Raw genomic sequence first — 72089 nt, forward strand, 5'->3', positions numbered from 1 at the left:
CTTTCTATTTCTCTTTCTTATCTGCCCCCATCACCGGAAAATCCATCAGATTTTCAGTCTTTCCTTCTAATCTACCACCGCCATAGCTGATGACTCATATACTCCGCCCAATACAAAAGTGATATCGTTGATTTAGGACGTTTCAACCAAATTCTCAAGATCGGTGACGACTCAATATCCATCTTACATACTACTAAGTCGAGTAGTCATGATGAGTTCATCGATTCAGAAGCAACAACAATTTGAACAGACCTTCAACAAGAACGTGAGAGAAAAAAAAGGGATATCAAATAGAATTCGAAAGAAAAAATTAGTCAAAGAAATTTTGTAAGTTTAATATAGCTTCATTTTCATCATCCTCTTCTTCTGGAGCTGTTGTGCGCTTTTCTCACAAATATAAAAATCCTCCGGCGATGGAAGCACATATGGTGGTGAAGGCACAAACTATTCACGAGGTGTACCTTTTCCAGTCTTCTACTCCCTAATTGTTTATGTATTTTGTTTTTATTTTTATTTTCTTTTCATGAATTGATGAAAATAAAATTATTTTTTGGTTTGTTTTTGCAGGAATTGTTGTTGGTATGCGTATCTCAGTTCAAATAATATCTCTTGCTTATACTTGCAATTTTGGTTTTTTTTCTTCTATTAATTTGTTAGAGTTTTTTCTATCAGATTTTAATATTTATTTACTTTATTTTTTTTTTGATTTTTTTGGTGATTTGGGGTTTCGATCCAAAGAGACCAGTGTTGCAGGTGAAGCTTAAGCTCATCGTATTTATAGTCTGGATTTATTTGAGGCCGCAGTAGGCGAGATAAGTATGAAATGGGATTGAATGATTTCATTTGAACCAAAAATATTTACTTCTTATGGAGATTTCACTTTCTCCTACATGTATACTAATTTTTTTTTTCAATTAATTGAAAAGAAAACAATAATTTTTTTTGGAAGTTCCAAAATGAGTTAATTGCAATTCCAAATTCCTTGATGTCGTTTTGGGTCTATCCAAAGTCATCTCTAAGCATGAAAAATTGCATCTTCGTGTACATGTAAATAAAATTATCAAACTTGATTTTGGAGTGTGATCTTTGTTAAAGCTCATTAATCGCTTTGCGGATTGAACCTCTAGAGGAAAATTACAAGGTTGTATTTCTAATGGATCTCTGGTCGTTACTGACACCATATTGTGATGTACATGGTAAATTTCTCCTTCATTTATGCTGTACAGGGTAAGAATTACAGGACTAGATAAATGTCTCCTTTATTTATATTATCTTATGTCGTAAGTTTGATCCCGTAACTGAAACTGAACTCTTTTTTGATATTTTGATCCTTTATTTGTTGATGTTTTCTTGGCAGTTTGTAAAACTTCGAAAGCAATACACTCTTTTTTTCCTACGAATAGAATAAGGTACAAGTTATTATTCCCATGAAGATTGTTGTTGATAGCAAGCAATTTGGACAAGAAGACATTTCATGAAATCTTTACTGCTGATGTATTATATGTGCTTAGAGTTATTCCTTGGTTATGTTTGATTTGTTTTTCTATACAAATTGTTTGCCAGTTACTGAGTTCTCTCTGTCTTATGTTTTATTTTTATAGACGTGTCTTATTTTTTATTTTATAGACGTGCAGTCAAGTTCAAATTAGTTTCAGTAGACTTTTTAATTTCTAGCTTTGCAAAGCTTGTGGGAGTGAGACTTTTTCATATTGATGCTGATGTAATTATTTTGGGAGGAATTGTAAATATTAATTTTTTTAAATTTTTTACTTCTAGCTTTAAGTTGATTAATATTTATGCATAATTAAGTTTTTTTAACGGTAGAGATTATAGAAGCTTGAATTTTGGTCGTGTTAATGATTGTAATGCAGTTACTAATAACTAAGACACCGATTGATATTTAGTTCTTTTGTTGAGCTGCATGTGACATGAAGGGTTTTTTGAAAAACATGTTATAGAGATATATACTTCCTTTGAATCAAATCTGTTTATTTTTAAAATGTGTACTGATTAAAATACCATAGCATTGATCTATGAAAAATATTATTGATACTAATATTTAAAAAAAGTTATGACCCGAAGCATCGCGAGGGTTCCGTCCTAGTATATTATAAAATAGAACCCAAAAACACTGTACATTGAACAGTATTTTTGGGTTCCAACTTATTACTTTTTTATTTGCTTTATTACAATAATGCCATTCTATATATGGATTTGAAATCTTATCGATATATAAGTTTTATTAGTACACATGGCAAACATACTATTGTCAAAACACAACTTCTTGCCACGTTGGTCCTGTCTTCTAATGGTAGATTTAAGCCTAACAATTTTACTAAATATTTAGTGAAGAAATATCTAACAAATAAATATCAATAATAAATAATAAACATTTAAGTATAATAAAATTATATAGAAATAAATAAACATTAGACTACTAGACCATCAAGTTGTCTAGCTTACAGTATATATAATCATGAATACACATACAAATTTATTATCTCCATAAAAATAAATTTCATTCTGCTTAATACTTTTTTTATTGTAATCTTTCTAAATTAATATGAAAATCCAACCTTTCTATCTTGCTTGATTCTTAATATTTAGGTTATTTTTCTATTGAAATATTTTCGAATTTCCTAATTTTCTGTTATTCTATTTAGCATATATATTTGTATTAAGTTCTGTTTTTTTATGTAATTAATTAATCATTCATGTGTTTATATTATTATACATTAATGGTTTAAATATATAGTTACTATAAAAATACACCTACTCAGAGATTTAAGTGAGTTTATTTCTTCAGTGAGGCCAAAAAATAATAGATTAATATAAAATGGAGAAGAAAAAATAAAGAAAAAAATGAAGATGATCATCGATGAACAATTGAAACAAATAATTTATTTATATTTTTTTTTGTAGTCTGATACCTACCAACGTAAATCTACTTCATACACCCTTTCAATTATATTCTATTTTTTAGGGTTTATCTGTTAAATTATTTTTAGTTTTATTTATATTCTATTTTTTGGATTGTTGGCTTTAGTTTATTACATAATCCGGTACAAAATAACAACCATAGTAGTTCAAGTGTGAGAGTCAATACCAACGAGTTATGCTCAAATAATATAAACATTAGCCAACATTCTTCAAAGGATGACAAAAAACGTGCTAATAATAATATTTGATCAGCTAGCGTAAAAATTGATTGGTTTACCGGCAATCAATCTTTCTACAATGCTAGACGATATATTTGACGTTTCAATGTTGTAATTTTTATTTTTAGAAAATTGTTAAAAGTTAAAAAAATAAAGTGGAATTGACAAACGATACTTTTTGTTAATATTTGTATATCTATTTATGCAACTTAATCAATCGTTAATTACATTAGAATTTTTGTTTTATTTTTATATCTATTCTTTTTATTGCTTTAGACGAAAAAATAAATTAGCCCGAAGCGAAGCGAGGGTTTCGTTCTAGTAGTATATATTGACTAAAAGCAGTTATGAATCTTTGATTTCTATATGACAATATCAAAAAAAAATTAATTATACATTTGAATCGTGAGAATTAATAATAATAAAGCCTGTATAAATACTAAAACATTTTGCTCTTCTCCGATCACCTAAAAAAACGCAATGTCTCTTCTACTTTGTTTGATAGAAATTCTTAAAGAACCGCTCAAAATTTTCTTCAAAATAGAAAAATAAGGACTTTTATTACTGATGGATACTGAATGGATAACAAATTCTATCTAAACTACAATGGAGCCGAGTCGCAGGAGATGCAATCTCAGACGATATCGGACTCTCGGCAGAAGAACAAAACATATAAAGAAGATGGCCGAATCCACAGGATCTGCCATGATATCATTCGACTAGGCGAAGACCGAATCTCAGAGGAGTTGGACAAAGCGTGCCGATCCCAGGATTCGGATAGATCGACAGATCTACTACATAATCTCTAACTAATTGGATACAAATTCCAGCTTAATAAGATAAGCTCTAACTTAGGAAGACAATACTATTTAGGAAGACGTTCCTAAATAGGACTCATATCCGAACAAGGAAGATCACACCAAATCATTGTCAATCCCTACAAAATAGGATTCACTTTCCTATTTATGCAATCATCTACTATAAAAGGAGTAAGAGGTATGCCTAAAAATACAAATTGTAGGGAGGGCCATTTCAAACATGCTACCGTTAGATGGAGGGTATATTTGTTCCACTTTAATAACGTTAGGGTAAATTTTGAAACTCGAAAAATATTAGGAGGCCAAGTGACTAGTGAGCAATAGAGTAAACATTAGGGTCATTTTTATATCGTGACCCAATAAAAATAGTTTGTTCATTTCCTTATTTTTCTATAAATGCCATTCAAATCCTCATATTTTTCTACAAGTGGTATTAGAGCGGAAAAATTAGAGACCTATTAAAGTAATGGTCGAACAAGCAATCTAGAATTGTAATACGTTAAAACTCCGCTAGTATATGTTCAGGATTAAATTCTCTTGATTAATTGGAGAAAATAACCATATAAATGACAAATATTTCAACTTCGGTGAGCGCTCTTGAAAAAATCAATACTATTAATTATAGCACATGGAAGATTCAGATGCAATTTTATTTCATCAATATTGTCGCTCCTTTAGAGGACGACTTGCTGCAGCATATCATAAACGCCAAGACGTCTAAAAAGGCATGAGATACTATTGTCAGAGTATATGCTCCAAACAATGATGCCAAGTACCAACAACTCGAGAGCAGGTTACTATCAGTATCGCCACAAGATTTAACGATGAGTTAATATTTCACTAAAGTTAAATTTTTATACCATGAAATTTCAAAGTTGGATCTTGAAAATAAAATTACCGAGACATTAATGATGAGAATTATCACTCGAGTGCTATGTTTTGAGTTCAATACTTTTGTGACTGTCTACAATTTATGAATAACCAAAGGAACCAACTTTAAATGAATTACAAAATGTCTTAAAAAATCAAGAGGAATTAGACAGTCGAATGTAGTTCGCCTACAACTGACATAAGACGTAAAGATTTGATAATTTTTGGTTAAGTCTAATATAAACTAACAAATTCCAAGTATCGGTCCCACAAAAATAGCGAATCTTGAGCATCAATTTTATTTAATTCGAAATTATTTAGAGATCATAAGATATTTTTGTGGATTAAAACTAAATTATCAACTAATATAATGAAATCAAACAACTATATTAACAAAAAAAATAGAATTTATAGATTAAGAACTAAGGATCCATACTATATTATATATTCATTTATTTTATGGATTCAATTTAGTTTATGATTCAGCTATTCGAAATACTAATCTCTAACTTTCTCTCTCTCTCTTGCAAAGATTAATAGAACCATAGTTAATAAATTACTACAACCTAACTCTCTCCCCCGCTGATACCAGATAATTAAGCAATTCAATTAATTCAGATTGACGGGGGCAAGTGTTCTTTGGAATGACTGGGCGTAAAGGGCACGTAGGCGGTGAATCGGGTTGAAAGTGAAAGTCGCCAAAAATTGGCGGAATGCTCTCGAAACCAATTCACTTGAGTGAGACATTATGAACACTTAACCAATTAACTCACTCTCATTGTTATTAGCTTCGAAGCTGTTATATTTTTTTGTAACGGCGGTTTTTCTCCGCCATAAGTGAAGCTATCTAATAAATCTCGTGGTACCGTACACATTCCTAAAAAAAGATCTTGTCTAAAAACAATATAAAATTATTTTACTCAAAATATATATGAGAGATAAGGGAGATGTTTAATTTTATTTTTATGAAAATAAGGGGTATATTAAAATTTGAAAATCCACAAGTACCTCAGATAGCATAGCAATAATAACTCTCCAAAATTAAATAAATGGTGGCCGCGTCTCCTGTATTACCCATCAATGGTCTTCTCTCTCAGTACCCATCTCATTCTGCAACCATTCTTAAGTAAGTTCTCCCACTTCTTCATTCATTCTGTTCGATTCCTCCCACGAGCGCTTCCGTTCCGCAATTATTAAAAAGAGGCCATAATTTTGTTTCTTTTTGGGAAGAATGAATCTTTTGTGTGTAATATTTGAACATGGTGTTTGGTTTCAGGTGGGGATTTAGATGCGACAAAGACAGTGGCAGCAGCAGTAGAACAAATAGCCAAGCTTTCAGAATATTAGCAACTTCTAATGTATGCATCAACTCAAGTACAATTATGCCTGTTTATTTGGTTTCATTATAGTCAAAATTCAAACAATGTTTTTCTGTTAGGTGTGTCATTGGTTCAATGCATGAATTATGTCAATAGTTTAATCTACATGAAATTCTTAAATGGTATTGATTAAATTGCTTAGTTGATGTGTTTTGAATTGCTCATGAATTGATGCATAATTTGTTAATGCAATGACACTGGAATGGTGCAGATGGTGAGCTTATTTATTAGCAATTCATTGTCCTATCTTACTGAAATGTATGCATAGTGATAGTGCTGCTAATTATCAGTTTATCTCATATCTGGCAACAAATTTATCTGCACGGCCAAAAGTAGGTAACTAACATTCTATATCCATGATTTTTACATGTCTTAAAAGCTCATGCTGCTGTGCGTTTTAGATTTTCAGCCGCTCGTTTGTCAAACATTTGAGTAGTCATTTTTCAGCGTATCATGGTTATCTAGTGACTAGTTTTTCTCTCTCGAGTTCATAGATAAGAGAAACTAAATTCCAGGCTAGTTATCAGTTTGAAAACCAATCCTCTAAAAATCTGTATGATCAAGTGCCATTTGAGAGCTGTTGTGATAGATACTAAGAACTCTTCCTTTGATGCTTGTTGCGCACCAAATTTCAGTTTTTGTGGTGGAACTTGGACTTCTTGTCCAGCTAATACAAATATAAATTAGTTTTACTGAATAAAAAAATGGAAGGAAAAGTAACTGCTTTAATTTAGGTCAGATTAGATGGCTAAAAGATCAATTTATTTTCAGATTTTTAAGCAGTTTGAATTCTAGCTGATCCCATTATGCATGTATCTAAATTTTGCCACTACTTTCGCAAGCAATTTGTGCATTTGAATGTTAACATGGTTTTGGGTATCATCTGGCGCTTGTATGTTTTGGATCTTAGAATTCCCATATCTATCAAGAGAATAAAGTAAAAAATGTACTTTTGGTATGTAATTGGCATTTTGCCAACTATAATCTTTCTCCCTCTCTCTTTGTAGATAATTTAGGACTGATTTAAATCTGAAGTGGCTGTGTTCTTTAATTTGTTAAAAAAAATTGTTTGTGTAGAAATCATAGCCTAGGTTTTTCAGCATCTTCTGATGATATATTGCTTGCTCAGCCATCACCTCTTTGGCAGTTGTGCTGATCAAAATTATTTATAAAACTTTGAGCCCGTATTCGCACAAATGTGTCTATTTTTACTATATGCTTACAAATAGTGTAAATGTGTGTATTCAAGTGATATTACTTGGACATAGGGTGTATCTGTAACTGTAAGTTATATGTGTATTCTTCTAGATGCTAAGTTCGCGTATGTTGGACTTTATAGACTTCTCATCTTTCTTGAAGCATCAAATGTCATTCATACCAGCATCAACACGTAATAGGGAAAAGAGTGCAAGTAACATTGTCCGGAATCCATATCAATTTAGATTTGAGTTGTGTCGTGAACACAAACATTTTCTTTTATATATCATCTGTTACCTGTTAGTTTCTTGCTCTTCAAAAGGTCAACTTTTCTCTTATTTTTCCTTTCAAAAATAGCTGCATTAGTTGTAGTTTTTAACTTGTACAGATTCGTGATATGTCACATGCTTTTAGTGTATAAGGTGTCACTCTTGATGCAATTGAATTCGTCCTCTAAAATAGCAGCTTGCTTTTGTCGCTTTTTTCTTGTACATCATGCAGGTGTCAGGGACAAGATCATCAAAAAAAGAGGTGATCATGGTTGATCCTTCGGAAGCTAAGAGATTAGCTGCCAAACAGATGAAGGAAATTCAAGCAAAAGAGAAATTTAAGGTAAATGAACTTTCAAAATTGTACAATTACTGAATGTTGCATTACTATATTTGCTATCAGAGCATTGCTGATAAGTGTGAGCTAATCCCTTCTCATTGGAACATTCTACTAATAGAGCATTTGAACCTTTTTTTCTTGGCCTTCTTATTAAGAATTAGGATTTAGGCTCCTTTCTTGGTGTATCTGCATACGTTATTTTATCTTCTTGGAAATGATTTTTATTTTATTTGTTTGCAAACTGTAAATAGTGCAAGTAATCAGTCCTTTTTCCATTTCTTATTTGCAACCAGTAGAATTTTTATCCTTCAATTTTCAGCCATTACTTACCCCACCTGTCAAAAGAAATAGAATACTGAGAAGCCTACTGATTATATATCTAGTAATATTATTGTGGGAAAGGATAGATAAATATCAGCAGTGACGGAACCAGAAAATGATGAGGGATAAGGGGACAAGTGATGACTGGAGGTCAGGGAGACGGCTGCCCTCCTTGTCCCTTCTACTGCCGCCCCTAAACACTAGAGAATGTTTACAGACCTGAAATATCGAGTGCATATTTTTCATTTTTATTGAGCTCTCATATAAAGAAATGTGTTTCTATATGATGGTATCAGCCTTACAGTTCATTTTACAGTGCTTAAGTCAGCATTTGATCTATAATCAAAATTTTGACTAAAACAACTTGTTAATAATGTTTCTGCATTAGAGACGGCGCCGGATAGAAGCTATCAACGGCGCATGGGCAATGATTGGTCTCACAGCAGGCTTGGTCATTGAAGGACGCACTGGCAAAAGTATTATGGATCAGGTAAAAGCTGCCCATCCCTCTGTTTTTTACTTAGTAAATAGCAATGAGAAACCGAAACACCGCAATAACAACTTCGCCTAGCTTGGCTGAATGCTGAAAATATATTAACAATTTAACACAACTAATTGCTCATTTTCTTGATCAGTTGGCTGGATACATGTTTGCCATTGTCCATTTCTTTCTGCGGTAGATAAGCGTCCGGCAATGAAGGAAAATTTGTGAAGTTGCAGATAATTTTTCAATGTTATTCTTATAAAATCAAATCCATGTAAAATATTCAGCTAGTTGTTGCCACAAATCACAGATATGGCAACATTTTGATTGTTGCATATAATCACATACTTTATCAGTTTATAATACTTATGTGAATACTTCATTCTTGAGTTTAACTATTATAGCAATTGCAGCATGTGATAATTTGATGGACCATGAAAATTTGTAAAGCTATAACTTATAATAAGCCCATTTGCTCTTCTATTTCTAGCATTTTTCACTTAAGTCGACAAAAAAATGCAATGTCTACAAATGATACTATAACCATTGATTTCTCTTGGGGATATAGAAGTATAAAAATTGTGATTGAAGTGAATCTCCAATATAATTCACAAAATTATACTTGCATGTCAACAATAAATAGATGTTTCACTTTCAAGCCCTTTTAAAACCCGTCATGGTACTAAATTTTTGTAAGGTTAAGTTAGTATCAATACTTCAATTCGTGAATCATATATTTTGTATTTGTTTCATGTCAAAATGTTTCAATTTTTTCAAATCAAAGTATAGTCATAAAGAAATCGGCGGTAATAATTTTTTAGAGTATATTACTATATTAGATGTTACTTCATATGCGACTACATAATGATTGATATGACGATATATTGCAACAATGTGCATTATTCAGTCACCCTATCAGATCCGAAATTGACGAAATACATTGCCTCAAATAAAAATTAAATCGTTAGTACCATTTATATTACAAATTCGGTATCAAATTAAAATGTATGATAAAAATTTAGTACTATTAAGGCTCTTAATATGCTCAAGGTATGTGTAGGACATTGGATTGATGCTTGCAAAAGTAAGCACCTACCTTTATCATAATATTTCATCAATTTGGTGTTAAAGCCAACACGCACCAAACTCATATGCCTCTATAATATTGATACTTCAAAAAAACATGCAAAAAAACTATATTGTTTTTTTTTTAATTTCTTGAATCCATTATGTTAAACATGCATCATATATTTTGTTTTTCTTTTCTTGAATCCAACAACCAATTGAAGTACACCCAATAACAACTTGCAAAAAAATAAACTAATAATTAAATGTTTATTGTTTATCTTATAAGGGTAATTGCTGTAAATTTCACACATGAACTTTCTAATAAGCCTCTAATAAAATTATATTTTGAGAGACTACACCTTCGTAAATTGTAACCATTGACTGACTATAAATCTAAAAAAAATGGGATATTTGGTGACTGAGGTTAGACCCTTTCAGTTTCTGTGTAATTGTTGTTAGACCCTTATCCAATCTTTGGTGGGCTAAATGTCAATGTTGAACAAAATTGCATAAACAAAGACTTCATTGCAAATGAAGGTAGGAATTCCATTTGTCTCCAACCAAACGAACTGAATTTTTTATAAATTAAAAAATTATTTTAAATCAAAAAAATTATCCAGTTTGTACCAAATATGAATTTTTTTATTTTATAATCGAACCGACGGTAATATTAATTTTTTTCATAATATCAAATTAGTTCAAACCAAATTTATAAATTTGGTTTGTTTATTTTGTTTGATTTTTGTGCACCCCTGTAAATAATTAGAGAAGATGAAAGCAATTGTAAAATTGAATAATAATAATTCTGTGTATTTGATTTGTTGTTTACATATGTATATATATACAGTCTAAAATAGTCCTAATCAAAATAGGATGTCTAATCATAATCAAATTTGGAAGTCTAATCATAATCAGATTGGGATTCTGATTATCCTGTTACTTGCGCATCCAATACTCCCCCTCAAGTTGGAGCATGAGGATCAATCATGCCCAATTTGGATAATAACGTAGTAAACTGAACCCTTCCAAGAGCCTTCGTGAAGAGATCAGCTGGTTGGTCAGCGGAAGCAATATGACGGGTAAGAACATTGCCAGCCTGTACTTGATCGCGAACCAAATGACAATCGATCTCGATATGCTTAGTGCGCTCATGAAATACAGGATTGGCAGCGATATGTAAAGCGGCCTGATTGTCGCAGAAAAGATGCATTGGCTGGGAATGCGCAACTCCAAGAGAAAGAAGCAGAGACTTTAGCCAGATGAGCTCACAGCATGTAGAGGCCATAGAACGATACTCAGCCTCAGCAGACGACCGAGAAATAGTTACCTGCTTTTTAGTCTTCCAAGAAATAGGTGATACACCCAACTGAATGAAGAAACCGGTGATAGACCGTCGAGTAGTAGGACAGGCAGCCCAGTCGGAATCACAAAAAGCACGTAACTGTAAAGAGCTTGAAGCAGAAAGGAGTAGGCCCTTGCCCGGACTCCCCTTTATATAGTGTAATAAACGAAGAGCAGCTTGCCAATGATCACGAGTAGGTGTTTGCATAAATTGTGCTAGCATATGCACAGAGTAGGAGATCTCGGGTCGAGTAATAGTAAGATATATGAACCGGCCAATAAGACGCCGATATTGATCCGGTTTATCGAGCAACTCAGCGGTAGAAGACGCAAGATGATGATTTTGATCCATGGGAAAAGCGGCCGGCTTAGCTCCCAAAAGACCGGACTCGGAAAGAATATCCAACGCATACTTTCGCTGAGAAAGAAAAAGACCCTTGTCGCTTCGAGCTATCTCAATACCTAAAAAATACTTCAAAGCCCCCAAATCCTTTATATGGAAGCAAGAACTTAAGTAAGTCTTAAAACGAGTTATAGTAGCAGAGTCATTACCGGCAATGATGAGATCATCAACATAGACTAGAACATGAATACATGTCTTATGTCGAAAATAAGAGAACAATGAGTAATCAGCATAGCTCTGTTTGAAGCCATAATGGCGCAAAGCAGAGGCCAATTTTGCAAACCAATTACGCGGAGCTTGCCGTAGTCCATAGAGAGACTTGCGAAGACGACAAACATGACCAGGAGGGACACCGAGAAGACCCAAAGGTGGATTCATATACACCTCCCCATCTAAGTCTCCATGAAGGAAAGCGTTATGGACGTCCATTTGATGAAGCTCCCACTGCCGAACGGATGCGACGGATAGAAACACACGTACTGAGGCCATGCGAGCAACAGGGGCAAACGTCTCATTAAAATCAACGCCCTCCACTTGGCGATTACCGAGCACAACAAGTCGCGCCTTATATCGTTCAATAGTCCCGTTTGAGTTGTACTTAATACGATAGACCCATTTGGATCCAATTGGATGTTTCCCGGGTGGTAAAGGAGTAAGTGTCCATGTGTGATTAGCGGAAAGAGCATTGAGTTCTGCACTCATTGCATCCCGCCAATGTTGATGATTAATGGCCTGCCTGAAATGAGCCGGTTCATCCCCGGCGGTAACAGCTGCAAGAAAACCACTATGGGAAGCAGAAAATTTAGCACAAGAAACAAAATTTTCGATAGAAAACCGAGTACCTGAGGCATGTGAAGAGGACATGGGTATTGATGAAGTGCCGACGGAGTCTATATGGCGAGTAGTGCGACAAACATAGTCGTTTAGATGAGACGGTGGCCGGCGAATACGATCGCTGCGCGAAATAGAAGTTGGCGCAATTTCTGTTTGCAGAGAAACTTGCGGAGCAATGGGTGGTGGAATCACCTCTGCTGGAGGTATAGCAGCGATTTCTGAACTCCCCCTGTCGGGTTGTTCATCTGATGGTGAAGTGTCATCAAAGACAGCCGGAGATCGGTCTTGCAGTTGACCTGACGCCGAGGTATTTCCAAGAGAGAAAGGAAAATGTGATTCGTAGAATACTACATCCCGGCTTGCAAATATAACCCGAGTCTCTAGATCATATAATAACCACCCTTTCTTACCCTGCGGATAGCCGACAAATATACACTTCCGACTTCGACTGCTAAACTTGTCACCATGTTTCGGAACTTGCGCAGCAAAGCAAAGAGACCCGAAGACACGTAGAGAATCATAGGAGGGAGCACGGCCATAAAGTAATTCATATGGCGTTCGGCCCTCAATTGCAGAAGAAGGAGTGCGGTTGATAAGGAAACCAGCTGTAGAGACGCACTCACCCCAAAAATCCAGCGGAAGATGAGCTGTAAAGCGCAAGGCACGAGCCACATTAAGAAGATGACGATGCTTTCGTTCGACACGTCCGTTTTGTTGTGGTGTAGACACACAGGATGTTTCAAACACAACACCATTGGAGGCAAAGAAAGGTCGAAGTAGAAGGAACTCAGTGCCATTGTCGGCACGCACTCGTCGAATCTGTTTATGAAACTGAGTGCTAACCATGGCAAAGAAATTACGCAGTAAAGTTGAAACCTCAGTCTTGGAAACGAACAGATGTACCCATACTGCCCTGGAGTAATCATCTAAAATAGTAAGAAAATAAGAGGCACCACTAGAAGAAGGTGTACTGTAGGGCCTGATAGGAGTATTTTACTCCTATATTTAGGGTCGATTTTACTCGGTTTTCATCATGTGTAGTATTGTTTTTTATACATTATTTGGCGTTTTTACGTTTAATAGTGTTTGTTAGTGTTTCAGTGGAAATTAGGTGAAAAACGATTATTTGGGGCAAATTTATGGTGGATTGCGTGTACGAGTAAAAAGCGTAGCTTGCGGACGAAGGAATTGAAGTTCACGAACGAGATTGAGAAAAGAATAGGTTGTTCCCGTTCGAAACAAAGGTTTCACGAACGGGAACCATGCAGAATAAGCATGAGTCTCGAACGAGAAGGCCTTGTCTCGTTCGGGACTCAAGAAGGAATCAGCATCTCAAAGCTTTCGGATTCAAGTTTTTTCGAACGTGAAAGAGGCTCCCGTTCGGGAACCATGTTAAAACTGGGCATGTCACGAACGGGACTATGGTTTCCCGAACGGGAAAGAAGAGAATTACACGTGCAGCAGACTTTGAATTGGACTGAAATTCCTTCTCCAATTACAATTACAATTCCTATTACAAATTGATTTGTAATACGAATTAGAAGACTCCGGAACTTCTCTTACTATATAAAGACCTTGTACTAGACTCAATTTAATACGTAGAATAATTTAGACTACATTAGTTTTATTTTCATTCTCTTAAAATAGCGTTTTAGCTTCTATTTCTCAGCAGTTTATAAATAGTTTATTATTAGTTTCTGCAAAGAACGATTGTGAAGATTTCAAGTTTAATCTATACGATTCTCCCGAAATTGACAACTCCGGTATTTATTGTTCTAATTATGTTTAATTCTTCATCTTCTTCTTTGTTTAATTTAAGCTTAAGCATGTGTAACTAAATCCTTTGTTCGGGGATTGATATGAACACTTAGATTAGTTTTTGAATTGGATTAGGATTTATTAAGTGAGTAAAATTGTGTTTTAATTACTAAGATTAATGCTTGAATTAATTTGATCACTTAGTTCATGATTTTGTGTTTAATTAACTAATTGAGAGATTGTTAATTAAATAGACATAGGTAATTAAAAACTTAGAGGAAAACACCGTGAGAGCGGGTTGGAATTTAGGTAGTCGTTGAGTTTACTTCATAATTACAATTTAGTTATTTAATTCAGTTTTAATATTGTGAGAGCAAGTTAATAATTGATTAGCTAATTAGGTTGTGATTTTATTTGAATCCTTGAGGCTTGAGAGAGCGGGATTCGGTGCATTAGAATAGCTCGATTCATAATAAAATCACTAGATAAATTTTGATCCATTCTTCTACTAGTTTACTTGGAATTATCAATTCTTGAGCTTTTTTACCATTATTGTTTAAACTTCAATTTATTTGTTTGATTTCAGATTTTTAGTCTAATTACTTGAGTTAATTCACTTTAGATTATAATTAGTTTACACAAATCCATTTATTTTCTTACTAGCCAATTAAAGAATATTAGAAATTAGTTGTTTAGTTCATTGTTCCTTGTGGGATCGATACTTGGTCTTCCAAGTTATATTACTTGCGCGATATCGTACACTTGCGATTAATTGCCAACAAGTTTTTGGCGCCGTTGCCGGGGAGCAATAGCAATTAAATTAATTAAAAGTATCTTATTCTCAGATTGAGTTAGTTCTATTTAATTTTAGTTATTTTTATACTTTGTGATTCTTGGATTTTACGTTGGTTTTCTTGTTTTTGTTTACGCAGGAGTTTTGGTTAGTGTATGCCTAATACACGACGTGCCAGAAAACCGCTAGAACCGTTTCAGTCAGATTTAACATCCTTCGAAAGAAGTATCCGAAAAACAGCGCGGAAATCCAAAACAATGGAGGACGACCGTAACCCTCCGTTGAATGATGAGGGGATTGTTCCACCACCACTACATGATGGCCTAGCTCTTAGGCCAAACGAGAGGGTTGCCCCTCTTCCCGCAAGACGTACCTTGGGTGAATTCTTCTTACCCAACGTAGACAACGCCAACTATGGATGCTTTGCACCTCCTATACTCGCTAACAATTTTGAAATCAAGCCAGGAACGATTCAACTACTTGAGAGTCGTTGTCAATTTTATGGGTTGGAACGCGAGGATCCGAACGCCCATCTTTCAAAATTCACGGAGGTATGCAACACATTCAAAATCCATAATGTGACGGAGGATCAAATCAAGCTTCGTCTTTTTCCTTTCTCTTTGAGGGATAAGGCGAGGAATTGGATTCAATCACTTCCAAGCACCTCAATCACAACATGGAAGCAATTGGCACAAGCTTTTCTCAATAAGTATTTCTCTATGGGTAAGACCGCAAGGATGACCAAGGAAATTATAGATTTTCTCCAATTACATGGTGAATCTCTATACCAAGCTTGGGAACGCTTCAAAGAGCTTCAAAGAAATTGTCCGCATCATCATCTAGGGAGGGAGCATCTTGTCTCTATTTTCTACAATGGTACCAATGAGGCTACACGGGCAACGATTGATGCGGCATCGGGAGGATCACTTATGAAGAAAACTTATGATGAGGCCAATAACTTGCTAGAGGAACTCGCTACAAATAGTTGTTCTTGGTCAACCGAGCGGTTGAGGCAACCACCTCAAAAGGGTATAATGACCCTCGAGCAAACCCAAGAATTGGAAGCAATGAAAGCGAAGAATGCGACACTTCTAGCACAACTCGAGATGTACAAACAACAAGCAAATCAAAGGAATGCTCAACTTGCGGTAGTTCAAATGGGTTGCGAGACTTGTGATGGGCACGATCATTCGGGAATGGATTGCCCCGTCCTACATCAAAACTCAAATGAGCAAGTCAATTATGTCAATGGACAAAGGCAAGGCAATGACCCATATTCCAACACCTATAATCCGGGGTGGAGGAATCATCCTAATTTTTCGTGGAGGGAAAATGCGGGTCAAGCCAATGCCAACCCAAATATGGGAGGAGCAAATTTTCAAGGAGGAAACCGTGGTCCACAAAACCAAGGCAACTTCAACAACTACCGACCACAACCCCCACCCGGTTTTCAAAATCGGAATACGGATGAGGGGAGCAAGATTGACAAGCTTATTGAGGAAGTTAGAACCGGTTTTAAGAACCAAGCTTCCGTCAATCACCATCTCGAGACTCAAATTTCTCAACTTGCCATCTCGCTTCAAAATAGAGCTCAAGGGGGTTTACCGTCTACAACGGAGTCAAATCCAAGGGAGCAAGTCAAAGCCATTGAACTCCGAAGCGGGAAAGAACTTGATGATCCACATGCAAGTAAAGAGAAAGCGATCGATTCAACAACGGGAACAAATGAGGAGGAAGTAACCGAACTTCCATATGTAAAACCGCCACCTCCTCCTCCATTTGTGCCGAAGGTCCCATTCCCGGGACGATTGAAGAAGACACCGGATAACCAAAAATTCCATAAATTTCTGGAAATTTTTAAGAAACTCCAAATCAATATAAGCTTTGCGGATGCTTTGCGTGAGATGCCTCAATACGCGAAGTTCCTCAAAGAAATCATAACGAAGAAAAGGAGTTGGGACGACAAAGGCACAATTTCCCTAACGGAAAATTGTAGCTCACTCATCCTTAGTGACTTGCCCACCAAGCTTAAGGACCCAGGGAGTTTTACAATTCCATGCAAAATAGGCGATTTAAATTCAATTAATTGTCTATGTGATTTAGGGGCAAGTATCAATCTAATGCCTTTGTTTCTTTTCAAGGATATTTTTGGTGATCAAACTTTGAAGCAAACATCAATGATGCTTCAATTGGCGGACCACTCCCTAAAAAAGCCATACGGAGTGGTAGAAGATGTTCTAGTCAAAGTAGACAAATTCATCTTTCCGGTGGATTTTGTCGTACTTGACTATGCGGCGGATAAAACATGCCCTATGATTCTTGGGCGTCCTTTCATGAACACGGGGAGGGAATTGATAGATGTGCACGCCGGACGACTCACTTTGCGTATCGATGATGACAAAGTAGAGTTTGATATGAAAAGGATTATGCGCAACACTTTTGAAGAGGTGGAATGCATGAAATTGGATATGATTGATGGATTCGTGGAAGAACTTTTCCCGGTTTCAAAAGTCATATTCCATTCCGAGGAGACACAAGCAACTTCCGGGGAAGAATATTCCAAAGAAGATGAGCCGAAAGCCGAAAATTTGATTAGAAGAGAGAGCGTGACACCACCTTCTTCTATCTCTCCACCAAAGGTTGAGCTTAAAACGTTACCATCTCACTTACAGTATGCGTTTTTGGGCGACAACATGACACTTCCCATCATCATCTCAAACAACTTGTCAGAAACACAAGAAGCGAGAGTTGTCAAAGTGGTGAAGCAACATATATTGGCGATCGGTTGGCAAATTTCGGACATCCGAGGAATTAGTCCCTCGGTGGTCATGCACAAGATCCACCTAGAAAATGAGTCAAGAGCATCGGCTCAAAGACAACGGCGTTTGAATCCAAATATGAAGGAGGTCGTGCACAAAGAGATAGTAAAACTTCTCGACGCCGGAATTATATACCCCATATCTGATAGTGCGTGGGTTAGTCCCATTCAATGCGTTCCAAAGAAAGGGGGGATGACGGTGATTGAGAATGAGAAGGGTGAGCAAATTTCCACTAGGACGGTAACGGGATGGCGTGTTTGTATTGACTACCGCAAGTTGAATACGGAGACGAGGAAGGACCATTTTCCGTTACCATTTATCGATCAAATGTTGGAGCGGGTAGCGGGCCACGCTTATTATTGTTTTCTCGATGGATATTCCGGGTACAATCAAATTCTTATCTTCCCGGATGACCAAGAGAAAACAACTTTCACATGTCCTTATGGAACGTTTGCTTATCGGAGGATGCCATTTGGTCTTTGTAATGCACCGGCAACATTTCAACGATGTATGACTTCCATCTTCGCCGATATGATTGAAGATATTATGGAGGTCTTCATGGATGATTTTTCGGTATTCGGGGACTCTTTTGAGATGTGCTTAAATAATCTTGAACGAGTGTTGGCCCGGTGTGAGGAGACCAATATAGTCTTGAATTGGGAGAAGTGCCATTTCATGGTAGAAGAGGGAATTGTCTTGGGGCATAAAATCTCCAAGGACGGCATTGAAGTAGATAGAGCAAAAACGGAAATCATCGAGAAATTACCACCACCAACTACCGTGAAAGGAGTTCGTGCCTTCTTAGGGCACGCCGGGTTTTATCGACGATTCATCAAAAATTTCTCTTCCATTGCTCGTCCTTTAACTAATTTGCTTGTTAAAGATATTCCTTATGAATTTACTAATGATTGCCTTGTTGCTTTTTCTAGGTTGAAGGAAGCCCTTATCTCGGCCCCAATTATTTCATCACCCGATTGGACTCTTCCTTTCGAACTCATGTGTGATGCAAGCGATATAGCACTTGGGTGCGTATTGGGGCAACGGAGGGAGAAAAAGCTTCACGTGATATACTATGCGAGCCGAACATTGGCGGGTGCTCAACTCAATTACACCACCACCGAAAAAGAGATGCTTGCGGTGGTATTCGCATTGGATAAATTTCGGTCGTACTTACTTTGCTCTAAGGTTATCATCTATACGGACCATGCGGCCCTTCGATACCTTTTTGCAAAGCAAGATGCTAAACCGAGACTAATCCGATGGGTGCTTCTTATGCAAGAGTTTGACATCGAAATTCGCGACAAGAAAGGAACGGAGAACGTCGTCGCCGACCACTTGTCAAGGTTAGAGATTCCGGAACCAATTATAAGTGGCGTAGAGATTAATGAAACGTTTCCGGATGAGATGTTGATGGTACTTTCGGAAGTGGAAACGCCATGGTATGCGGATATCGCAAACTATCTATCTTCCGAAATAATGCCACCGGATTTGACTTACCACCAAAGGAAGAAGTTCTTGAGCGATGCTAAACGGTTTCTATGGGAGGAACCGTACCTCTTCAAGGTGTGTGGAGATGGGATTTTGAGGAGATGTGTACCACTACAAGAGATGATGCCTATACTTAGTCAATGCCATTCCTCGGACTATGCGGGTCACTATGGTACATCAAGGACCGCCGCTCGTGTGCTAGAGTGCGGATTCTTTTGGCCTACGCTATTTCGCGATGCAAAAGACTTTGTTAGTCATTGCGATCGATGCCAAAGAGTGGGGAACATATCTAAGAGAGATGAAATGCCGCTTACCAACATTCAAGAGGTGGAACTTTTCGATGTGTGGGGAATAGACTTTATGGGTCCTTTTCCTATGTCGTTTGGAAAGCAATACATATTGGTGTGTGTAGATTACGTTTCAAAATGGGTAGAGGCGGAAGCATTACCCACTAACGATGCCAAAGTAGTGTTGGATTTTCTCAAACGTTTGATGAATCGATACGGGACTCCTAGAGCAATAATAAGCGACGGTGGATCTCACTTTTGCAATAGGCAATTCGATGCCTTGATGCGGAAATATAAAGTCTATCATCGGGTCGCTACTCCGTACCATCCTCAAACAAGCGGGCAAGTTGAAGTTTCTAACCGTGAGCTAAAGAGAATTCTAGAGAAAACGGTTAATAACACAAGGAAAGATTGGTCACTGAAACTAGATGATGCATTATGGGCATATCGTACGGCTTTTAAAACGCCCCTCGGAATGTCTCCATATCGTATTGTTTTTGGGAAATCATGCCATCTTCCGGTGGAACTTGAACATAGAGCGTATTGGGCCATTAAAAAGCTCAATTTTGACCATAAAGCGGCGGGGGAGAAACGTATGCTTCAACTCAATGAGTTGGACGAATTTCGGTTAAATGCTTATGAAAACGCCAAGCTTTACAAAGAAAAGACGAAACGATGGCACGACGCTCATATCGTTCCTAAAACTTTTTCGGAATGCTCTTTTGTCTTGCTCTACAACTCACGCCTCAAATTATTTCCCGGGAAATTAAAATCCCGTTGGAGCGGTCCTTTCAAAATTCGAACGGTGGCAAGTCATGGAGCTTTGGAATTAGAGAACTCTAGTGGTGAAATCTTCAAAGTAAATGGACAACGGTGCAAGCCGTATCTTGGACCTTTGACGAATCAAGTGGTGGAACAAATCACGTTCACCACTCCTACATAAATTCCGGGCCACGGTCTAGCTTTTGACCGAAAATAAAGCGCACTCGAGAGGCAATCTCGAGAGGTTACGTGTTTTGTTTTATTTATTTTCTTTTCTTTTTATGCGTATTTAATTTTTATTTGTTTATTTATTTCCGTTTAAATCCGGGGTGAGTTCTTTTTTTTTTTTTTTTTTTGTTTCTGCAGGTATATAACAGATTTCAGGAGGTTCTCGTTCGGAACAGAGCCTTTCCCGAACGAGAAAGCCAAAAATTGGCCTTGGTCTCGTTCGAAAAAAAGCCCTTTCTCGTTCGAGAAAGAGCCCTCAGTTTCCATTTTTTTCGAACGTGAAGGCCTTTCCCGTTCGGGACTAGGCAAATTTTGCCTTTGTCCCGTTCGGGAAAGGCTATTCCCGTTCGAGAAACAAGGCAATTTTGCCTAGTTTCGAAAGGGTCTCGTACGGGACAAAAAAATGTAAACCGGGAAATAAGCCTAATCCCGTTCGGGATTAAATTATTCCCGTTCGGGAAGCATCACAAATTTTGAAAAATTTGAATTTGAATTTTGAATTTAAATGTAGTAGATTTCTTGGGACTTGTGTTTCTTTTGAAACTTGTGTTTCTTTTGAAACTTGTGTTTCTTTGAGATTTGTGCTTTGCAAAAAAAAAATTTGAATTTTTCACTTGGATTGATGATTTGGCAAATCCGAACCATTCATTAGTGTTTAAATTTCACTTGGATTGATTACATGGCTTCGATCTAAACCGTTAAATCAATTTCAAGTTATTAAATGGAGAGTTTGAATTTAGTGGTGGGAAATCTTGAGATTTGTTATATTTTCCCTATAAATACCTTGCATTTTTCTACTTTTGATTTCACATATATTCTTCTTCTAATATTCTTCTTTTCTTATTCTCCAAATTTTTGCTTAGAAACATTCTCATTCCGCAATCATGGTGCGAAGCAAGAATGCCGAAAATCAACCAATCCGTCGTTCAAGCACGAGAAATCAAGAAGCGGCGAATCCACCCTTACCGGCCGTGGGAAGGGGACGTACTAAATCAACCACTCCATCCTCATCTCGGGTTAACACCTCGGCAATATTGACTACTCGCTATAACGCACCTTTCCAAATCCATACGGAGGAGGAAGGTGATTTATATTTGAGTATCAAAGAAAGGGAAATGGTAATTCCATTTCAAATCGATTTTGATGAGATGGAAAGCCTTGGCATCAAGGATGAGGTGGAGCGCTATTTGGATATTTTGGGGTTATCGGCATTGTCAAAGGTTAGTCATCACTCTTACGATGAAATTACTCGTGAATTCTTCTCTACTCTCACACCGGTTAGCGGTTCTCCTACATCTATTTCTTTCCGCATCAACAACACTAGCCATACACTTAGTGTTGAAGATTTGGTGGAAATGTTTGGAATGAGGGGAACGGGGTTGATAGATTGGGATCAAAATTTTGATCAAGTGGCGATATGGAGAGAATTGACGGATCGTGATGATTATCGGACAAGGGGATCCAAGATTAATGAAATCAAAGACATAGCTATTGTGGTGTTTTTGAAGTGGTTTGGGCACTCGTTTGGCGGGCGGAGTGAATATTCGAAGGTGGCCAAGAGTGATCTTTTAGCTTTAAATGCTATTTTGCATCCGGAGATAGAAGCCTACCAAGTCAACACGGCGTATCGTCTTTTGAAGCGATTGAGGGAAGTTCCAACCGAATTATCCAAGATTGGCTATGGTTTCATTATTCGTGCTTTGGCCGAGAAATACAATTGTATGTCTACGGCGTCTACTTTGGCAACTTTTGAGACCATTCTAGCACGGTCTCTTAATATCAACCACTTGGATGTTGCCGGGTTTGTGAAGAAGGGAAGAGTTATTCCCTATAATAGAAGGGTACGATTGGTGGCGCGAACACGACGAGAAGAGGTAGCACGGGAAGTAGAAGGAGGAGAAGGAAGAAGAGCGGGGAAGGAACCCGCGGGAACTTCTCAAGCCGGAGAAGCGGCTCATGTTTCCGGGTTTGACCAACGGTTTTCTGAGTTGGTTGAGCAAAACCGGACCGGATGGGAGCAAAACCGGGTTGGTTGGGAAACTAACCAAAAATTACTTGAAGATATCCGACGTGAACAACATATTGGTCTTGCACAACTACAATGGAGGCAAGATCGAATGCGAGCACGACTTAATCGGCAAGAGGATTTTCTTCGGGGTTATTTTAATGCCGCCGGCGGAGAGCGTTATCCATCACCGGAACCATCACCGGATCCACCGGCCTTTGACTAGAGCGAGATTTGTTTTTCTAAACCCAAACTCTTTTCAATTTTCTATTTTTATTTCTTATTTCTTAGCTTTGGGGACATAGCTAGAAATAGTGTGAGGAGGGGGGAAGAAAAATTTATTTTTCGTTTGGGTTATTTTTCGGTGATTTATCTTTATTTTCAGTTTTAGTTTATTTTTATTAGGGTGTTATTTTCTTTTTAGTAGATTGTATTAGGTGTTAAATTAGTTTATTTCAAGGTCTTGTATCGCTTTAAATCTTTATCTTTTAAATATGAAAGTGTTAGTTGATTTGGTGTGTATCTTAATTAATTTGTCAATCTTAGATTTCCCCGAATCAATGAATGTATGAACGCGATTTCTTAATTCGACAATTGATAAGCGATGCTTGCTTAATGACTTAATAATTCGTTGACATAATCCGATGAAATAAGGGTGAATTCAAAATTTAGACTTGTTCAAATCGTTGAAACATAATTGAATAACTTGATGCGGATTCATGACATGTTGATTGTTTATTTTTATAGTCGTTTTTAAACTTTTGGCATAAGTAGCATATTTTAAGTAGGAATTGAGTTTTTGGCATAACACTACACACTTTTGAGAGTTTTGAGCTGAATTTTCTTGTTGTGAGTGTTGATTTCATGTTTTATTCCTAGAACTTGCTCGGTGTCCGTTTAAAGTTACACGATTGAGTTTTCAACAATTAGATGATTATGGCAATTAGGTATAACCTTTCTTTTAGACCACTTAAATAGACTACCCTTTATCCCTTAGATTACACCAATTTGAGCCTTAAACCTTTTTATTGTTTTTACCGTATTTTACCCTTTACCGTTCTATGATTTACCTCTTTTGTTTACCTTATCGACTTTATATATTATTTGTTATGACTATGATAAATATAGGTGATTAATAACTCGAGATTAGTGAAAAGAGAAAGTGAACTACATTGTGCTTAAAAGATTAAGATTGCGCCTTGAAAAAGATTGAAAAAAAAAAGAGATAAAAATTTGCAAGCAAAAGCTTCAAAAGAAAAAAAAAATTCTGAGATTGCAAAAAGCAATGAGTAGAGCGTAATTCAAAAAGAAAAGAAAGTTATAAGTTCACATAAATGCAAAACCGGAGTTAGATCAACCTAGAGGTTAATAATAGTAATAAATAGTGTATTAAAGTTGATAATTAGCCTTTGTTTAACCTTTTTACCTACCCTTTACCTTAGCCACATTACAACCCAATAAAAGACCATATGATTTTTGTTGATTACCGAATCAAGTAGCGGAGTCCGGGACTATGAGCAAGCTTATGGTGAGTATTCATGTTTTCAATTGTGAGCTTTCTTTGTTATATACCCTACTTGTTGAAATATTGATGCCATTAGCTTAGTTTTTACTAAATTGTGCTATGATTTGCCTAAGTGAAAAATTGATTATTTTCCATGTCCCGCAAGTGATAGTGAAGCTTGAAGTGTGATTCAATTTGACCTTGTACTAATGAGTTAGTAACCGTTGTTATATTGAATTATGTCATAAAATTATTATTGTTATTTGATTGCATCATTATTTAGTTGTCGGTTTTAGAAGGTTGTTTTTCATATTATTCATAGGGTCGGGGATTTCTTTGATTGATTTATTGTTAAGTTATATGCTAAGGATTTCTAACATATTTTGTAGAGTAAGATTTATTTCTTGCTTGAGGACAAGCAAAGGTTAAGTGTGAGGAGGTTTGATAGGAGTATTTTACTCCTATATTTAGGGTCGATTTTACTCGGTTTTCATCATGTGTAGTATTGTTTTTTATACATTATTTGGCGTTTTTACGTTTAATAGTGTTTGTTAGTGTTTCAGTGGAAATTAGGTGAAAAACGATTATTTGGGGCAAATTTATGGTGGATTGCGTGTACGAGTAAAAAGCGTAGCTTGCGGACGAAGGAATTGAAGTTCACGAACGAGATTGAGAAAAGAATAGGTTGTTCCCGTTCGAAACAAAGGTTTCACGAACGGGAACCATGCAGAATAAGCATGAGTCTCGAACGAGAAGGCCTTGTCTCGTTCGGGACTCAAGAAGGAATCAGCATCTCAAAGCTTTCGGATTCAAGTTTTTTCGAACGTGAAAGAGGCTCCCGTTCGGGAACCATGTTAAAACTGGGCATGTCACGAACGGGACTATGGTTTCCCGAACGGGAAAGAAGAGAATTACACGTGCAGCAGACTTTGAATTGGACTGAAATTCCTTCTCCAATTACAATTACAATTCCTATTACAAATTGATTTGTAATACGAATTAGAAGACTCCGGAACTTCTCTTACTATATAAAGACCTTGTACTAGACTCAATTTAATACGTAGAATAATTTAGACTACATTAGTTTTATTTTCATTCTCTTAAAATAGCGTTTTAGCTTCTATTTCTCAGCAGTTTATAAATAGTTTATTATTAGTTTCTGCAAAGAACGATTGTGAAGATTTCAAGTTTAATCTAGACGATTCTCCCGAAATTGACAACTCCGGTATTTATTGTTCTAATTATGTTTAATTCTTCATCTTCTTCTTTGTTTAATTTAAGCTTAAGCATGTGTAACTAAATCCTTTGTTCGGGGATTGATATGAACACTTAGATTAGTTTTTGAATTGGATTAGGATTTATTAAGTGAGTAAAATTGTGTTTTAATTACTAAGATTAATGCTTGAATTAATTTGATCACTTAGTTCATGATTTTGTGTTTAATTAACTAATTGAGAGATTGTTAATTAAATAGACATAGGTAATTAAAAACTTAGAGGAGAACACCGTGAGAGCGGGTTGGAATTTAGGTAGTCGTTGAGTTTACTTCATAATTACAATTTAGTTATTTAATTCAGTTTTAATATTGTGAGAGCAAGTTAATAATTGATTAGCTAATTAGGTTGTGATTTTATTTGAATCCTTGAGGCTTGAGAGAGCGGGATTCGGTGCATTAGAATAGCTCGATTCATAATAAAATCACTAGATAAATTTTGATCCATTCTTCTACTAGTTTACTTGGAATTATCAATTCTTGAGCTTTTTTACCATTATTATTTAAACTTCAATCTATTTGTTTGATTTCAGATTTTTAGTCTAATTACTTGAGTTAATTCACTTTAGATTATAATTAGTTTACACAAATCCATTTATTTTCTTACTAGCCAATTAAAGAATATTAGAAATTAGTTGTTTAGTTCATTGTTCCTTGTGGGATCGATACTTGGTCTTCCAAGTTATATTACTTGCGCGATATCGTACACTTGCGATTAATTGCCAACAGGGCCCCCATACATCGCAGTGTATAAGATCAAATAAACAATCTGCTTTATTATAACTTGAAGGAAAAGACAAACGAGTTTGTTTAGACTTGTAACATACATCACAAGGATTTATTGTAGATAAACTAGAACTATCTAAAGCCAAAGTAGTAATAGAAGACAAGGTTGATGCAGAAGGATGACCGAGACGGTTGTGCCAAAGACTAGCAGAAGATGTTGAAGAGTGAGCAGAACAATCACGACTATCCGATGAGAACGTCTGCAGCCTATAGACCCCGTTTCGTGGCTTACCCACGCCAATCACCATCCTCGTACTGATTTCCTGTAAAACAACCACACGATCAGTCATTAGAACAAGCAGGCGTAGATCATGAACAAGCTGATATAAAGACAATAAATGACAATCTAAATTTGGTATGTATAAGACGTTGTGAAGCTGAATTGAATCAAACGTCAAACTGCCGGTTTGAACAGCCGATGAAACGCGACCATCCGGTAAAGTGATAGCAATATGAGGAACCGAGATGATATCCCGAAGAAGAGATCTATCGCCTGTCATGTGGAAAGATGCGCCTGTATCTAATATCCAAAAAAGTTTACCTGACTTGTCGGACGTAACATTCATAGAGTTGTAAAGATTAAGAACCGCAGTCCATTGGTCATTAGTAAGTGCTGGACCAAAAGCCTGACGATCCTGAGTAGTGAGGGACTGAGCAGGAGCGGAGGATGAAACAGCAGGCTGCACAGCATTGGCAGTACCAGAATTGCGAGTCATACTAGGATTAGAAGATGTGTGTTCGATAGGTGTTGATGAGGATCCACGTCTGGCAGCGGCGCGCTCTTTCCACCAATCAGGAAAACCGTGAAGTTTGAAACAAATGGAAACGTCATGACCCTTTCCATTGCAGTGAGTACAAGTCAAATTCTTTTGGTCGATTAAGACAGCGTCTTTGGACGAAGATGTGAATTTGCGAGCAACAAATGCAGTTGCATCCGCAGGTGACTCACGGTTTGTAACTACAGTTGTTAATCGCTCCTGCTGAACAATAAGAGAATAAATGCGAGCAATAGGTAACAAGGGTTCTTGAGCCAAGATGGTGGAGCGAAGAGAACCAAACACAGAGTCATCAAGGCCAATTAAAAATTGGTGAATTTTTTCTTCATCACGTTCTTTGTTTATGGTTGCAGTAATCTCACACTTACAACCACCACATGAACATTTATTGGGTGGAACGTATGTCGCCAATTCCTCCCATAATTTTTTGAGAGTCGTATAATAATCTGATACTGATTTCCCGTTCTGTCTGCAAGAGATGATATCGCATCGTAGTTGAAGCTTTCGGGGGCCATTCCCAACTGAAAAACGCTGCTTTAGATCATCCCATAATTCTTTGACAGTGGGAAAATAAGTGATGGAAGACCTAAGGGAAGGATCAATGGATTGGACGATCCAACCTATAAGCATAGAGTTTACCATCTGCCAATCTTCAATCAAATCAATATTGGCAGATGGTATCGTAATTCGGCCATCAATGAAACCGAGTTTGCGGTTAGCTACCAAAGAATTTATCATGGAAGAAGACCATTCTTCGTAGTTTTCGCCTTTCAGAGTCACCGGACAAATTTTAAGTCCCGGGTGATCCGAAGGGTGAAGATAATATGGAGATTTGAAGTTCGGTACAGCGGCGGCGGCAGCGTGTGCGACGGCGGCGGCATCCTCAGCTTCTTTCGACATAGTATGGTTTTAGAATTTTAGGGTTTGTGTTTAGATAAAGGATCAGATAGGCTCTGATACCATGTAAATAATTAGAGAAGATGAAAGCAATTGTAGAATTGAATAATAATAATTATGTGTATTTGATTTGTTGTTTACATATGTATATATATACAGTCTAAAATAGTCCTAATCAAAATAGGATGTCTAATCATAATCAAATTTGGAAGTCTAATCATAATCAGATTGGGATTCTGATTATCATGTTACTTGCGCATATCGGACAACTAGTTATTGCTCAATGTCCTAATCCCATATACTGTTAAGGCTCGTGCAGAGGCACTGCTAGGACATATGCCATGGGGGCTCGTTGCCCCTCCCCGAACTTGTTTTTTTTAAAAAGACCCTTTTCTAAGTTTTTGTAATACGGTTATAAATTTAAATTTTTTTTGTACATTTAGTTCTTTCAAATATATTTTAAGAAAAAACCTCCAATTCTTTTGAAATTTTTGTAAAATTAGCCCCTTCGTAAATTTTAATTTTGACTCCGCCCCTTGGCTCGTACCAAAACACATTGTCTAACCTTTGGATCTTGCAATTTGAATAGTAATTTAGTTTTGTTTTCTCTTTTTTTTTTATTGATTTTGTGTTCTTTATAAAACCAAAATTTTGATACGTGAAGGCTGAAGGAAGAATCTTGGGAAGTTTGTTTGCCTTTGCGTGCGCCTTTTGCTTTGGATTTTGGATTGAATATGTAAAAGTTGCATCTTTTTATTTTGTCTATATAAGAAGAAAAAAAAATTCCAAGTTGGATTAAGCAAATAACAAATGGAAATTCAAGCAGCCACCTTGGACTGAGTTTTAAATTAGAAATTCCAATACTAAACCTTTTTGCTTTAGGCTTACAGTCATCCATTAGCAATTCGCCACATGGTCACATACCTAAAAATGACTTCAATTTTAAAATTTTAGAATGACTTCAATCATACTTGGTATAAGTTCATGAAATGTCTTGAACGGATTCTAACTATGAGACTACATATTTAAACCTTCCACATTTAAACTAATCTTCATTCGAACCGGATAGGTCCCTTATGAGAGGCAAAACTTTAGTTCCAAATTTTAAACGGCTGCATACATTAATACGATTCGAAACCATGACCTCACTTAAGATAGAAGAGCGCCTTACCAACTCATTTACGCCTTGATGTTATCATAACTATATTAGTTTCACTGTTTGATTAAAATATGAAATTATCAAAATATATGTTTTTAATTTTTGGAGTATATGACCTAAAATTAAAATTTTGATTTTTTAAAAAATCTATTTAAATCTTTTAAAAGTTGTAAAATTATCCAATTTGATCGATTTGTTCAAAACCTATCCAATTTTTTAAAATTAATCTGTCTGGACCATTTGGCATTTTAATTAGTAACTCTTCTTTTTTTTATAATTTATTTTTTAGAAATTAAATATTTAATTGTCAAGGAGACTCAGTTAAATCAATCAAATTGGATATACTTTCAGCGAATTTGTTAAATTAAAATAAATTTACAATTTTTTAAAAAAATTATAGATTTCCAAAAAAAAAAATATGCTCTGACATTTACAATATAGAATCAATTATGTTTATTTTGATTCAATAATTATAGATTTCCGGTCCGTTGGTAGTTTTTTTCCTTTTTACGGATATTATGTCTCTTTTTGTAGAATTTTGATTTTACCTTTTATGAAATTTTTTATTTTCTTCATGGATAAATCATTAAAACACACATCTGAATTATATCAATAGAAATTTTATTTTTAATATTTTTCAATCGGGTTAATCTAAAGACAAATAGTTAATTGGTGGTTTGATATAACTATTGGAGGGAGCGGATGGATCACCAAACTACACATTTGAAGAGTTATGCCAATATATTTGAATAATTTAGATATAAATTTTAGTAATTTTTTTGAGATTTTATTTTCGTACTTCTTGAATATATTGTTTAATATAATTTTTAATCAAAGGGTTAATGTTATAAAAAATCAAATCATTAACTTTATACGTTTTTCCAATTTAATCACCCCTTCTAAAAAAATACTCCCTCCGTCACAATAGAGTTGTCCACTTTACCTTTATCACACAGTTTAAGAAAAGCAATTATTGTTTATAGGTTTTGTAAAATTTTCCTTACTTTCCTTATCATACCCCTATTTAATATAGGAACCGCTTGCAATTTACTCATTAGTTTATTTTAAATAGGGGTAATATAGAAAAATTAAGTGTAAAAGTTAGTTACTTTTTGAAAGTGGACAAGAGTTTTGGGACAAAAAAATTTCTCAAAGTGGACAACTCTATTGGGACGGAGGGAGTATTATATTTGAAAAATAATTTTTATTTTTTTCAAATCTATACACAATGTTGTAATTTGCTGAGGTGAGTCAAAAAATGACTTCCACCGCAGCAAATTCCACCAGAGAATTGATGCCACCTCAGCCAATTATGATTCTGTATATTAATTTGGAGAAATAAAAGTTGATGTCCAAATATAATATTGTTTGAAAAAAGTGATTAAATTAAAAAAAACATATAATATTGGAGAATTTTTATGACATCAAACCTTAATTAAATTATATTTTGTTCCTCCATTGATGAAATATTCATTATCATTAAAAAAATAACTTTTGGCACCATTAAACCTAAAATTAAGTAAACATGGGTGCATGGGTGGATCCAGATGGCCGGGGACCCTCCTCGCCAGGAAAAATTTAAGGACTACTAATACTAAAATGCAAAAATAGGGATAGTTTTTTATAACCGACCCTACAAATACTAGTTGCATTTTCTGAAACTGTATTTAAGTTTTTGTTGCGTTTAATTTTTTTAAATTGTCGAAAGCAAAAAATTTCGATCCTCCCAAATTAAAGTTCTAATTTCGTGCCTGCATGGGTGGTTATAAGCTGATATGACTACAATTTATATGTGTGTCATATATAGAGAGGAGGAATGGATTGGATACTCGTGTAAATGAACAAATATGGATTGTTTTCAAGCTTTCTTATGTCTGTTTTCTTTGAGTGAAATTGATAGACAATATGTTGTTAGAATTTAATTTATACATCACATCCTCAAAAAGTATGGATTGAATCTCTAACTTGCAAAATTCTTCTTCCTATTATTTAATTTTTGTTTTGAGCCATCATAAAAATGTAAACATTTTTTTATCTTGAATTTGTTTATTTAATTTTTACCGTGGAGAGATTTGGAAAAGGTGTTTAATTTTTTTATGAACTATTAAATTTTATTAACAGTTTTAGTAACCGTTAAACTAAATTATATTTTAATAGTTAAACTAAATTCAATAGGATAATTTATGAGTGATTTACAAAAAGAAAAAAAAGATAAGGACGACTTTGGACCTATTGGTTTGTGCCATGAAAAATATGATGAGAAGATGAATATTAAAAGCTTGTCCACAAAAAATAAAAATAAAAGAAGAAAACTGATCTTTAAGATTTATTACTATTAGAAGATATTCATAAAAAAAAAAATATTAGAAGATATGTCGATATGATGTAGAAGAAAAGTCACCATATACATTTCCACCATGTGTTGGTATAATATCATTGACAAAGGGCTACCTAAAAAACATAGTTCACCACTATTTCTAGGTATGAAATTGAGAGGTTAACTAAGCCCATGACTATAATTGGTCAATATAACTTGGAATGATACAATTAATTGATAGAAAATAAATTACATAGACTTTATTAAATACATTATTCATATATAGGGTGAATTCAATTTTATTGTATTATAAACAATTTTTTGTTTCTTTTAATGTGATATTTTTAAGAAAAGGGTCAATTGGAACCAAAAAAACTCGCTGTCATTCATTTTGACCAATTAAATACAATACTCTATAATTTTAAGTCGATTCACGATAATATTTTCTATTTTTGTATTAATTTAGGATAAGTGACCATCATTGTCTCTGAACTTGCTCATATTGTATAATTTTATTCATAATTACTTTAAAAATAAAACAATTGTTTAGACGATTAAAATGGAAGAGAATGAATTATTTAATTCGGAATTATAAATTTAGAAACCAAAATAACTCTTTATAATGGTCAAGGCCCCATGCAGAACCCTAACCCCGTCCGCCATCAGCAAAACCCTAACCACCCCACTACCGCCACTGTCACCTCTTCCGGCCATCACCAGACTACAAAGGTTGTGGTCTCAGGATTACCTTCAGCTAGAGTTGTCTCAGAGGAAAACTTGGGAGTTATCTATTTTGAGAACTTTCCGCGTTCATGGAAATCTTCTGACCTAGAAGGGGCTTTTGCGAAATACCAAGTCTATGGTAAGGTTTCATTAGTTGTAAAACTGTCAAAGAAAGGTTGCAGTTTTGGATTCTTTCGACCAGGAGCAAAGGCTGATATTGATTGGATTCTCTCTAGACTTAACATGATCATTATTGGTCAATTCAGATTACGTGCGTTTCGTTCTCGTTACTCGGTTGGTTTACAACATGTTAAGCTTACACCTAAAGTTCAGATCATACAAAAGCCACCAAAGGAAATCCTTCGAACTTCTCTTCATGATAATCGCTCCTATGCAAAGGTTACGTCTGATGAAAGCTGTCATAATGCGTCTGATCCTAACAATTCTGTTCAGGATGAGAAGTTGATATTGCCTTTAAATCAGGCTCTAGTCAGGGATAGCAATTTGGATTGGTTGGAAAGGTCCATCATTGCAAGATTGAATTCCCCTCAGTCTATCCTGCAAGCTAAGAATTACTTGCTCTCTAAGGATATCTGTTTTGATAACATATCAATTATGGGAGGCTGCCTGATACGTATTACGTTTGATTCAGTAATGGATGCTATGATTTTTTTGGACGGAAAATCAAAACAATTATTGGATTTCTTTTATTCCTTTTCCAAAGCTGTGGATTTTAATATTCCAACTTTGCGGATGACTTGGCTATCAATCTCAGGTATTCCCTTTTCACTGTGGTGTCCGGATGTTTTCATTAGCATTGCTAACTGTTTTAGCGAAGCAGTCAAGGTTCATCCCCTGGTTTATGTGAAAGAGCGTCTTGATTCCGGTTCCGTCCTTATTTCAACTACAAACGGATGGATCAATAAATCTATTCCAGTCTGCATTGGAGATATGTCTTTCAATGTTCATGTTTTTGAAATTGATCAACCTGTGTACTTTAGCAAGCTCAATGACGATAGTTCTGATTCAGAGAATGTTTCGGACACGGAGGAATCCTCAGCTACAAACTCAGAAAATATGCAGATCCAGCAACTGCAGATTGCTTTAACTAATGAGGGGCAGAATCAGTTATTACCTATTGTTCCTTTAACAACTTCGGGGAACAACCATGTTAATCATGTGGATCATGTGGATCACTCTTCTTCTTCTTTAAACAGCAAAAACCACCCTGAAACAGCTCTACCATTAACCTCTAACCATTCGAACTGTCATCGTTTGAACAATGGTATCTCCTCGTCTGCAAAAACAAGGACCACGAAGTTTATTTCTCCAACAGGCATTTTATTTTCAGATCCTAATCGTTCAGCTGGTTCTCCAAGCTCTGAGACCTCTGCGGTAGATTTTGACAACATGAACAGACTTATTCTTTCGGCTAGAGAAAAAGCGGAAGCGGGATCATTCGAGGAAGCTTTGAAAATTTGGAATGTGGGGCATTCTTTGGGTTTCTTCAGCCATGACTCTAAAGTTGCTGCTGTGAATCAACTTCTCAAGAATTTGGAACAAGATTTGGCGAATCAAAAATCATGAGCAGCTTTTCTTCAAGGTATCTATATCTTTTTTATGTCGACACACCTAAATTTTGTTTCATGGAATTGCAGGGGGTGGTTTACTTAATCATCGAAAGCAATGTTTCATCCGTAGTTTGGTAAGCAAGCATAATCTTTGTTTCATCGGTTTGCTTGAATCAAAAAAAGAAATTATCGACGCTTTTCTAGTTCGAAAACTTTGGCCGAATCTTGATTATGGTTTCGATTGGGTTCCTTCACTTGGAGCCTTTGGTGGTTTACTACTTATATGGAACTCGATGCTTATGCAGAGCGTATCTATTTCCAAAGGCACTCGCTGGATTTGTTTTGATTTCTCTTTTAATTCATACAATATCCGTCATATTCTCATTTACGCCAGCAATTTGGCTTCGGAAAGACTATCTATGTGGGCTGAATTGATACCTCTTATTGCCTTCCAAGGAATGGTTTTTGTTAGCGGTGATTTCAACGATATTTTGACCCCGGAAGAACGTCTTAATTGTGTTGGGTATTCGGCTTCCATGTTAGCTCTTCGAGATTTTCTCAATGTGTCGGAATTGATCGATCTTCCTCTTCAGGGTCGTTCCTTCACTTGGAGAAATTCATTCTCTAGATCGAGAATTGATAGATGTCTTGTTTCAATTTCTACGGCTAATACTTGGAGGTCTCTCTCCTTATCTGCATTACCCGATGGTTTCTCAGATCATGTCCCCATTCTAATTTCATCAGATGTAAGAATTGACTGGGGTTCTAAGTCGTTTCGTTCGGTTGACGCATGGTGGGAACATTCTGAGTTCAGTTCCTTTATTTCCAGCTCATGGCTGTCTATTACTGGTTCAGATTCTTCTATGTCCCTCATTAGAAAGCTGAAGGAACTACGCTCTAAGATTCGTTCTTGGAACACTGACGTTTTTGGCGATCAAAACAAGAAGATCCTAGAGCTCGCAGCTGAAGTATCTCGGCTGGACTTAGCTGTAATACCCCAAAATATTTAAGTATTTAATTGGACAATGTGTTCAGTCCTGATTCGCCAGGGTGGCGATATTGGAAATAATTTTCAAGAAATTAAAGTGAATAAGCTTTTAGTAGGGCGGTTTTGGGAAAGTAATTATGCGGAATTTAATATTATATTTCAATTCTAAAGTTAGAATTGGAATTAGAAGAAAAAATGTTAAGAAAAGCTCGAAATAAGGTACAGGGACTAAAGTGGTAATTTAGCCACTACGACTTAAAATGAAAATTATTTCGCCAAGGTCCGCGAAATGTTTTATAGTATATGTGGTAAAAGTTTCGGGTCAATCGGAGACCTTTTAAAATTTGGACGCGGATGCGTTTGGGCTAAATTGTAACTTTTGAAAAGTTTCAAGGACTAAAGTGTAAATTAGCCAATTAAGCCTCGGGAATAGCAATTAGAAGATTATCGATGGAAATAATAATTTTGGGTTAGTATTATTTATTTGGATATAAATAATACGTAAGTAATTGAGTTAGAAAGTTTAATAGAGAATTGGTTTAAGTTAAAGAGTTTAAGGACTAAACGTGACATTTGGCCAATTATATATAAGATTTCCTTCCAGATGAAGGATTCAGAAACCAAACTTCAGTTTCTTTCTTTCCTTCGTCAAAATCTATCGGTTCCGTCGCTCGATCTCCGTTTCTCGTCCGTTTCCGACGTTCTATAGCTCGAATTGATCGTATTTCAATGGCGAATCACGGTAAGCTTGTCGTTTTACCGTTTAAACGGATATATTTTAAGTTATATCGATTCAAAGTTTTAGGCCACGAAACGATTATATCGTTTTAATCGATATTAGAATTGGATTATAGTGTTTTGAGCTTAGATTAAGCGTTTCGGATGTGTTTGGAACGTTTTCACGCCGGAAGCACGTCGGAATGGCCAAGAGCGAGTGTTACGCGGGCGCGTAACAAAGTTACGCGGGCGCGTAACAATGTTACGCGGGCGCGTAACAAACTTGCGCGGGCGCGCAAGTAGACTATGCGGGCGCATAGTTTACGTGAAGCACCTATACGATATTTTCACCCCGCTATGACCCTGTTTTCCGACTTTAAGAGTGTCGGACATCAAAAAGGAAATACGGACCCCGAAAACGATAAATTTAGATATCGAATATGACGTATTCGATTAGGGTTTCGAGATATAAGAAACCTATGATTAGAAATCGATGAATAAGAGATATAACAAGTATCTCGCTGTCACGACCCAAATTATTGAGCCGAGACCGGCACTAGGGAATGGGAGTGGTAGCTCCGAAACCCGTAGCAAGCCTAAAACCACTCTAACTTTTTCGCGGAAACGCAAACACAACTATCCTATAAACATGTAATAAGAAGACACGTTTACAATCATAACGTACATCATATATATCACACCATCGATACAACCATAGTGGGTATCTCACTTCCGTAACTTGTACGTACTAGCCCGTCTATCGATCAATACAAAACTGACAACCAAAAGACATCACATCAAACAAACATTAAATACGTACACAACCTATAAGACCTAACTATACTAGGCTAAGACTCGTCACACGTATACTACTGCAGCACCAAGGGGTCTTGTACCCAGCACACCAAAAATGGTCTGTCTGATCTGACTCTAAACACCTAAAAAACATCAATGTGAGGGGTCAGTATTTGGGGAAATACTGAGTGAGATAACACATTACTAGGGTATTATAGAAAATAACATCGCATTTAAAACAAAACACATATATACAAACATATTATACTTCAAGCATTTGATCCGATCGAAACCCTAATACCTTAGTATGCATAATGAACATTATCACAACATCTAACGATCGATCGATATGAGTCCGGGATAGTTCAACCAGCCGACTCGCAGATACAGGCCCCGGGATAATTCAACCAGATAGGCTCTGTATCGCATGCACAAACAAGTATGATATACGACCCATGAAATCTCTATCTATGACTTACCCGGACGCTGGTGATCACACAGCCTATTGACACCCAATAGGTAGCTTGTTTCCCCCGGATCATATACTAGTTTTCACAATCTATATATGTTCGATAATACGATGTACAAATTCATTTCTATCGATAAAATACTATAGCATGCGATGTAGTTTAATATTATATTTATAATATAAAAACTATCCATTGCGTAATAATACTCAAAGTAAAGTTTAACTCACAACGATCGCTATTCCTTATATCCAAACGTAAGCTCCACACATCATTCACTCTTTTAACTATTCCAGCTCGTCGATCTCGTACCTCGTCGATGTATCCACTGAGGAACACAACCTCGCCGTGGGGATATTATACTCCACAATACCAGCCACCTATGACCTATCAGCAACAGGCAGGAGGATGGTATCCAGGTTACTATCCGTGGAATCAACCTAACCAACCAGGGTATCCGCGACCCGTCCAGCCTATTCCTTTCCCGTCTCTGGACACAGAAGGGACAGTGACGTCAGCGGCGCAGATACCCCCATACGTACCCCAGGGGGTGCCTATGCCACCCCTCTATCATGAGGCAGTAATGAAGAGCATCAATGACTTCCAGGACCACCTGATAGGACTAGCAAGAGATCAGGAGAAATTCGCAGAAAAGCAAAACCAGGGAGTTGACGTAGGAACCAGACGCGGAAAGGACCCCCCAGTCACCAAGGAAAAAGAAAGAGGAAACGCACCGAGAAGAGGACAATCGGAGCCCATACTACAAAAGGAGAAGGAGCAGCTAGACAAAGGACCAGGAGCAGTCCCGCTCCTGGGAGATAAGACGGCCCAGGAGAAGGTCGCAGAAGCAGCGGCGCGGAATAGCGGTCGAATTCATGTAATCGAAGACGACAAATCAAAAGGAACCAAGATGCCAGGGAAGCACAGCAAAGACGCAGAAAGCCATTCATCCAACAAGAGGAGGGGAGCGGACGAAAGGAGCAACATTGACGAGAAAATTAAGAACGCCATGAAGAAATATCAGAAAGAAGGCAAGGGAGCAGAGGAGGAGCGAGAGGACGAAGATTCCCCACTTAACTCAGAGATACAGTCGGTAAGGTTTCCTTCGAGGTTTAAACTACCAACTTTTGAGCCTTTTGATGGAACAGGAGATCCGAAAAGCCACATCTCAAAGTTCAAGACGATCATGATGCTACAAGATGTGACTGATCCCATGCTCTGTAGAGTGTTCCCTGCGACGTTAAAAGCATCGGCGCAAAAATGGTACTCATGTCTTAAGGCAGGGTCAATAAGTTCCTTCTCCGACTTAGCATCGGCATTCAAAGCAAGGTTCAGGACAAATATCCCCATGCAGAAGAGTTCCAGCGACTTGAGGAAGTGCAAGCAAGGAGAGCAGGAGACCCTCAAAAATTTCGTAGAAAGATTCAACAAGGAAGCAGTGCAAATCGAAAACCTGAACCATGACACAGCCATCGAAGCAATGAAGATGGGAACAAAGTTTGAAGAACTCCGTGACAAAATCCTGATGAAAAAGCCAACCACCTTTCAAGACTTAATGCTGATCGCTCACAAGTATGTGGAACTAGACGAAGCCAGACGAACCCTCACGAAACAACAGGAGCACACCAAGCAGGATAGTTCCAGATATCGAGGGAAGAAGGAGGAAGAACGGCCACGGACTCAGCGATATGGCGCAGGACACAGACCCTATGACTTCACCCCGTTGAATAAAGCCCCAGTGTACATACTCAGCTGGATGAAACAGAATCGAGTGATGTTCAACACACCTCAGAAGATGGACCCGGACATCCAGAGAGACAAGAGCAAATACTGTCGCTTCCATGAGGGCTATGGCCACGACACGGACAGATGTTGGGACCTCAAAAGAGAAATAGAGCAGCTAATCCAGTCGGGACTCTTGAAGAAGTTTGTCAACGACAGACCAGGAGACAAAAGAAAGGGGGAGTTAACAGAAAAGGAGGAACAAAACAAGAAGCAGAAAGAGGTCGCAGGCGTAGTAAACGTGATAGAAGGAGGAGAGCCCTACAGCAATAATCAAAAAAAGAAGAGAAACAGAAGAGGATCGGCCGCGGTGTTCACAATTGAAAGAGAAGTAATCCCAGAGATATCGTTCGGACCAGACGATGGACATCACGTGAAGGGACCACACAATGACGCGTTGGTGATAGAAGCCATAATCAGGAATCACCTAGTAAAACGGATACTGGTAGATGAAGGCAGTTCCGTGAACTTATTAACTTTGGAGGCATTCAAAGAGATGAAAGGCTCAACAACAGACCTGCGGAAGTCCTCAGTCCCACTAGTAGGCCTGGGAGGAGCACCAATACGTCCAGAAGGGACAGTAAGTTTATATGTAGAATTGGGAAATAGAAGTGAAGGGCCAGTCAAAAAGATGCATGCTCAGTTTAATGTAGTAGACCTTCCACTGGCCTACAACAGCATACTGGGCAGACCATTCTTATACCAGACAGGAGCAGTAACCAGCATCAGGCTGCTAACCCTGAAAATGCCAACACCATCTGGGATAGTAGTGGTCAGAGGAGACCAGGAGATGGCCAAGGAATGCTGCTTGGTAACAACAAAGGAGGATGAAAGTTTAACTATCGAGGCGTTCCCAGGAGACGCAGTAGAAGAGGAGGAGTCACAAGGAGCAGAACCAGTAGGCGTCATGAAAGAGCTTCACCTAACTGAGACCAAGAGGGTCAAAGTAGGCACAGAAGTACCAGAAAAGGTAGCACACGAAATAACAGAGATACTGAAAAAGAACGTGGAATCTTTCGCTACTGAACCAACGGAGATCGTGGGAATCAATCCCAAAGTAGCGTCGCACAAACTAAACGTGACCCCAGGCAGTGTACCCAAAGTCCAAAAGAAGAGGAGGTTCACTGAGGAGAGGCAGAAGATAATCGCAGACGAAGTAAACATTTTGGAGGCAGCAGATTTTATCCGCGAAGTTTTCGACCCTGAATGGGTGGCAAACGTCGTCCTAGTAAAGAAGGCAAACGGGAAGTACAGGATGTGTGTCGATTTCACAGACTTGAACAAGGCCTGCCCAAAGGACAGCTATCCGCTCCCCAACATAGACCAGTTAGTGGACTCAACAGCTTGTTATCTCCTATATAGCTTCGTAGACGCAGCGCAGGGGTATCATCAAATACCGATGGAGGAGAAGGATCAAGAGAAAATATCGTTCGTCACAGACTGAGGGACATACTGTTACAAAGTCATGCCGTTTGGATTAAAGAACGCAGGAGCCACCTATCAACGTCTGGTCAACTTCATGTTCCAAGACCAGCTGGGGAGGAATGTAGAGGCCTACGTGGACGACATAATCGTGAAGAGCCTAACAGCAGAGGAACACGCCCAAGACTTAGAAGAAACCTTCAAAGTCCTGAACAAATTCGGAATGAAACTCAACCTGGCAAAATGTGCTTTCGGTGTTAAAGCAGGAAAATTCCTAGGCTATCTGATCAGCCAACGAGGAATAGAAGCAAACCCAGAAAAAATCCAAGCAGTGATAGATATGAAGGCCCCCCAGAGTGTGAGGGACGTACAGAAGTTGAATGGCAGAGTCACGGCACTGGGACGTTTCATTTCTTCCTCAGCCAAAAAATGCCTGCCGTTTTTCAAACAACTCCGGAACATGAAAAAATTCAAATGGGACGAAGACTGTCAAGTCGCATTCGAAGAATTAAAGGCATTCTTGACCAACCCGCCCCTACTGAGTAGGCCCGTAGCCGGGGAGAACCTGTACCTGTACTTATCGGTCGGGAGAGAGACCATCGCCTCAGTACTAGTACGGGAGGAAGAGGAGGAGCAGTGGCCGATATACTATATAAGCAGAACGCTAAAAGGGGCAGAGCTCAATTACCCAACCATAGACAAACTTGCACTTGCCGTCGTCGTAACCACCAAAAAGCTCAAGCCGTATTTCCAAGGACACACAGTCATAGTGCGCACAAACCAGCCTTTGAGGAAAGCATTGCACCGACCTGAGACTTCAGGACGATTGGTCAGTTGGTCAGTACAACTAGGAGAGCACGACATCAGGTACGAGCCAAGGACAACTTTGAAAGCCCAGGCACTTGCGGACTTCGTGGCAGAGATGACAGAGAAACCATGCGACTCAGCAACCGAGGAGTTGACATGGAACCTATTCGTAGACGGAGCCTCCAGTGACCAAGGAGCAGGAGCAGGTGTAGTCCTATTAGGACCTCACAAAATCGCAATTGAGTATGCAGTACACCTAACCTTCAAGGCTACCAACAATGTGGCAGGTACAAACATGTTTTATTCATTTCTCAGACAAATATTTCTGCCATATGCTAACAATGTAGCAGAATATGAGGCCCTCTTAACAGGACTCGAAATCGCGAATGAAGTAAAGGCAGAAAAGCTAAAAATCCATAGTGATTCCCAACTAGTCACTAGCCAGGTGCTGGGACAATTCCAAACCAAGGACCAAAACATGGCGAAATACATGGCAAGAGCAAAGGAACAACTCAAGAAGATCGAAAAAAACGGAGGACAGTGGGAAATCATACCCATCCCCAGAGAAGAGAACACTAGAGCAGACGCAATAGCCAAGGCAGCCGCAGTGAAAAGCCAGCTATATGTATCACTCCAAATGAAGGAGGAGCGGTCAACACCAACGGTAGAGGAGCAGCAAGTGTTACCAGTCGCAGTCCTAGATCCATGGATGCAACCCATAGTGGCATATTTAGCGGACAGAGTCCTACCTGAAGGACGTACCGAAGCGGCTAAGCTAGTTCGAATTTCCTCCGTCTATTCACTAATAGAAGGAGCACTGTACCGGACCTCAGCCACACACCCATGGTCTAAGTGCATATCACTAGAAGAAGGAAGCTACGTCCTTCGCGAAATCCATGAAGGAGAATGCGGAGCTCACGAGGGCGCAGCAACCTTATACAGAAAAGCGATGTTACAGGGATTTTATTGGCCCACGATGAAAAAAGACGCTGAAGAAATGGTCAAGAAGTGCGATAAATGCCAAAGATTTGGGTCGCTCATCAGAACCCCAGCCGCTCACCAGTCAACTATTGGAAGCCCTTGGCCCTTCATGATCTGGGGAGTAGACATACTGGGACCTTTTGTCCCAGCGAGAGGACAAGTAAAGTTTATAGTAGTCGCAGTCGACCATTTCACCAAGTGGATAGAGGTACAACCCATGAGCACAATAACAAGTAAGAAAATCCAGAAGTGGTTATCAAACGAAGTCATGAGCAGGTATTTGGTATTTTTCATTTTTTCCTTTAAAGTCAAAAGCAAAACAGAACCACACATTAACATGTCACAGGTTCGGCACTCCACATGCCCTAGTCACAGACAACGGGAAGCAATTCGACTGCGCCAGCTTCAGAGATTTTTGCGCTGAGCTAGGAATTCTCTTAAAATTCTCCTCAGTGGCTCACCCGCAAACCAACGGACTAACAGAGGTCACCAACCGCACCATCCTTTCTGGAATAAAGAAGAGGCTAGGAGACTTAAAAGGGAGATGGGTTGATGAGCTTTATCATGTGGTCTGGGCCTATCGAACTACCCCCAGAAAAGCAACAGGGGAAACCCCATTTCGCCTCACATATGGCACCGAAGCCGTTCTCCCAGTAGAACTGGGAATGCCAACCTTACGAGTCCAGGTCTTAGACGAAGATCGCAATGAGGAGTCCCTAAGGCTTTGCCTGGACCTCCTCGAAGAGAGAAGACAGCAGGTAGCAATCCGAGCTGAGGCATATCGCAGACAGATGACCAAGTATCACAACGCCCGAGTCAAAGAAAGAAAATTCGAAGAAGGAGACTTAGTCCTGAAAAAGGCAGAAATTGGAAGGGGAGCCGCAGGAGTTGGAAAGTTAGAGGCCAACTGGGACGGTCCATATCGCGTAGTAGCAGTAGTCGGCAAGGGCGCATACAAAATAGCTCACCTAGATGGGACTCCATTACCTCGCACTTGGAATGTTGAAAATCTGAAGCTATACCTTCAGTAAAAGATGTAACCACCATTCATTAATAAAGTTACTTCTTTTCTTCTCACTTTATTTAAATTTATTCATTTATGTCAGCCATATGAGTATAACCAGTAGTATGACGAAGACACAAGACGCAGCCACACATGTATAAAAAAAAGAGGAAGAGAAGAAAAGAAACGCAATCGAAGTATATGACACAACAAGACGACTCTGCAACCAGTCGCCAACACTTGAAATATGAAAATACAAATTGTTCAGTTAACCAAAAGAAGGGAGTCTGCTATAAAGACTCCCCAACTACGTAAAAAAGCTACCTAACAAGTAGCAAGAAAAACGAAACGGCCAAACATACGGCCTATACATCTTCCTCTGGCAGGGTCGCTCCCTCCTTTGGACCAACCGCATCTCCTACGGGAAGCAAAATGTCAATTGGGTCCACGTCACCCAGCCCTTGGTCTGAGGCACTAACTTCAGCTTCAGGGGTCAACTCAGTAGATGGCACAATCACCTCAGTCCCAGCAAGAATCTCAGAAGAAGGCGTCACTTCCTTCTTCTCAGCACCCGTGACATTCTCCTCGGACCCAATCGCATCAATAGCCCCATCATTAACTGCATCCGACGGAAGAATAGGAGAAACACTACGCCCGGCTTTCTTCGCAGCCACCTTGGCCGCAACACGCTGACCCAGCGCGCGGAGATCAATGGACAGAAACTTACTTATATCATACTCTGGGTAATCTGCACGAACAATCTTAATAACGGTAGAGCAGAAATCAGTCAAACACCCACTTACGTACACATTAGCATCCTGTTTGCTACTTCTCTGCTCCTGCAACAACTTGTCATAGGAGAGCCTCAATTCCATCAGAGCATTCTCACGATCAGAGACCTTTTTCTCCATAATTTTCAGGCGATCAGCAGCCGTCTGACTCAGCTTGGATAACCTGACCTTCTCCGCAGCCGCAGTAGCCCGAAGGGAAGCCATTTCCTTTTCATGCTTGTGGCTCAAGGACACCATCTCATCCCGGTGACGACGCATCAAAGCATTCCCTTGCAAAAGCTAACAGAACACGAAACAAATAAACAAAAACAGAAGAAAAGAAGAAAGAAAAGACAATGAGGAGAGCATTATTTCAAACCTGAAGTAAAGCGATGTCGACCCGGTCGCAGGCATCATTCTCCGAGAGATTGGTCCAAGACTCCATATCCTGAGGGAATTGGACAAACTGCGAGAAAAGAGACGCAATACCAGGAGAGGTCACAGTCACGCTGTCCACGTTTCGCTCCAACCACTCCCTGGGACTGGGGCAAGCATCTAGGTTCATTTTCAGTCGCTTGGCAGAGCCCTGTTTGGCTTTGTCACGACCATCACGGTTCTTTTTAGCAGAAGGGGCAGCCAAGGTAGCATCCATGTTTTTCTCCAACTTCACCACAGGCTTAGGAGGGAGAGAAGTAGACGCCGGAACAACACCAGTAATCACAGGGACATCTTCATCAAAGGACAATTTCAACGAATCCAGATAGTTCTCACCCATATCTGCAGTTGCCGAAAAACAAACAAATCAAAAGACGAACAAACATCAAGTAGAAGGAAATAAGATAAATTGAAGCATACCATGAGAAGCAGTCAGATCTACATAAGATCCAGTAGGAGAATTATGGCAAGATTGAGATAGGGTACCCTCACTCTCTAAAGGACCCTCAGTCACAGCACGAAGGGGCAACTCAAGATGAGGAAACTCTCGCAGAAGGTATTTATCTACTAGATCACAACAATCGTACATACAACTTTTGGCATCATCAATAAGAGATTCTACTACCTCCAACTCAGTAGCAGAAAGGGGAGAGAAAGCCAACGAAGCTGCATCATCAACCCACTCGGTAGGAAAATCAACAAACGCTTCATCATGACTGACAACGAAAAAGGACCGTTGCCAGCGTTTAGTGATCTTAGGAAGACCTTCAACTACCCTCTTACCCCTATGGGCAACTAAACGAACGTAAAACTCATTGTTGCGACGAGACACGAAGAACAGTTGGCTAAGGAGACCTAGAGAAGGGACTAAGCCCCGTTCGTGAGACAACTCAACGAAGCAACAAAGGGTCCTAATGGCGTTAGGGTGGATTTGAACCAGAGGAACTTGATAGTCCACAATAAAGGCTTTGATCAGAGGATCTAAAGGAAAACGCAAGCCACAACGCAATTGCTCTTTATAAACAATAACCTTGCCGTCACCGACGAAGGTGTTAGCAGCAACTCGAGAACCGCAGACAGAAAGAGAATAGCTAAGAGGAATACCATACTCTTCACGGAATTCAGCCAAAATCTCTTTATCAACATTGGAAGTAAAAGTATCAAGAGAATTTCTATACTCAACAGCCGTACCAGAGGAAGGAAGAGAGACAGAAGACCTAGTCCGAGGCATTGAATCAATTACACTATTAATAAAGCAGATAAAAGAGATTTACCTGATAAAAGGAGGAAGAAAACACCCAAAGATTGAAGGAAATGAAGCCGAAGCAAGAGCAGATCAGAGGAGGAAGAAGGAGCAGTTAAAAGAAAAAAAGGAAATTTGAAAAAAGCATTTAAAGAAGCAACTAGAGAACCGTTAAGCGGTTACCTGCGTGAAACGTGGCGACAGGCGGAAGTCCAGGGGATTTCAAATGATTACAATTTTGAAATTTTAAAAATTAAACCAGCTCCATAAGCCCAAGTAAAAACAACGGGCTGGGCCTAGGTAACTTTTTCTAAAGCAAGTACGCCGAAAACCAAGCCCGACAAAGTAACGACCCCAACAAGCAGTCGCACAAACAAGCATAAATACTTGACAGAACTGTTTTTCGGGAGGGACTAATGATGGATAAAGGACCAGAACAAGGGACAAGACTCACTACAACGGCCCTGAATATGGACCCAGAGACTGATCTATTCAGGTCCCTGACCCAGTACGCAGCTATAACAGCTGAAGATATCAAGATAACACCGAAATCCCTTAAGATCAGGGATAGAGGCGAATCTCAAAGAGATAACTGAGACTAATAGAGAAACAATCCTATTAGGATACAAAGACTATGCGATATATATATAGACGAAGCCTAAGCCAGGTAACTCTCATATTCACTTCTCATCATTACTTTCACTGATATCTCACCAGAGACTGACTTAGGCATCGGAGGGTGTTCGAGCCAACACCGGCTCGAATCCTTCTAACCTGTTGATCTTAGCAGGTGGGAGCTCAGCGACAATAGTGACAAAGACGATCATCAAAGCCATCACTTCCTATTCAAATCATACGTACGTTTAATTCATAAACGTAGGCTTAATATCAAAACTCTAAGTTATAAACTTAGGTTAACACAATCGTATCTCTAATACGATTCTTAACTTTGATAATCTCTCATTCACACTTCTCTTTTAAACGTCCTAGTTTATGTTTTGATATTCAATTGAATCGTGATTGATTATGCGACTTGAAACTGTCTGTAATCAAGTTTCCGCGTCGCGTCAGGGCTCTGGAAGCCAAAATCATCGATTCCTACTAACGAGGGACTGCACGTTCGTACAGCAGGGTACTGCACGTTCGTGCAGTACGCTGCACGTTCGTGTGCTCCACGTTCGTGTAATGTACTACACGAACGTGTGCTACACGTTCGTGCAGTATGCTACACGAACGTGTACTGCACGTTCGTGCAGCAAACGACTGCCGATGTGCAGCCCCGGGGTTCATTCCCCGGGCCAATTCCGACGTGCTTAAACGTCCAAAGTCGATTCTAGCACGATTTCCATTAATAACCATCTTAAATATCATCAAAAACGCCAATAGAAACGCGATTACGATTCGTTTAATTCGTTAAAACGAATTAACCCTTATTTATCAATTCTCATAATAAAAACGTCAAACTTACCTTGATTTGAAACTTAGCGATGATAGAGAATCGAATTCTGAACGAATCGATATAAAGAACTCGCGATTTGGGCGAGAAACGGCGAAACGGCGGCGAAACGACGGTGATCGTCATTTTCTCTCTTCTCTGGATCATTCCTTCTGATCCTTTTCTCATTTCCTTATGCTTAAGGAATTCTTATATATATCTTGGTTAATGTACTCTTTTAATCCTTCATTTCTTTAACTTAAACCATTTCTCTTTTAAACTTTCAATTTTAACTAAACGGTTATTTATTCATTTAAACTCGAATATCTACGTATTATTTATATCCAGATAAATAATACTACTCCAAATATAACTATTCTCGTCGATAATCTTCCGATTGCTATTCTCGAGGCTAAATTGGCTAATTTGCACTTTGGTCCTTGAACTCTTCAAAATTGACAATTTAGCCCAAAATGAATCCGCGTCCAAATTTTAAAAGGTCTCCGATTGACCTGAAACTTTTACCACCAATACTATAAAACATTTCGCGGACCTTGGCGAAATAATTCTATTTTCGGACTTAACTGGTTAAATTACCACTTTAGTCCCTGAACTCTAGTTTGTAACTTTTCTTGATATTTTTCCTTATTTTCTTATTCTAATCTTCAAACATATACGTCTTACTCCATATTATCCTTTTCTTTAATATCCCATATCTTTATCTTTGCAACTCCGGTCCTTTTCTGCCGGACACGTTGCACTAAACGGCACCTGAACTTACGGGGTATTACATTCTTCCCCCCTTATAAAAATTCGTCCTCGAATTTTCATACAACCTTTTTACTTATCTTAAACCCTTGACCCTTTTCATTTGTTCCTTGTTTAACATTCAATACTATGTACTTTGTATTCCATCACACGCTTTCTTGACTCGTCGCTCCTATCCTTGTACATCTATCGCCGATATCCTTATTAAATCCGACGTCTTTCTAATATCACACAATATCCACCTCATCTTATCATAAGGGCAATCTTCTATCTTCAAAGTATAAACTATAAATCGATTCCTATACTCAACTATCCTCTTTTCATACTCCTATCATACAATATGAACGTCCTAGTTCACCATCCAATCATTTTCATTCCGCTATTCACGTACATCTATCATTTACTTCTCTTATACAAACTTCATCCTTCATATCCACTTCTTCTCTTATATCCTTGTTTAAGATCTTTGACATCCCGTCAAAGAAATACTTACTTTCTAACACATCACTAATCAGGTACATATCACTGTCCAACGTATTCACGATCTTAACTATATACTAGCTCGTTAACTCGAAACTAAGTTCATATCCTAGAAGCATAACGTCTATATTTTCGCAACGATACGTATTCATTCGCTTCTTGGTCTTGATCGCAGCTGGCTCGCGAGCACTTCACTTCCGTCACAGAGTTCTGGTCTAGGTATACTTACATGAAAACAAAACTCTTTCAAAACTCTTTCGATAAAACGATTCATTTTGAACTTTAAATCAAATTTCATTTTCATTTTAACAAAATTGTGCACTAGGGTGATGACGTCTCTCATCCCCAAAGAGTTGCCACATCTCACCTTTTCGTCCGAACATAATGCATATGATGCATGTCCTATTGATGTATGTACAGATATATGTAGTGATGCACTTCTATCAATGTCGTGGCACTTATCGATGACTATCGCGGGTCTAGGCACAACTATGTTTTCAAAATCGTTTACACAAACAACTTTCAAAAAGTTTTAAACTTCGAGTTTTGTAAGTTCTCTAGACATTTAAACTCTGTACACGGTAGGTTCTTCCACTTCTGTAACTTCATACTTCTTCTTCATGCACATCTCGACATTTCGATAATTCGATTGCGATACCATCTATACATCGTATACGTATTTCGCAAAGAAACAAACAAAGGTTTCACAATCCATCGATCATACTTATCATAATGAAACAAACAAGAATTCTCAATCAATCAAAAATTCACAATCAATCAGCTCGATCTTAAAACAAATAATACAAACGACTTGGATCAGACATGGCTCAATTCTATAGCTGCAGTAGTTCCTAGCTTAGTCTAATGACCTAATACCTAGGAACAAACAAACATCAATCACAGACTTGCAGTGGTATCATGGACCAACTGCACTCAAATCACATATTAGCAGAGGTAACTGGACCAACTGCTCTGATACCAACTTTGTCACGACCCAAATTATTGAGCCGAGACCGGCGCTAGGGAATGGGAGTGGTAGCTCCGAAACCCGTAGCAAGCCTAAAACCACTCTAACTTTTTCGCGGAAACGCAAACACAACTATCCTATAAACATGTAATAAGAAGACACGTTTACAATCATAACGTACATCATATATATCACACCATCGATACAACCATAGTGGGTATCTCACTTCCGTAACTTGTACGTACTAGCCCGTCTATCGATCAATACAAAACTGACAACCAAAAGACATCACATCAAACAAACATTAAATACGTACACAACCTATAAGACCTAACTATACTAGGCTAAGACTCGTCACACGTATACTACTGCAGCACCAAGGGGTCTTGTACCCAGCACACCAAAAATGGTCTGTCTGATCTGACTCTAAACACCTGAAAAACATCAATGTGAGGGGTCAGTATTTGGGGAAATACTGAGTGAGATAACACATTACTAGGGTATTATAGAAAATAACATCGCATTTAAAACAAAACCCATATATACAAACATATTATACTTCAAGCATTTGATCCGATCGAAACCCTAATACCTTAGTATGCATAATGAACATTATCACAACATCTAACGATCGATCGATATGAGTCCGGGATAGTTCAACCAGCCGACTCGCAGATACAGGCCCCGGGATAATTCAACCAGATAGGCTCTGTATCGCATGCACAAACAAGTATGATATACGACCCATGAAATCTCTATCTATGACTTACCCGGACGCTGGTGATCACATAGCCTATTGACACCCAATAGGTAGCTTGTTTCCCCCGGATCATATACTAGTTTTCACAATCTATATATGTTCGATAATACGATGTACAAATTCATTTCTATCGATAAAATACTATAGCATGCGATGTAGTTTAATATTATATTTATAATATAAAAACTATCCATTGCGTAATAATACTCAAAGTAAAGTTTAACTCACAACGATCGCTATTCCTTATATCCAAACGTAAGCTCCACACATCATTCACTCTTTTAACTATTCCAGCTCGTCGATCTCGTACCTCGTCGATGTATCCACTTCCTATTCAAATCATACGTACGTTTAATTCATAAACGTAGGCTTAATATCAAAACTCTAAGTTATAAACTTAGGTTAACACAATCGTATCTCTAATACGATTCTTAACTTTGATAATCTCTCATTCACACTTCTCTTTTAAACGTCCTAGTTTATGTTTTGATATTCACTCGAATCGTGATTGATTATGCGACTTGAAACTGTCTGTAATCAAGTTTCCGCGTCGCGTCAGGGCTCTGGAAGCCAAAATCATCGATTCCTACTAACGAGGGACTGCACGTTCGTGCAGCAGTGTACTGCACGTTCGTGCAGTACGCTGCACGTTCGTGTGCTCCACGTTCGTGTAATGTACTACACGAACGTGTGCTACACGTTCGTGCAGTATGCTACACGAACGTGTACTGCACGTTCGTGCAGCAAACGACTGCCGATGTGCAGCCCCGGGGTTCATTCCCCGGGCCAATTCCGACGTGCTTAAACGTCCAAAGTCGATTCTAGCACGATTTCCATTAATAACCATCTCAAATATCATCAAAAACGCCAATAGAAACGCGATTACGATTCGTTTAATTCGTTAAAACGAATTAACCCTTATTTATCAATTCTCATAATAAAAACGTCAAACTTACCTTGATTTGAAACTTAGCGATGATAGAGAATCGAATTCTGAACGAATCGATATAAAGAACTCGCGATTTGGGCGAGAAACGGCGAAACGGCGGCGAAACGACGGTGATCGTCATTTTCTCTCTTCTCTGGATCATTCCTTCTGATCCTTTTCTCATTTCCTTATGCTTAAGGAATTCTTATATATATCTTGGTTAATGTACTCTTTTAATCCTTCATTTCTTTAACTTAAACCATTTCTCTTTTAAACTTTCAATTTTAACTAAACGGTTATTTATTCATTTAAACTCGAATATCTACGTATTATTTATATCCAGATAAATAATACTACTCCAAATATAACTATTCTCGTCGATAATCTTCCGATTGCTATTCTCGAGGCTAAATTGGCTAATTTGCACTTTGGTCCTTGAACTCTTCAAAATTGACAATTTAGCCCAAAATGAATCCGCGTCCAAATTTTAAAAGGTCTCCGATTGACCTGAAACTTTTACCACCAATACTATAAAACATTTCGCGGACCTTGGCGAAATAATTCTATTTTCGGACTTAACTGGTTAAATTACCACTTTAGTCCCTGAACTCTAGTTTGTAACTTTTCTTGATATTTTTCCTTATTTCCTTATTCTAATCTTCAAACATATACGTCTTACTCCATATTATCCTTTTCTTTAATATCCCATATCTTTATCTTTGCAACTCCGGTCCTTTTCTGCCGGACACGTTGCACTAAACGGCACCTGAACTTACGGGGTATTACACTCGCCTAAGTATTAGAACACGATCAAAGTTAAAAGACGTATTTAGAATAAGATCGAGTTAACCTAAGTTTATAACTTAGGATTTTAATACTAAGCCTACGTTTATGAATTAAACGTATAGGTAACTCGACTAAGTAACTGATGCACCGACAAGCTACCAAGCCATTTAGCTGGAGTGGGCACGTGATTGGACGACGCATGGAGCTTACGCTTGCGGGATTATAATAATGCAGTTTTGGATAGCGGTCACAGTGAGTGGCAATTTACTTTTGCGTATTATTATAAAAGTTATTTTCTTATATTATGGGTATTGATATTAAATATCTCGTATCTATATGATTTGCTCGTATAAGCTGTTTTGTTTGATAGATTTGATTATATGAATGTTGTTGTATTCGTTGTTTTGGAGATAAGTGTCTAATGTGCGGTCCGAAGAGACCAACTACCTATTGGGTGTCAATAGGCTACATGATCATTGGTGAGTCAGTCTAGAGTACTTGACTTTATGATTAAGAATTAATATATGTTTATGCATAATATATTATGAATTTGATACGAGAGTGAACTCGGCTACGGTGTAGTCTGGAAGTCCCCGTATCTAGTGGGCTGGGCCCACCAGTGGCTGGGCCACCAGTGAGTTGGACTCACACTTTATGATTTCGATACGAGTGAGAACTCGGCTACGGTGTAGTCTGGAAGTCCCCGTATCTAGTGAGTTGGACTCACACTTTTGAAATTAATAATGTTTGCTTATATCATAAAATTATATATGTATTAAGCGTGTGACGCTATATTTTGATAATACTATAAGTAACTTGCAAACTCACTCAGTATTTTCCCAAATACTGACCCCTCACTCTGATGTTTGCAGGTAGACAGAGTCGGATCAGACAAACCAGCTCCACTGTGCCAGAAGTCATTGGACTTGCACAAGTATGAGTTCTTAGAGCTGCAGTAGTCAGTAGTTGTTAGTATTAGATAGACGCTTTAACTTCAAATGATATTTTATATTGTAGACTCTGATATAATACTTTAATATCTATAAGTGTATTATTTAAAAAGAGTTCTTCCGAAAATGTTTTAATATATATCATATATTATACTTTTAATTGCGAAAAATTATTAGTGGTTTTAGGCTTGCTACGGGTTTCGGAGCTACCACTCCCATTCCCTAGCGCCGGTCTCGGCTCAATAATTTGGGTCGTGACATTAGCAGCAGATTTGCGGCCTCTTACGGACACATAAACGAGTCTTTATGCGGAGATGAAAAGCGATTTATGGAGGGCACAGAAAAATGTGGAGAGCCTCTGGGTTCAGAAATCAAGATTAAAATGGTGTATTAAAGGGGATAAGAATTCCAAATTCTTCCACAGCATGGCATCGATGCATTACCGGAATAATTATATATCTGCAGTTAAGGTTGGTGATGTTGTTTTCTCTGAGCCGACTGAGATGCGACATCAGATTAGATTGTTCTTCTCTTAGCTTTATGATAAGCCACATACCGTTCCTTTTGATATCTCTAGCATCGTTTTTAAACAGCTATCTTCTTCACAATCTGCAAGTTTAATTGGCTGTTTTAATGAAGCAGAAATATTTTCAGCGCTTTGTTCTTGTGGGGAGAATAAGGCTCCTGGGCCAGACGGCTTCAATTTCTATTTCTACAAGCGTGCTTGGCCATTCATTAAATGCGATATTCTTGAATTATTTAACTCTTTCCACAGCTCTAGCTTGCTACCCAGGGATTAAACTCGTCATTTATAGTTTTAATCCCGAAGGTTCTTGGCTCTTTTAATATTCAAGATTATCGCCCCATCAGTTTGATTAATGGTATCTACAAGCTGCTTTCGAAGTGTCTCTCAATCAGATTAGCCCCTCTTCTACCTTCGGTTATCTCTGATCATCAGCACGCTTTTATTAAAGGGAGAAGCATCATGGATTGTGCTATGATAGCCAATGAGCTTATTCATTATGCCAAAAAAAGAATGACAGGCTGCTTGTTTTAAAACTAGACTTCCATAAGGCTTTTGACAGCCTGGATTGGAATTACATGATGAATGTGATGCGAGCTATGTCTTTTCCTGAAATATGGATTCAGTGGATGTCTACTTGCTTATCCTCTGCCTTCTCTTCTGTCCTGGTGAATGGTAGCCCTTCAGATAGTTTCCCGCTAAAAAGGGGAGTTCGTCAAGGTGACCCGATATCCCCTTATCTTTTTGTGCTCGCTGCAGAGGGTTTAAAAAGGATTCTTCAAAAAGCAACAGATATGGGTCTTATTACTGGGCTCATGTATTCAGATATGTTCGATCCAGTTTCAGTTCTTCAATTCGCGGATGATACTATTCTTTTTCTGCCTTTCGATTTAGTGCAGCTGCGAACTTTAACTCGTATCCTTCGTTGCTTTGAGTTAATTTCTGGCTTGAAAATTAACTTTCATAAAAGCTCGCTACTTGGCATACATGTTTCGGACTCCGATATGGCTCTAGCTGCGGAAATAGTGGGCTGCCGTATTGAAACTTTCCCCATAAAATATCTCGGTTTACCTCTGGTTGTTCGCAGGACTCCAATCTCCACTTGGGACCCTATTATTCAGAAATTCAAATCCAAATTATCGTTTTGGAAGGGTACTATGCTATCGCCTGCAGGACGGTTAGTATTACTGAAATCTGTCCTCTACAGCTTGCCTATTTATTTCATGTCGCTTCTTGCTATGCCCGCTAGTGTTCAGACTGAACTAGAGTCCTGTATGCGGAGATTTTTGTGGAAAGGGGACACTAGTTCTAGAGTCTTTTGTAAGATCTCTTGGAACGTTATCTGTCGTGATACCCGGAATGGAGGGCTCGGCGTTTGCAGTCTGAAAGTTCGAAATCAAAGTCTATTACTAAAATGGCTTTGGAAACTTCGCTCGTCAAATCGAAATTCTTTATGGTTTACTGTTATCTCCTCTTGCTCGTCCTTCACCAATTGGAATAATCTTTTGAGCGGAAATTCAAATCATTTATCGTTTATTTGGAAAGGGATAAGGCGTACCTGCTGCTTGGACTCCCTCGTTTGGCAGATTTTCTTGTCAAATGTGGGTTTTGTTATTAATAATGGAGAATCGATTTCACTTTGGCACGATGATTGGTCTGGGAATGGCTCTTTGGTTTCAATTTTCCCTCGCTTGTTTCAGCTTTCGAACATGAAGCAAGCCACTGTCAGCACAGTAATGACTTCTGGGTGGCGTTGGCGTAGGCGTCTCCGGTAGAATGAAACAGCACAGCTTGAAGACCTGCTGCTGCTGCTCCCTCCCCACGCTGCATCTGGTTCTGTTTCCGTGTATGACGAAGACGATATCATTTGGAAGCACGGCAGTAAGGGTTTCTCAGCTGCATCAGCCTCAACTCTCATCAGTTTGGCATCGATTTCTGTCAACAATTCAGCTCACTTGAGTATTGAGAAGTCTGCACTTTTTGTCAAATGCTGGAAATCGGAGGTTCCACCGAGAATTAAGTTTTTCTTATGGACAGCATTACACAATAGCTTATCATCCTTATTTTTTCTCAATACTAGAGGAATAATAAGAGATAGTAATATAGATTGCTCTCATTGTGGTGAAACAGAGACTCAAGATCACATCTTTTTACATTGCATTTTTGCAAGGAAAATCTGGTATGTGATGCTTCAAAAATTGGGTTTAACTTAGGTATTGCCTTCGTCTATTGCAGAATTTTTTGTCCAATGGATTGCTATTGTTCCGTATGGTGGTTGTTCTAAACTTTGGACAAATATTTGGATTATCTTTATGTGGGAAATTTGGAAGTGCCGCAATAGAAGAATTTTTCAGCACAAGGATTGTACTATTGAAGATGTTATTTTTTGGAGTCTTATCAATGCGGGTTTTTATTACAAGAGTAGTCATCCTTCTTTTGTCTACTCGGGCATAGATTTGTATAGAAGCCTTGATAGCATTTTTACTTTTTAAGCTTTTGTAGCCTTTTTGGCTCTTTGTTTTGACTTCGATTTTGTCTTCGGTTTTGCCACTCTTTGTGGCTTTTAATATATTATACTTCATCAAAAAAAAACTCTTTATTCAAAAACAAATAAATGATATAGTAAATGAGTTTACCTTAAAGAAAATCTAAAATTGATGTATCCCTTTACATATACTAGTGTCGCTTTACGTGTTTCACACGTGGCTCGTAGTGTGACTCGTCAAATTATCAAATAAAATTTAAAATAATAGTTTATTTAAAATAGTTTATTTTATTAAAAACTTTAGATGACTATTTTAATTGTTTAAAAAAAATTAATTGGTACTCAAATTTTATAATTATAGATAATTTAATAGAAAATATAAAGTAAAAATTAAAATAGTAGTTCAATGAAATCGTTTACCTTATTTAATATTTTATACAATTAAAAAATAATTAAAATAGTAATCATTAAATAAGCAAAGTAGTCTATTTTAATTAGTACTCATACAATTATCTCAACATAGTAATTTATTTTGTTTAGTATCTAATTTATCTTAGCATATTATTTTATTTTAGTTAGTACTCTAATTCTAATGATTATTTTAATAGTTGTTAATTAATAATAAAATTTTATAAGTGAACATTAATTTAAATGTGCATGTCCCCTTCTCCTCCCCATCCGTGATTTTATATATAGTATAGATATGTTCACTTGGACTTTAAATTTGGGAATTAGATTTTCTATGCAATTAAAAATGATATCTTTATATATTTATATTAGAAAAACATACAACTGATTGGTTTTGTTTTTATTTTTTTATGTTGAAAAAAAGTTAAAAAATATATTTTTAAAAATAAAAGGACAATTTATATGTTTTGAATTTAAAATTCTATTAAATAGATAAATAGGTTTGCCTCTTCACGTGTTGAGAATTAAACTCACTCTCTATTTTAAATGTGTATTATAACGAGTCTACTGAATCGCTATTTTAGTATTAAAATATTTAAAATAAAATGTTAGACTCTTTCAAAATGTCTGTTGGAGACGCTCTAACTTAAAAAAAACAAGCATACTTACTGTAAAACTAGCAACACATTTATAAAAAGTTCAGTCATTTAAAAAAAATTCATCTTTTTGACTTTTTTGGTTTATAATTCAAACTTTTAAAATCGTCATTTCTAACTCATTTTTCAATTTTCAGTTTCAATTATAGTCATTTGTTCAAATCAATATGGAAAAATTTAAATATGACCTTCATATGTATTGTTCCAATTGTCCGTTTTATCATAAAAAAAATCCTAATCATGAGGAGTATTGTGAACTTTTCTCACCTCCAGTTTAATATGCTACAACTAAAATTGGAAAAAAAAATCATAATATTAAAAATTTGGACCATAAATTGAAAAAATAAAAAAGATTGTGATAATTTTCAATAGTTAAAATTTTATAAAACAAAGACCGCAAAGGATGTATTTTTGAAAATGCATATGAGATCCTATTAAAAAAATACATATGAAATCATTTAAACCGTTATATACAATTTAATAATTTTTAGGAACTATTTTATCAAACAACAGAAATATTTAAATAACGAATACATATTCATAATATTAGATGGATAATGCTGTAAACTTTTATATATCTTTTTTCATTTGAATTATTTTAGCTTAAAAATATATTAAAAGACTACAATATATTTCATTTTTAATAAAGGATTAAAATATAGAAGGATAATGACGGGAACTGTGATATAAAACTTAAGCATACTTCTGTAATGTAGTACACGCACGGGTATATATGTGCAATTATAAGTTAAGATATTAAAAGTAATTACAATTATGTACTTATACTCATAATATATATATTTTATCTAAAGATGCATAATCAAGTATGTATCATTTGATGAATATTAATTGTGCATGTGTATCAATTAAAAGAAAATTAATTGTTAATATCACAACCACCACTAGAGTTTATCATGTGAAACTAAACCAAATCTGTATAAATTACTTTAATAAGTGATTTATCTTTTATAATATTAATTAATCAAAGCAAGAGCCAGCCTTTAAAATGAGGGGGCAACCGCCTTCTAAAACTTATAAAAAACAAATCTTTTAATTTGTTTGCAATACTATTATTAAAAATTTATAACTTTATTTAACTAATTTTGTTAATATATTATTAAATTTGTATTTTTATATGGTTAGTCCTTGAATATTTTTAAATATGATTACTAAATTAATTTTTTATATATTAATTTCCTAAACTCTAGCAAACACAAAAGGCAAAAGAAGGGACAAGGTGAACTCTAAAACTTAAAGAACCAGACCAATTATTTTATTAGGGTATAAAAAGCAAAAAAGACAAAAAGGAAATGAAATTTAATGGGATTGAGCTAAACCATATGCTATGGATATTCCTATTTAAAGTTAATTTAAAATGGTTGAAAGTTTATTTGGCTTATTATACTCTACCTAATATTCATATTCTATTTTATCCTATCACAAGCTTGTTGTAAACTATGCTTCTAAAAAAATTATTTAGAGCTAAAAGATAACTTATACAACAACAAAAAACAGCAACAAAAACTAAGTAATTTTCGAGTTTATCTAGAAAATAATGATTTTTTTAATTTAAATGAATAACTTTGTTTTAATGAAAAACCAGTAAAAAAATACAATCAAAAAACATCAGTTGAATATGAGTAGTAATGCTGATAATTATTTATAAGGTTAATTATTATTGCCTCATAACTTTATGTTCGAAATACTTTTCATAATATTTTTTTTAAATTATTGTTTTCTTCTTCATATTTAATCCTTTTCAACTGAATTTTTTTATTAAAAATTTTCAGTTATATATATAAAACATATAAGTAAGAGAAAAATAATAAATAAAATTATATTGAAAAAGAAGAACAATCACATTTTAATAGTAGAACAACAATATCCTTTTAAAATAAATATTATGTGTATTTATTTTGGAAATAGTAAATAAATATTATTGGAGTAATTATTATTTTCTCTCTGGTATTAGGTCGTATTACTAGTTATATCATAATTTTTAGGTCTTATAGTGAAAAAATTCCAAGCCTTTAAAACTTGTTACAATTTAATCTAAATTTTTTAATTTTTATAATAATAGCCTAATTACATTTCTTTCGTTGCAATAGTAGTCAAAATGCATTTTTTGTATGAAATCTTATGAGTAGTTTTGAATTTTGTTGCTATTTCTTATGGCTTTTAATATATCATTATTCATTAAAAAATAATAATACCTAATAGTCTAATTAAAAATAACAACTTAAGCCACCAATTTGACTATTAATATAATAAAAAAATACAATTTGGCTATTATTATAAAAAAAATTAAAAGTTTAAATTAAATTGCAACAAGTCATAAAAGTTTAGATTTTTTTTCACCATTGGACCTAATTTTTAAAAAGTCAGTTACTTTACCCTAAATTTTGATTAAATTCACTATTATTATCTTATGTTAGTTAACCATGTTATTTAGTTAAAGGGTTTGATTATTCAAAATTATATTTATTTACTTTTTGCCAAAACAAGTTCACAAAATTATTAAAAAAATCAAATAAAATTCTAAATTAATTTATAATTACTCATTAAACCATAATATCTTTATAAATATTTCTATCTTTTAAATAAGTTTAAAAATAATATTTAACAATTATTTTGCGGAGCTCAGTTTAAACAAAAATAATATTATTCTCTTATCATTTTATAAAACTCATGAGCAGCTTGATTCAGGCAGCGTGTTTTTCTTCTCAAGCATGCAGCTGAATCAAAATTATTATTCAACTTATGTTTGTTCGAATAAGTTCTAAATGAGATTTATTGAGCTCGACTCTTTTAACACTTCAATGAACGAGTTTGAACTGAACTCGTTAAGTATCTACATAGACGAACATGAGCTTGGCTCATTGAGCATCTAAACGAACAAGCATGTGTTGAATGCAAGCCGAGCATAAATATTACAGACTTTAAATGAATCAAACTCGAGCTCAATTTATAAAGTTCAAACAAACACGAACCGAATATAAACACCTCTTTCATATAATGAGCTAAATATGAACTCCTCAAAATTTGGCTTGACTCGGTTCATTTCATAAACTTATGCCTTTAAATATTGTAATAATACTAAAATGTAAATATATACACAACTTTAACTATTTTAGAAACTTTAGAAATTTTAGAGGACCTGCTACCCACTTCTTGGATTAAATGTGGATATTTTCCACTGAATTATATGAGGAAAACGAAGCTTTATGTTCATCAAAGTACATATCATAAACTCTCACAAAAAAAAGTATATACCTGAAATATTTAAAGCCTTCTCTAGATCAATGCTGATAGGAGCATATGCGCAAAAAAGAAAATGCTTTGATGCAAGCAATAAGAATTACAAAGGAAAAGACAGTATAATTGTACATAGCTAGAGAAAAAAAATTGCAGAAAAAAAATTCAACAAAAAAATATTTAGTTTTCAAGCAAATAAACGATTATATAATTAAAGTATTGCCAATTTAATAAAGATGAAATAGCTAAATATACCAAGTAATATGCCATAATCAAATAAATTAAAATTTAATAGCAATGAATTCAAATCTACAAAATATGCTAAAAATTACATAGGTCTCCTCCAACAATAATCCCAATCCTATCTATTCTCATAAGAACAGTCTATATAAACTGAAAACTTAAAATAATACCGATTAGTTTTAAAATCAAATGATTTTAAAAGGGATAATGCTATAAACTTTCACCAACTTTATATGTTTTGTCATTTTTAATCACGCTGTTAAAATTTGTTATGTTCATACACCAACTATCAATTTTTCTCAAATTCATACACCGTTTAAATCTCCGGTGAAAATTGTTGACGTGTCACTGTCCGATTCGTTATGACATATCACTATCTGGTTGTCAATTCATCAATTTTTATCGGATTTTTAAACGATGTATGGATTTGAGAAAAACTGGTAGTTCGTGTATGAAAATGACGATTTTCAAACGGCAAGAATAAAATGACAAAACATGTAAAGTTGGTGAATTTTTATGATATTAACCCTTTTAAAAAGAATATTTTTTCTATAATAAAAAAATAAAAGTTAAATTAAATAAAAAAATTATTCAAACTCACAACTCATGAGAATTCTCCGTTAATAACAGATTTATAATAAGTTATATAACAAAAAACAAAATCAATTAATTAAAAAAATAACCTTAATAGTAATGATAATTAAAATTAAATAAGTTGCTTATACAAATAATAAATTCATACTAATACAAGTGAATTTTATAATAATAAATCTTATAATAAAATAGTTAAATAAGTAATTTATACAAATCAAAAACTCATGACAGTTGATAATACTTATTAATTTTGATAATAAGTATTTTATACATATTAAAAATACATGACCGCTAATAATTAATTATTTTTATAATAAAAATGATAAAATTAAATAACTAGTTCATGCATACTAAGAACTCATAACAATTTAAATTATGTCTAAACTTAAAAATATTTTAAAACAATAAATTTTGTAATCAAAATATTCTTAAATAACTATTATACAAGTAGTTTATTTTTTTTTTGGGTCACAAATATAAGTAGTGTACAAATTGCGAATCCATAAAAATATTTCATTGATAATAACATTTATGATGAAAGTAAACAATAAACGAAATAAATAATTTATATAGACTACAATTTTATTAAAAAAATACATTTAAAATACAATGTATTGTAAATATTTAAATCTCATGAATTAGAAACTCGTGAATTTAAATAAAATTTAGTTTTAATTTAATTTAATTTATACTTTTAGAAATAATAATTTTTAGAATTAAAAAATCAAATTAATAGTTAATACAAATTGAAAACTTATGAGAATATGTATATTAATTTTGATATTAAAAATTATAAATAAATAGTTTATTTAAATAGAAAACTCACAAGAATTCTATATCATTATAATTTTTTCAAAATAATATTTATAATAGTTAAAAACTAATTAATTTTAGAAAACAAAAACAAAACTTGTCGTGATAGTTATAGCTATTATAAAATTTAGTTTTATTTTAATTTATACTTTTAGAAATAGTTATTTTTATAATTGAAAAAATTAAATAAATAATTTATACAAATTGAAAATTTATGAAAATATATATTAATTTTAATATTAAATATTAAAAAAGTATATATAAATTGCAAATTTATGAGAATATTCTATCAATAACAACTTATTAAGAGTAAAATATTTTAATAGTTAAAAAATTAATTAATTTTAAAAATTAACAAAGACTTCTCATGGTAGTTATAATTTTTTAAGTTGATGGAAAAGCTGAAAAGTAATAAATCTCGTGGTATTGCCCACGTTTCTAAAACAAATTAACAGAGACGCTGAAAGTATAAAAGTTAGCGATGTACAAAAACCGGACGAAATTAGAAAATCAAGACAAAGTAGCTAATTTAGTTTGGTTCGATTTAATATTAAAAAAAAAAATTGAATATTGTTTCGGTTTTTATCATAAAAAGATTAAGTCATGTTTTAACATAAACAGAACCAAAAATAACCAAACTTAGCTGAAAACTGACTGATTTGATTTGGTTCAGTTTTAAAAAAATAGGCTCTTTTAGAATTTTTTTCTCAGTTTAGTTGCAAAAACGAGAAGAATTCTTGTTTGGTTCGGTTTGAACAGAAACACACGTAACACACCTTCATCATAAGCAATATGGTAATAGAACATTCTAAAAGCCCATTTGGTGCTTCTTTGATGTTTGTCTTTTTTATTTTTCAGAAGAAAGGAGAACTTTATTAATCAAGTAAAAGACTTAACAAGTTCATTGACAGGGAAAGAAACATTCCCGTCAGAGATACAATCTTTACCAATAAAAATACCCTATTTTGCCAAAGCATGTGCAACATTGTTACACTGTCTTCGAACGTGCTTGAACTGAAAATCACGACCTTCGGTCACTGCCAAACAGTCTTCGATAATCAACTGTATTGGATCAACAACACTCTTAGGGTTTGCAAGTCTGTGAATGACATTTGCAGCGCCCGACTCGCAAAACACAATGTCTCCTGGAAGCTTAACTGCAATATGTACATTGAAGAGGACATCTTGGGCTTCAAAAACTCCACGAAGCAGCTTTACTCCCAATTTCACAACAGTCCCTGATGAGTCTCTAATTACCGCACTTGCTATCAAACTGGTTCTGACCGAGACAACTGCGCCTCTGTTCAATTTGACCGAGCTGGGAGGAGGAGGTTTCCATTCCTGAGAAGAAGTCGACGTGAGGGACCTAGAAATCTTGTCGGAAGCTGAATGGTCATCCGGCATGGGAACTACTCCCTTAAAAAGAAAATCAGGTGGCTGTCGTTTGTTGCCAAAGACGAGGTTATTACGATCGGTCCAAATTGTCTAAATACTCAGAATGAAGAGCTGTAACTTTTGTCTTGAACATCTTGAAAATCTGATTTAGCCACTCTGATAAATTGATGCATTGGAAACTGTCAACGCGTAGACTCAGCGGGGATAGTAACCACAGACCTCTAACGACCTCACAATTCTTCAGCGCGTGCAATTGGGTTTCAACTTCACTACCACACCACGGGCATAGTGTGGAGAAATCAGGAATCCGTTGAGAAAGCTTGAAGTTGCAGGGAAGAACCTCATGGAGAATCTTCCAAAGGAAATGACGAACCTTTGGTTGAACCGGGCATCGCCAAATTCTAGACCAGAGACCATTGCCCGTGTTGCTCGTTGAAGAGGAAGCCAAGCTCCTATCTAATACCTTACACGCTTGATAATACCCAGACTTGACCGAAAAGATACCGTTTTTATTCATTGGCCAGAAGAGCTTGTCAGGTGGGAGAGTTCTGCTAATCGAAATTTTCAAGATAACTGTCATATCAACCGCGGAGAAACATTCTCGTAGCTTCTCACAAAAATATAGATCTAATTCTCAGTAATTTATCACAATAGTTAAAAAGATGAAAAATCTTACATAATTAAATTTTACATAAATTATATTCACAATACCATTCGTATACAAATTTAATTAAATTTTAGTACATCAACAGATATTATTATTTAATAATATAATCAAACTGAATCAAAATTATTTACAAATAAATTATATTCACATATATCTATGAATAATTTCAATTAAATTTATTATGTCATTAATGATTTGAATTTTACTACATCAATAAATTGTATTTAATTAATAATTAAAATTATTATTTAATAATAGGCCTAATTACTTAAAAATCACCCACCTTGTAACTTTTTTTCATTTATACCATGACCTAGAAAAAATTTCAATTGTAACCTATTTTTAATTTTTATATTTCATCTCTACCCTAATGAGTTGAATTGACCTATTTTCTTTTGAAAAAGAGTTTAAATTAGTCCTTTATTTTTAACCTATATTTTAATAAAACGTTAATGTTAATCATTTATATATTTTATTTTTAATATTTTCATCTTTAAATTAATTAAATTATCAAAAAATTTACTTTTAGGGTACAAACGAAACATAAAAATCGAAAATAGGGTACAATTAAAAAATTTCCTAGGTCATGGTATAAATAAAAAAAAGTTACAAGGTGAGTGGTTTTTAAGTAATTAGGTCTTAATAATATAATCAAATTGAATTGAAATAAATTATATTATCATCTATGAATAATTTCAATTAAACTTTACAATAGCACTAATAATATCATTTTAAAATAATAAATTATATTATCATCTATGAATAATTTCAATTAAACTTTACAATAGCACTAATAATATCATTTTAAAATAATAAATTATTATTTATTAATATAGTGAAACTAATTAGATCTATCCCGAAGTAGTACTATATTTAGAGTCTATCCAACAAATTTCTAAAAAGATAAGCTCAAAAGCAAATTGGAAACTTAAAGTAAGAATGGCGTGATAAATTTGTATAATGTGTGTATTTCTTGCCACTTTCTAGAGACACACATTTCAATTTTCAAATGTCAATATCTGACTTTGTTTTAAGGGAAGTTAAATTCATTGCATTAAAGAAACTTTTAAACATAACAAATCTAAGTGATGCTATTTAACCCGTCAGTTTTATTATTTTTTATTGTATCACCTGACGTGATAATAAAATAATTGATAGATTTAAAGAAAAAATTATAAACTTTTAGAAAAAAAATTAGACGAATGGAACATTATCACATAAAGAAGGTTAAAAAAGGTGAGTTAAAATGGTGGGTAATAAAATATTTTATCTAATTAATACACCACTTTTATTAATTTATTAAAATTCATTTTTGAATATGTACTTATGATTTAAAGATAAAAACAATACCAATTAAATTTTTTGACATATTAAATAATATAATAATTTTGTATTAAGTTTTTTAATTAAATAGCAATCTTCTAAAAAAATTGCATTAAATTATATAATAATGAATTAAATAAGACTTAAAATATGATACCTAATTTGACCATAAAGAAAAATAAGATTTACCACTTTGTTCAAAATTTCAAAAAAAATAAATTAAAATAGTATATAAAATTATTGAAAACAAAAGTTTTTAATTTTTTTTATAAAATCAAATAGTATAAAAAAAACCCATGCTGCAATTTAGAATAAGAAATAAGAAGAACAGGAACAAGAAGCATGCATCTTACTATAATTTTGTCGTTAAGATCAAGAATATTGGAGTATGACTTTAGAATCACTTCATAAATTAGAAATGTATAAAGAGAAGTAATAACTCATAGTCATTTTATAGGTAAAGCCATCAAGATATTAAGAAAAAAATGGCGAACTATTTTTTAAATATAAAATTATATGTTTTTTATTAATATAATTAGTTTTTATAATTATATTGCAATTTTCAAAAAAAAAAATATGTCCAAATTTTGGAGTTTCATTTTTTAACTTTAAACCATTGCGTTTTTTTTTATCAATTACGATTAAATTTTTATAAGAACTCTTTTTAAATAACTAGCGTAAACATCTCATATGAAAATAAATATGTTTTATAATTTAATAAATAAAAGTAATAATATAAATTCATAGTGACCGTTTAATCCTGGCGCATTATCTTTAAACTTTCGTCTCGAGATTCCGATGCTCGTCAAATCAAATCATATCTGATCAAATATTCTTTAATGATTGAATTCTAGAGGAAGCATATCTTTAGGCGAACCTATCTTTACTCTATTTTCTAACCGGCGAATATTGTAGGAACGCAAGTTTGATCGAGGATTGGAGAGAGGTGGAAGAAAAGGCTTGGGGCCTTTGGCGTTTGTGATTCTTTCTAGTTTAGTCGTCTTGTGTTTAGACTTGTTTTGGACGGATCCTCTTAGAATTTGGTTTATCGGTATCGTGTGAAAATGAGTTTCCATCATTAATTAATGCTAGTAGAATATAGATGAAAAGGGGCACATGTCGATCTTTTTTTTACAAAAGAATAAATAAAAATAACGCTAACAAACAAACGTAATAACATGGATAATAGGCTGAAAACTATTAACTTATTTTTTTCAATAGCAGCTCAATCTTGTGAAACGATTAATTTTATCATATTTCGTATTTTTGACTTTCAATAGCACCCTAAATTGAAAAACTAGATTTATTACTATAAAGATGAAAAAATTCAAATCAACTAAATTCAAGGATCATATCATACTTTGTTTTTCTTGGACAAATTTAAATAAATCTTTCAACTTAAAAACATTTCAAACAAAATCCTAGATAAATATCTAATTAGATGTTTAATTAATTTATTTTTTATTAAAAACTAAATAAGCTAAAAACTGTAACTCTGAATCCATCACCGCCCGTCCATGGACCTGCCTTCGGACCCGCCCTCTACTAGGCTTCTTCCTACCGGAGGAGGAGAGCATCTGCTCCTCTAAACAGTTTTGTTATTGGCAAAGAACAATGTTCTTTGTGACGGCAACAACTCCGAGGGAAGCGACAACAGATCTGAGGGAGGTGGCGATGAGATTGAGTTCAACTATTGATATTAAATATTTTTATTTTTATTTTTATTAATTTTGTAAATTTGTGGAGAAGAGGGTTTAATGTGGTATTTATAACATTAAATATTATTTAAAATATAATGCTAAATTTGAATGATTTTTTTATCCAAGTGAAAAGAGTTAAATTTAATATTTTAGTGTGCTATTAAAAATCAAAAATATGATAAGGTAAAATTGCCCGTTTTATAAAATAGGAGTGCTATTGAAAAAAAAAGATCGGTAGTTTTTTAGCTTATTAGCCAACAACATATATAGATAAAATAATTATTTTAATGTGAATAAAAATGAATAACTCTATTATGTAATTTTAAGAATATTTACAAATAGGATTATGAATTAAGTATATTTTATAATTAAAATACCAACATTTAATCTTAATAATTTTAAATATCACCTTTTAATTTTTGTCATTTGAAACATAAATTAAATTTTTGAAATATTTTTGTTGATGTAGACATCTACATTACATCATAAATTTTTGTATATTGATGCCCTCATCTACAAAATTTATCAGATTTCCATTACATGTTTTAAATTATTTAAAATTAGAAATAAAATATGTTGTCTGTGATTGAAGCGTTTTAAAAATCATGTTATTTTTAAAATTTTCTACAAAAACCGTGATTTTATATATAATTAGTTTGAAATTCTTTCTTTATATTTAATGACTTTTATCTTTAATATGAGCCACTTAAATTGTATGATAAATTGAAATCGAACACATTACAGTCGACCCTCTGATAATTAATACACATGGTGGATCAAAAATTTATTAATTATTAGAATTATTAATTTATTGAATTTTTATAAAAAAATTATAAAGTATCTACATTAATAGACCTAATATTAATATTATATTATAAAAAAACTAACAAAATACACTTTACAATCACTCAATTTAAAAAAAAAATTTATATTTAATTTAAAAAAATATCAATTGATATCAAACTAAAAAATAATTATTAAGAAGTTGTATTTATAAAGTAAAATAATTTTTAATATTTTTTATACTAGAGATATTTTACTTACTTTAATTTGTTTATCAAATTTCTCAAAATAATAAGAAAGTTATAATTTGATGGTATTTTAACTTTCACTTTATGAATTAAAGTTAGTATTGTCTCAAATAAATCATCAATTGTTATATATTTCTTTAAAAAAATCTCTTTAATAATTAATATTCATGTAAAATATATTTTAAATTTTATTAATTATTAAATAGTAGAATTATTAATTATCCAATGTGGAACGAAGTTGGTTCTCTCAATATTCTATTAATTATTAGAATTATTAATTTATAAAATATTAATTATTAGAGGGGTAGTCTGTATGCCTATTACTTTCATTCAATATGGACCATACATTTAGAAAAAGTAAAAAAAAAACTAAAAGAAACTCTTGAGCAAAATGTTTCAAATAAGGAAACCCACCAATATCACATCAATGTAGAAATACAGTTGGAATTGTACACTATTTGTTGGCCAATAATTATAGTTGGGACTCCACGTGGCAATGCACAATGAGCAGAAAATAATAGCCGCAAGATACGCGTATCAGCCACGTCATCCTGTCCGTGACTTTGGCTTTTAATTGACTTGGACACGCCACATTTTCTTTCTTTTTGTAATAATTCCACGTGGCAACATAGGTATCTGTTACCAAGATAATTCTCTTAAAATATCTTTAAATAAAAATAAAAAGGAGTTGTTCTTATCTGTACACGCGCCACGCGTATCTTGACTTGAGTTCCAGCAATTGATGACCGAGTAAGCCTATTACAGCTGCAGAATTATCAAATGATGTACTATTACATAATTTAAAGTTGTTCTTACCTCTTATTGTTTTACCAAAAATTATGTACCAGCAAATAAATCAATTTATTATATAAACAAGTGATCGTACAGTTTTCTATTATAATATAAAAAGAGATTCTTATTATTTTTCACATTGTTTAGTATGCGGAATAATTAATAAAAATTATTGCTTTTTTTCATTCTAAATTAAAAGAAATTACAAAAATATATTAATATTAATATGCTAGAGTTATTTCTTTAAATACACGTTACTACTCTGTCTATTGGGATAATTATAAAATGTATTACTTTATTATTATAAATTAAAAAAATTAAAGATGTATATTGATATTTTAAAAAATGACGAGGTTAGGTTATACAATAAGAGATAATCTACTTTTTTTTACCTTAAATGTAAATCGACTGCTAGAGTCTCAGTTGTTAGTAATTAAAAATTTAACGCCACCACATTATTAATGGGGCTCAATGTTTGTCTCTTAAGAGATTTCAACCAAGACCTATAATTCATGGGAGAAAACCCCCACCACTAAACCACACCACCTAATTAGATAATCTACTTTCAATATAAGTTATTATGTCATCGAAAATATACTAGTTCTAGAGGTTGAAATTGAACCCTCAATTTTACATAGTTGATTGCGCTCTAAAATGGAAAAAGATATCAATTCTGGGCAGATGTAGCATTTAACTAATAGTATAAAATGAGTTTTGATTATTCATATTAAAATAATAAAATGAGCACTTTAAACTAAGTATTTGAATATGAGTATTTTATAATTTAATCTTTTATATTTTGAAGTACCCAAATTAAAAGAAAAAATTGAAATTTTGAAGAAGTATTAATATGCAAATCTCTTTTTCTATGCATAATTAATAAATCTCTTTGTCAATGATTAAATTGCTTGACTTACTTTTATTTTGAAATGACTTGAAAGTTTCAGATTAATTTCGTTTTTTATTGTAATAAATAGTTAATATTTTACTTAGATAAAAAAAAAATTATCTTATAGTTAGATCAAAAGGAATATTCATTTTTTTTATTAAAAAGAAGCAATTTGCCGTGTTTTTAATCCATAATATGGTTATACAGCTAATAAAATATTAATTGAACTGATCACTAATAATTTTGACTTTGAGTTGCATAATATTTCAATAGAAAAGGAATATTATTGAAAAATCAGGAAGTTTTTCCTAAAAAGGGAATTTATGAACTGGGATATCATCATAATATTTACTATTAATTAGGAACTTTCTGAATAAAAATAATAGATTTTGCTTTAATATTTATAAGAGCTAAGGATTTGAATTTAAAATTATTAAAACTTAAATACTACTAATAAGCTATTTTCCATCAAAAAAAATCAATAATAAGCTATTTTTCAAAATCCAGTATTAAAGTGACTTCTTTAATTTATCAATTACCAGCAACAAAAACAGTGGCCCATGCCAGCTAAGAAAAAGAAAATAACCCATCAGTTACAGTCATTACTTCCTAATCAGGAACTGTAAAAAAGTAAAAAAGTCAATCTTTCCTCGTAATCTCATAAACAAATCCCAACCGTCCAATGAATCAACATATAAATAACATAAAAAATCAAAATCTTCCTATTAAAAAGTTTGTTCTAAGTCGGTCTCTCCAAGTTTTCAATTCCTTCGTTCTTATCCTTATTTACATAAATAAATAAACAACCCATTTTTTTCTAAAATGGAAGCTTTGATTCTCACCATCTTTTCATTTTTCTTTCCTATTTTACCCCTCAAATCATCCCCATCATAAACCCCTCAATTTCTCAATATTTTCTTTAATTCTTGAAATAAAATGTTCACCGAATCCTACATGGACTCCTTAAACTTAATCTCCGCCGACGATTTCCGCCTCCGTATCCCCCGTTTCATGAACGTCCCCGGCGTCATCGACGACGGCGGCGGTGATCAAACGGCGTCGTTTACTCCCTCTGCTCGTCGTATTATTGTCTCAAACGAACTCCCCATAAAATCAAATTTTGATGAAGTGACTAAAATATGGCGGTTTAATCTTGATCAAGACAGTCTTGTTTTGCAGCTTAAAGATGGGTTTGGTTCGAACACGGAGGTTTATTACGTGGGTACTTTAAAAGGTGCTGACGTGGAAGTTAAAGATCAAGAACTGGTTTCACAGTTTTTGTATGAGAATTATAAATGCGTGCCCGTGTTCTTGAATCTTGAAATGCATACGAGGTTTTACCATGGTTTTTGTAAGCATTATCTCTGGCCTTTGTTTCATTACATGTTACCTATTACACCCAGCCACGGTGGCAGGTTTGACAGGACACAGTGGCAGTCCTACGTGGCAGCTAACAAGGTTTTTGCTGACAAAGTTAAGGAGGTTTTGAACCCAGATGAGGATTTTGTCTGGATTCATGATTATCATCTCATGGTGTTGCCTACTTTGCTGAGGAAAAAGTACCACAGGATTAAAGTTGGGTTTTTTCTGCACAGTCCGTTCCCATCTTCTGAGATTTACAGGACAATTCCTGTGCGTGAGGAGATTCTGAGGGGGTTCTTGAATTGTGATCTTGTTGGGTTTCATACGTTTGATTATGCTAGGCATTTCTTGTCTTGTTGTAGTAGGATGTTGGGTTTGAATTACCAGTCGAAAAGGGGGCATCTTGGGTTGGATTACTTTGGTAGAACGGTTAGTGTTAAGATTTTGCCTGTTGGGATTCATACGGGGCAGCTTGAGTCTGTTTTGAGCATGGAGTCTACTGCTAAAATGGCTAGAGAGTTGAAGGAGAGGTATGAGGGTAAGATTGTGATTGTCGGTGTCGATGATTTGGATATGTTTAAGGGTATTAGTTTGAAGTTTTTGGCAATGGGTAGGCTTTTGGAAGATAATAAAAGGTTGAGAGGGAAAGTTGTGTTGGTGCAGATTACTAATCCTGCTAGGAGTCAAGGAAAAGATGTGCAAGATGTTGAAACTGAGGCTAAACTTGTTCTTGAACAGGTAAATGAATTGTATGGTACTAAAGATTATCAGCCAATTGTTTATATTAATCGTCATGTTAGTACCGAAGAGAAAGCAGCGTACTATGCTATATCGGAATGTTGTATGGTTAGTGCTGTAAGAGATGGGATGAACTTGGTTTCTTATAAGTATACTGTTTGTAGAGAGGGGAGCCCTGTTTTAGAGGATGATGAGAAATATAATCCGAGGAAGAGTGTTTTGATTGTCTCAGAATTCATCGGTTGTTCGCCTTCTCTTAGCGGGGCTATTCGTGTTAATCCTTGGAATGTGGATGCTATGGCTGATGCTATGTATCAGGCTTGTGGAATGAGGGAGGAAGAGAAGCATTTGAGACATGAGAAGCATTATAAGTACATCAGCTCTCATGATGTTGCGTACTGGGCAAGGAGTTTCGATCAAGACCTTCAACGAGCTTGTCAAGATCATTATTCGAAAAGGTATTGGGGCGTCGGATATGGTTTAGGATTCAGAATTGTCGCTTTGGGACCTAGCTTCAGGAAGCTTGCAATGGAACCAATTGTCAAAGCTTATAAAGAAACAAATAGCTGCAGGTTGATCCTTCTTGACTATGACGGTACAATGAAGAGCTCGTGTTCTATAGACAAAGCGCCTCGAAGCGATGTTATTTCGATATTGAATTGCTTGTGTAGTGATCCAAAGAATGTTGTTTTCGTTGTGAGCGGTAGAGGAAAAGATAGTTTAAGCAACTGGTTCTCTCCATGTGAAAGATTAGGTATTTCAGCTGAACATGGTTTCTTTACAAGGTAATGAAACAATTATGCTTTCATTTTATTGCACTCAATGTTTTCGTAGAACTCGATAAGTTTCCGTGGAATATGCTTTATTTATGTGATTTCTGCATTTGTTTGTTGTAGGTGGACAAAGGATTCTGAATGGGAGAAATGCTCAATGGTGATAGATGATGGTTGGAAAAAGATTGCTGAACCTGTAATGAAGTTGTATACTGAGTCTACTGATGGGTCTTTTATAGAACACAAAGAAAGTGCACTTGTTTGGCACTATAGAGAAGCTGATTCTCATTTTGGCTTAAGCCAGGCTAAAGAACTTCTTGATCATCTTGA

The 72089-nt window shown here is 35.4% G+C and overlaps 5 protein-coding genes and 1 non-coding gene across 6 annotated transcripts in view; 5 read left to right on the forward strand and 1 right to left on the reverse strand.

Moving 5' to 3' along the window:
- The first annotated feature begins 5762 nt into the window (after positions 1–5762).
- Positions 5763–9231, forward strand: LOC126666918 (uncharacterized). The gene is made up of 5 exons (XM_050359835.2): positions 5763–5972; positions 6123–6204; positions 7924–8034; positions 8741–8842; positions 8988–9231. Exons 1-5 carry the CDS (start codon positions 5896–5898, stop codon positions 9030–9032), a joined length of 417 nt encoding a protein of 138 aa, XP_050215792.1. The 5' UTR covers positions 5763–5895; the 3' UTR covers positions 9033–9231.
- Positions 9232–15767: 6536 nt separating this feature from the next.
- On the reverse strand, positions 15768–15874 carry LOC126670905 (small nucleolar RNA R71). The gene has a single exon (XR_007638894.1). It is a non-coding gene; the product is annotated as a small nucleolar RNA R71 (small nucleolar RNA).
- A 2653-nt stretch (positions 15875–18527) lies between these two features.
- Positions 18528–20570, forward strand: LOC130015127 (uncharacterized). The gene is made up of 3 exons (XM_056104693.1): positions 18528–19018; positions 19223–19704; positions 20056–20570. The coding sequence occupies exons 1-3, from the start codon at positions 18528–18530 to the stop codon at positions 20568–20570; spliced, it is 1488 nt and encodes a 495-aa protein (XP_055960668.1).
- A 13070-nt stretch (positions 20571–33640) lies between these two features.
- Positions 33641–34638, forward strand: LOC126668650 (uncharacterized). Its single transcript, XM_050361838.1, has 2 exons — positions 33641–33660; positions 33759–34638. The coding sequence occupies exons 1-2, from the start codon at positions 33641–33643 to the stop codon at positions 34636–34638; spliced, it is 900 nt and encodes a 299-aa protein (XP_050217795.1).
- Positions 34639–39842: 5204 nt separating this feature from the next.
- Positions 39843–42618, forward strand: LOC126668651 (uncharacterized). Its single transcript, XM_050361839.2, has 2 exons — positions 39843–41863; positions 41934–42618. Exons 1-2 carry the CDS (start codon positions 39843–39845, stop codon positions 42616–42618), a joined length of 2706 nt encoding a protein of 901 aa, XP_050217796.1.
- Positions 42619–69627: 27009 nt separating this feature from the next.
- LOC126670023 (probable alpha,alpha-trehalose-phosphate synthase [UDP-forming] 11) overlaps positions 69628–72089 on the forward strand; it is a 3390-nt gene continuing 928 nt past the window's right edge. Inside the window, exons 1-2 of the mRNA XM_050363673.2 lie at positions 69628–71771; positions 71883–72089. The exon at positions 71883–72089 is cut by the window's right edge and continues 67 nt beyond it. Coding sequence (XP_050219630.1) covers positions 69823–71771; positions 71883–72089 — 2156 coding nt within the window. The 5' untranslated portion in view covers positions 69628–69822. The remainder of the gene's footprint in view (positions 71772–71882) is intronic.

This window comes from Mercurialis annua, linkage group LG2 (genome assembly GCF_937616625.2).
Source record: "Mercurialis annua linkage group LG2, ddMerAnnu1.2, whole genome shotgun sequence".
Classification (NCBI taxonomy): domain Eukaryota; kingdom Viridiplantae; phylum Streptophyta; class Magnoliopsida; order Malpighiales; family Euphorbiaceae; genus Mercurialis; species Mercurialis annua.

What these genes read in the sequence shown, in the direction of transcription:
- LOC126668651 (XM_050361839.2), top strand. Translation starts at nt 39,843, where the DNA reads ATGCCGTTTGGATTAAAGAACGCAGGAGCCACCTATCAACGTCTGGTC. An exon ending in TCAAACGAAGTCATGAGCAG is followed by an intron (nt 41,864 to 41,933) that starts GTATTTGGTATT and finishes AACATGTCACAG; the next exon opens with GTTCGGCACTCCACATGCCC.
- LOC126666918 (XM_050359835.2), top strand. Translation starts at nt 5,896, where the DNA reads ATGGTGGCCGCGTCTCCTGTATTACCCATCAATGGTCTTCTCTCTCAG. An exon ending in CATTCTGCAACCATTCTTAA is followed by an intron (nt 5,973 to 6,122) that starts GTAAGTTCTCCC and finishes GTTTGGTTTCAG; the next exon opens with GTGGGGATTTAGATGCGACA. An exon ending in GCAAAAGTATTATGGATCAG is followed by an intron (nt 8,843 to 8,987) that starts GTAAAAGCTGCC and finishes TTTCTTGATCAG; the next exon opens with TTGGCTGGATACATGTTTGC.
- LOC130015127 (XM_056104693.1), top strand. Translation starts at nt 18,528, where the DNA reads ATGGTAGAAGAGGGAATTGTCTTGGGGCATAAAATCTCCAAGGACGGC. An exon ending in GCATTGGATAAATTTCGGTC is followed by an intron (nt 19,019 to 19,222) that starts GTACTTACTTTG and finishes ACCAATTATAAG; the next exon opens with TGGCGTAGAGATTAATGAAA. An exon ending in GTGGGGAATAGACTTTATGG is followed by an intron (nt 19,705 to 20,055) that starts GTCCTTTTCCTA and finishes CACTGAAACTAG; the next exon opens with ATGATGCATTATGGGCATAT.
- LOC126668650 (XM_050361838.1), top strand. Translation starts at nt 33,641, where the DNA reads ATGAGCAGCTTTTCTTCAAG. An exon ending in ATGAGCAGCTTTTCTTCAAG is followed by an intron (nt 33,661 to 33,758) that starts GTATCTATATCT and finishes TTTCATCCGTAG; the next exon opens with TTTGGTAAGCAAGCATAATC.